Here is a 72,089-nt window from a genome sequence, read left to right as displayed (position 1 = left end):
ACCATTGATGACCTTGAAGCTTTCATCATTTTCTCAAAATCTGTAAACTCTTTCTAATTTTATTTTGAGCTTGTATTTGGAATAAGTATGAGCAACTAAACTCCACAGCTAGGGCTTAGGTTGAAGCCCTAAACATGATTACCTTATTGTTTTGATGCTTGAGTGTATGAATTTCTAGATATTGTTGATGAATTCCAATTCACCAAATTAATCTATCCTTGATGTGTGTTTTTCCTTGGTTGGCCATCTTTGAAAGCATGCTTCTTGAGATTGTTGGGATTAGGTGTATCTTCATGTTATCCTAAGCAATAAATGGATGAAGTAAGAATCATCCATGTGAATTGGTTTCTTGAATACCTAATGTAAACACCATGCTATTAGGATTCTTGTGATGTTCATATTCTCTTTGAACTTAATGGGTTCTCCTTGTAATTGAATCGAAGTACGAACCATACCTAGGTTCGGTTATGGGGAGGGCACAAGTATTGTAGCACGAACCATGCACTTTACGTATATTAGAGAGAATCAATGCGTCTTGAGCCACGACCCATGGTCTTGATTGCGAACATCTTCATCAACACGTTTAGAGTTCATCACTTGAGTATTTATGAACATAGGTAGAATTGTTTAGGGTGGATTCCGAAACCCTAGTGTTTGTTACATTTTGATTTCACATCTTTGATAATTCATCTCTGCCATTCTCATTAATTTTCAAAGTCCATTTACTTTCATGCAATAGAAATAGGTCACTTCAAACAAATCAAACCCCCCCCCCCCCCCCAAAATGTGTGTGTGAGTTGCGTGTTTGACACGTTATGTGTCTTTGTTACTAAATTTTATCTGTTTCCGTAATTGTTTTGGACTTTTGGTCCGCGTTGTGTTCTTGCATTTTCTGTGCTGAATCCAACCGTATAAAGAACGTGAATTTTGGACGTACGGTTGGAAAGTTATAGGCAAAACATTGGACAGAGGTCGAAACTGAAAAACAGAGAAATCGACTCTGTGCAAAAACGACCGGTCGCTTTTACCTGACTGATAAGTTCATAATTTCACACATTTGCATGCCTTCATTACTTAGTAATTTTGTTTAGTTTCTCTTTATTTCAAGTCACTTACCTATGTTTGTGTGTTCTATAGGTTGAAGGCAGCAAGAGATTGCTTTTGAAGCAAAATGGTGCAAAACGTGCAAAAACTGGATATTGAGTTAGAAGTTCATTTCGGACTTATCTTCTTCATCCGAGCTTGGATTGGGCCAATGTTTGTGTGATTGGATCAGAGACATTCTGAACTTCAAAATAGACATCTTAAAGTCATCTTTTGATTCAGCCAAACCCAATTCGTGAGCCCATGAAAATACACATCATGCTGACATGAGGATGAGCTGATGGATGCTTGGTCATGGTGAGCTAGGCATGAGCTATTGGTTTCTGGATGGATGCTTGATCATGCTGACATGAAGATGACCTATGGCTGCTGGTGGGATTTAGTGGTGCAACAACAAATTCTGATTTTCTAAATACAAGTGTTGTATGCATTAGTCATATTCAATTCTGAATTCCCCTTTCCTTCTCCCTATAAATACCACTTCCATTCCACATCCCAGACACAATTCACTTCATCCATTACTTCCAACACACATTCAGATTCACCACAAAGAGAGAAGAGAGCTAGTTGCAAAGGAGGGAGAGCTGGGAGCTGTCCTGGAAACTACCTTGCTGCCACTGATCGGTTCATAATTGTATATTATTTCTTACCCTTCTAGCTTATGATTTGGTTATGTTTTTGAGTTAAACTTGTGCTTTTAATCCTTTTTGTGTTTATCTTTCAGTTAATTGAGCTTTAGGTAACAATGATGGCTTTGGAGAACATAATTCATGCAATTCAAGCATGTTAAGGCCTAATTTGGATGAATTGATGAAGAGCTTAAAGACAAATTCATTATGGCTACAGCCCCCTGCCAGTCCAGTTCCGTAGGTCATATTTCAAGCTTTGTTTCAGCAACCTACATAGCTCGGATGAGGCCACATTCTTCATGAAAGTTGCTCCAATTTGTGTGTACTATAACATATCCAAAATTCAGCCCCATTGGATAAATCTGGAGTCCGTTACCTAGCAAACACAGAACCATGCTCAGGATGGATCTTATCAGCACGGAAAATGAGTTAGCAATTTGTTTCGGCCTTAACTTCTTCCTCCGACCTTGGATTGGCCCAAATAACATATGGCTGGAAAGAATACATTCTGAACTTCAATTTAGAGTGCTTAATGTCCTAATTTGATTAAGAGAAGCCCAAGTTGTAAGCCCTTGAAGTTGCTGGTCATGCTGACCTCAGCATGTGCTGGTTGGATGCTTGGTCATGGTGAGCTAGGTATGAGCTATCATTTCTGGTTGGAAGCTTAATCATGGTGACATGAAGATGAGCTAGGGCTGCTGGTGGGATTTAGTGGTGAAGTGCATCAACCAATTCAAGATTTTCTAATACAAGTGCATCGCCCATTTCAGATTTTCTAATACAAGTGCATCAACCATTTCAGATTTTATAATTCAAGTGTTGTATGCATTAGTCTTATTGAATTCTGATTTTCACTTCCCCTAGGCCTATAAATAGGGAAGTTCTCTAAGCTTGTAATAAGACCCCAAGGGGGGGAGCTCTCAAGCACTTCTCTAGAGCTCCCTTCCCTTCTCTCCCTCAAATTCTCTTAGTTTCCCTTTGTAGTTCTCAATTGTTGTAATATGATCCTTTTACTAAATCTTCAAACACTTCCCAAACACTTCTCTATTCTCTTCCAAGCATTCTCCAATTCCTCAAACACATGTCTCTTCCCTTCCAAAGTTCTCAAAGTTCTCCAATTTTCCAAACACTCTCTCTTCCAAAATCCACAAAGTTCCCAAACACAATTCCCATTCTCTTCCAAATTCCCCATGTTCTCAAACACTTCTCCCATTCCTTCATCAAATTCTCTAAACTTCTCAAACACCCTTCTCTCCCTTCCCTAAGTTCTCAAATTCTCCAAGTTCATAAACATTCTCCAAACTTCTCAAACACTTTCTCCTCCCGTCTCTACGTTCTCAAATTTTCCAAGTTTCCAAAATCCACAAAGTTCCCAAACACCACTTTCCTTTCTTCTCCAAAAAGCCTACATATTCTCAAACACTCTCCAAACACTTCTCCCATTCCTTCATCAAATTCTCAATGTTCCCAAACACTCCTCCCTTCTCTTTCTCAAACACATCTCTCCTCTCTTCCAAAAGTCTCCAAATCTCTCAAACACATGTCTCAACCTTTCCAAAATCCTCAAAGCTCTCAAACACATGTTCTTCCAAAATCCTCCAAGTTCTCAATACTTTCTTCTCCCTCTCAAAGTTCTCAACACTTTCTTCTCTTCCTCAAAGTTCTCTTAATTTCCTTAATGTTTTCGTAGTTGTAATTTATTTTTCTTGTAATGTACATTCTTTCTTCTTGTTTTGTTTCTTTTGTTTTTATTTATGTTTTGTGTAGGAAAACTGAATTGGATCATTCAATCACCAATCCCTGTGGAATCGACCTCGCACTTACATACGCTAAACTATCAACGGTTCGTGCACTTGCGAGTATCACAAGTTGAGAATGCAGTTGAACCCATTTTGGTGCAGCTGAATCTACGCAACAAGTTTTTGGCGCCGTTGCCGGGGATCGGTAACATTGTTTGATTCTATTTGGCTTTCCTACTTTATTTTTTTTTTCTTAACTAGACAATTTCAAGTTTTAAAGTTAATGACGTTAATGGACAAGTTGTGTTTGTAGTCCAACAGAAAAGGACAATTGCCCAACAAGCAAGAGAACTGGGTTTAAGTCCCAGCTTACACAACCCATTGGTGATTGTTGCTTTGAAACATGGAATTGGATGTGTGTTGATTTTCCTTTTCATTTTAGTTTTTATTTCCTAATCCTTTTTTCAAGTTTTCTGTGTTCGTTTTAGCAATTTATGATAGCTTAATAAAAATGGAGAGAGATGGCAACCTCAATCATAAGAATGGGGAGTGTGGAGCAGTGGGAGAAGTCGCGACCTCCAAATGCATCCATGCTCGACCTAATCGCTTCAAGGGGGAGTATTCCAATCTTTTCTCTTTAGTTGTTTTGTTATTATTTTAGTAATTTTAATTTTCTATTTCTTTTATTAAAAAAAATTAAAAAGATTTTTTATATTAGCTGACTCGTGGTAACTCCAGTGAGCGTCTCCGTCAATACAGTGTCTAGGAGTTCTTTAGGCGACACCTTCGGTGTCTAAGAAGTTTGGGTTTTAAGTGGGACCTTTGTGACCCCTCCAACCTTCCCGGATCCCCTAGCTGTGTTTTCTGAGGCCCTTAACTGGTCATCCATGAGTTGCTTGTATATTTGTGTGTTTTACAAATAAAAAAAAAAATAAAAAAATTGAAATTTGAGTTTTTATTTTTTTTATCCTTGTAAATTGCAATTTGGAACTTCTTTTTTTTTATTTTTTTATTTTTCTTTGTGTGGTCAGTTAGTTGTAAATAATAATAAATTTAAAAAAAAAAATCAATTTGGAACTTCTTTGTTTTCTTTTTTTTGTTTTGTTAAGTTAGTTTATGTATTTATTTACGTGGTGTGGTTAGTTAGTTTATTTCTGAGTGTTAAAAACACATTTTTATTTCATTTCAAACATTACAAACAAATAAAAAAAAAAGTAAAACAAAAAAAAAACAAAAAAAAACAAAAAAACAAAAAAAACATTCAAGTAAATTAAAAATAAAAACAACTTCTTCATCTTCATCTTCATCTTCATGGCATGCCTCTATTGTCTCTTACTTGCAGAATCTGCAGCAGCTCCACATGGTCCTCATTTTTTCTCTGCAGTGCTTCCACGTGCTGATTGGCACAGTAGAGCCGCTTCTGCAAGTCCGCCACCATAGCCTTCAAGGAAGTTATTTCCTCGCTCATTGCGGCACACTCCCGTGTTCTCGCCAGCAATCGCATACCCAAATTGGTAGCCGAGACCGCATGGAGAACAGTTAAATTATTGGACTCCTCCACCGCTGCTTTGTCAGACCTCTGTGCCACATGCAGATGATCTGTCGGTGTGAGCTTGCTGCCAATCATGCCTCCAAGCAGCGCTGCTCTGTTCGGCACTGCCTCAGAAAAGTTCGGTATTACCTCAGCAAAGTTTGAGGCCGTACCATGATGATATGTGGAGTTTGGGAAGACATGGTTTTGAGGAGCCCTTATCTGCGCATTCGGTGGTGCAAGGGACAGTTCAAGGCTAAGATCATCAAGGTGAGTGCATGAGGATGCCATTGTTTTGTTTTTGGATTTTTTGATGTTTTCTCTAAATTTACAGGAAGAAATGCGGGGTGCTCTTCTACTTCACCGAGATGAGTTTAAATAGACTTATGCAGATGAGGGAGCCGAAAGCACTTCGGATCTCGAGGGTGCTATCCTGTGCTCTTTTCTCTCGGATCCCTTCATTTCTGGCGCAAATTGCGAGCACGTTTTTTTTTTTAAAAGGGAGCATGTCTACACTTTCACTTACTTTTGCCTCCCTGTTTTCTGATTTGGAAGAAGAGACAAAATTAAAGATGCGTCTTGGACACCTGGTGCAAGAATCCCAACTCTTCTTTTAAATTATTGTTTGAATTGCGTGTTTATTTCAGTTTATTTATTTATTTATTTATTTTGTTTTTTATTTAATTAGGTAGTATAATTTAAAACTCATAGGATATTCTTTGAAGGAGCTAAATTTTTGGTAACTCCAGTGAGCAACCGCAGTCTATACAGTGTCTAGGAGTTCTTTAAGGCGACACCTTCGGTGTCTAAGAAGTTAGGGTTTTAAGCGGGACCATTGTGACCCCTCCAACCTTCCCGGAACCCCTGGCTGTGTTTTCTGAGGCCCTTAACTGGTCATCCTTAAGTTTTTCTCTTAAAAGAAGAAGCAGTTATTTGTGTATTTACTTAACTAAAAATAAAAAATAAAAAAATAAAAAAATCTTGTTTGGGTCTTCGTGTTTTTGTTTGATTGTCGTTCTTTACATTTAGGGTCAATCGTTTCTTTGAGATAGCTAACGTTTTTATTTCCCAATTAAAGAAAAAAAAAACACACATACACTTTAAAATTAAATATTAAATAAAAACTGAAATCATTTCTTCTTGGCCTTCGGTGTCTCGACCATAGGAGCTTTGAGTTTGGCCCTCTGGCTGTCCTCTTCCGGGGCTTCACGCACAGCCTCTTGGGGCTCATCACTTGAGCTCCCAAAGATCGCAATCTTAGCTTGAGCGTAACTACTCTCGCGATCTGCTTGCTTGCGTTTACCCGGTCGGTCTAGGTCCTCCAGTTGCTTTCTCATGTCGCGAGAGTACAACTCTACCATCTTTGATAGATTTTTATTCTCGTCTCGCAATACTTCTAGCTGGTGTCGATTCACCTCCACAATCCTTGACCTCTCCCTTTTCAAGCTTTTTATAGCACTCTGACAGTCTTCAACCATACTTCGCTCCGCCGCCAACTGAGCTTTCAGCACCTCTACCTCATGGGACTTCGCAAGTAGGCGATGACCCAAACTTGCGACACATGCTGTACTCTGCACGCTCAGTGCCAGGGCATCACTCGTGACCCGGTTGTCATCCCTTGTCCCGAACACACGTATATCTTTGGGAGTCACTAAATTTCTGCAAACTCCAATGGCAACATCGTTGTCCAGGAGTATTGAGTCATTGACAGTCACAGGCCCCCGTGCGGAGGCAAAGTAGGGCATCCATACTGGTGCTACTGCTTGGCCTCGTGTCTGAGTCGGTGGAGCTAGGTTGAGATCTAACGAAAAGGGGTAGGAAGAAGCCATTTGATTTCTCACTTTTTTTTTCTTTTTCTTGCTTCTTTTCTCTTTTGTGTTTCTGAGTTTGTGGTTTTGTTTTTATCCCCTTCTTTTTCCTTCTTATAGATATAGTCTTTGACAAACCCTAGCCATTGCAGCGTCTAAGCATTTCTGAATCTCCAGCATTCATCGAGTCCCACAACCTTCTCACTTTCCAACCGTTTCCAACACATTTGTCACGACTTGCTTTGTCTGAACGGACGCGTTCAGCAAAGTCGTCGCGCCTTTCCATGGCCCCGTAATTTTCGCTTGTGGATCTGCGGCGCCTCTATGCGTCGACACGTGGCTCCTGCTTTCTGCCCGTGACTATCCATGAAACGACATCAGGGACCACATTCCCTCTTTTTAGAAATCCCGCTTTGCGCTCATAATTCACGTTTTATCTTTTTAAGAAAAAAATTAAATTTAAACGTGTGGGCTTCAGATTTCATGTTGGGTCGGGTTTTACCGTTGTTGGGTTAATTTCATTTTGGGTTGGGCTTTCAATTGTTTGGGTTTCAGTTTGTGTAAGACTATCTGTTAGGGCTTACTGTTTTGAGTGTTTTACTGTTTCGTGTTTTTTTATTTTTTTATTTTATTTTATTTTATTTGATTGTTTGTTTTGTAATTTTTATTTTGTAATTGTTTTATTTTATTTTTGTATGTTTTGTGATTTTTATTTGCTTTAATACCCTTCATTTGTTGTTATGACATTGGTTGTGGCTAATTTTTAAACATTGAGGACAATGTTCATTTCTAGGTTTGGGGGTATTGGAGTTTAGCAAGTAAATTTGGTTTTTCTTAAAATTAAAAATAATAATAATTGAAAAAAAAAAATTTTTTTTTTTTTTTTTTTTTGCTTGTTTTTATTTTAAGTATTGTTTTGTTTTGTTTTTGTTTTGAGTCACTTTCCGAACACTTATGATGAGATAGTGATAAATGTTTGCATGACTTAAATAAAAATTGGATTTCATTTTATTTTAGTGTTTTTTTTTTATTAAAAAATAAAAAAAATTTGGCATTGTTCTAGCATGATATGTTTGAAACCTTCTTTACACTTGCCATTTGTTTCATAATTTTCCAATTAAAGGATTTGCATGACCCAAAGAATTGTATCAACCACAAATTAGACTTATATAACCATATAAAGTGAGCTTTTGAGCCTTGTACTTCAATTCATGAGTGTTATATACATACTCTTATTTTCTTGTCATCAAAGTTGTTGTTTGATCTCATTATTCATTGATTTGGTTGAACACTTAAAAGTCATTCATTCTTATGCAATTTGATTTCATGACATTTAAGAAGTGATATTAAGGCCCTCTTTGGATCGTTTGTGCCTTTCAAGCTAACCTTATGCATGCTTAAGCATGATTTTCCATTGTTAACCATTTTGAGCCTACATGTAAACCTTTTCTTTCATTTACCAATTTTATTTCCTCGCCTTAGCCCGAAAAACAAATATTTACCTTTCTAAGGAACTCATGAGCTTTAATTGGGATGTGTTTTTCATACTAAGTTTGGGAATGAGTGTTACATTTCGAAGAAAAAAAAAATCACACAATTGGTGAAAGAAAAGAGAAAATTTAAGTGGTAGTTGATTGAAATTTCATTTTTGGGCCTTCAAAATAAATTGGTGTTTGTTCAATTAAAGGAAAGGAGTATCAATCAATGTAAATGAAGGGTATAAGGAGTTTTGATCAGGTAAAAGAAAAAAATCTAATCGTGATGATTCGAAGTCTTGTAAACAATTATTTTATGCTCTTGCATTGCGAGTTCCTTGGACTTTGTATTATCCATATCCTTCATTTCTTACTCACCTTACACCCTTGGCCCCATTACAACCCATGTTAAAGACCTAAATTGATCTTAAATGTCATGTGGTTGAATTGCATTCATTTTTCTACTTTTAAGTGTTTGACATCCTTCTTGAGATCATATTAATGCAAGTTCTTCATATTTCTATTGCGAGTTAAGTCCCTTATGGTTTAACTCTATTCTCATGTTTATAACTGAGTGTGCATTATAGCCCTCTTCTGAGTGATTCATTTGTGAGAGGACAACTTTGGTGAGATTTGAAGTTGAACTTATGCTTTGTATGATTTTTGAAATTGTGTGAAAACTAAGATTGGGGAATTTGTTGCATTTGGCTATCACACTACTACACTTTGAGCATATTGTGTTTAGAACTTTGCCGCTTTGTAAATAATGTCTAAAAATTGAGCTTGTATTGTTAAAACGTTTAAGTCATGTGCATGAGTCATTTCTCTTCAGAAAATGTTCGGAAAAATTGTTTTAAGTTCTTTGTGTTTTTGTGTTTGTTTTTGTTTTTGGTTTTGCTTAAGGACTAACAATCTTTAAGTTTTCTAATTACTTTGTTTTACAGAGTCAGTAAAACGTTTGTGGGTATCGTATCTGTTAAACCCTCAGGAGACACAACTCCTCCTACTAGGGATGCCTAGAGGTTTAAAGGCTTGTTGCATATGCTAAATGCAATCGAGTTACCTACGAAAGTGGTTTAGTTAACTTCTAGTTTTGTTTTTAACTTTGTTTTGTGTTGTTTTGCTCGAGGACTAGCAAAATCTAGGTTTGGGGGTATTTGATCGGTTCATAATTGTATATTATTTCTTACCCTTCTAGCTTATGATTTGGTTATGTTTTTGAGTTAAACTTGTGCTTTTAATCCTTTTTGTGTTTATCTTTCAGTTAATTGAGCTTTAGGTAACAATGATGGCTTTGGAGAACATAATTCATGCAATTCAAGCATGTTAAGGCCTAATTTGGATGAATTGATGAAGAGCTTAAAGACAAATTCATTATGGCTACAGCCCCCTGCCAGTCCAGTTCCGTAGGTCATATTTCAAGCTTTGTTTCAGCAACCTACATAGCTCGGATGAGGCCACATTCTTCATGAAAGTTGCTCCAATTTGTGTGTACTATAACATATCCAAAATTCAGCCCCATTGGATAAATCTGGAGTCCGTTACCTAGCAAACACAGAACCATGCTCAGGATGGATCTTATCAGCACGGAAAATGAGTTAGCAATTTGTTTCGGCCTTAACTTCTTCCTCCGACCTTGGATTGGCCCAAATAACATATGGCTGGAAAGAAGACATTCTGAACTTCAATTTAGAGTGCTTAATGTCCTAATTTGATTAAGATAAGCCCAAGTTGTAAGCCCTTGAAGTTGCTGGTCATGCTGACCTCAGCATGTGCTGGTTGGATGCTTGGTCATGGTGAGCTAGGTATGAGCTATCATTTCTGGTTGGAAGCTTAATCATGGTGACATGAAGATGAGCTAGGGCTGCTGGTGGGATTTAGTGGTGAAGTGCATCAACCAATTCAAGATTTTCTAATACAAGTGCATCGCCCATTTCAGATTTTCTAATACAAGTGCATCAACCATTTCAGATTTTATAATTCAAGTGTTGTATGCATTAGTCTTATTGAATTCTGATTTTCACTTCCCCTAGGCCTATAAATAGGGAAGTTCTCTAAGCTTGTAATAAGACCCCAAGGGGGGGAGCTCTCAAGCACTTCTCTAGAGCTCCCTTCCCTTCTCTCCCTCAAATTCTCTTAGTTTCCCTTTGTAGTTCTCAATTGTTGTATTATGATCCTTTTACTAAATCTTCAAACACTTCCCAAACACTTCTCTATTCTCTTCCAAGCATTCTCCAATTCCTCAAACACATGTCTCTTCCCTTCCAAAGTTCTCAAAGTTCTCCAATTTTCCAAACACTCTCTCTTCCAAAATCCACAAAGTTCCCAAACACAATTCCCATTCTCTTCCAAATTCCCCATGTTCTCAAACACTTCTCCCATTCCTTCATCAAATTCTCTAAAGTTCCCAAACACAATTCCCATTCTCTTCCAAATTCCCCATGTTCTCAAACACTTCTCCCATTCCTTCATCAAATTCTCTAAACTTCTCAAACACCCTTCTCTCCCTTCCCTAAGTTCTCAAATTCTCCAAGTTCATAAACATTCTCCAAACTTCTCAAACACTTTCTCCTCCCGTCTCTACGTTCTCAAATTTTCCAAGTTTCCAAAATCCACAAAGTTCCCAAACACCACTTTCCTTTCTTCTCCAAAAAGCCTACATATTCTCAAACACTCTCCAAACACTTCTCCCATTCCTTCATCAAATTCTCAATGTTCCCAAACACTCCTCCCTTCTCTTTCTCAAACACATCTCTCCTCTCTTCCAAAAGTCTCCAAATCTCTCAAACACATGTCTCAACCTTTCCAAAATCCTCAAAGCTCTCAAACACATGTTCTTCCAAAATCCTCCAAGTTCTCAATACTTTCTTCTCCCTCTCAAAGTTCTCAACACTTTCTTCTCTTCCTCAAAGTTCTCTTAATTTCCTTAATGTTTTCGTAGTTGTAATTTATTTTTCTTGTAATGTACATTCTTTCTTCTTGTTTTGTTTCTTTTGTTTTTATTTATGTTTTGTGTAGGAAAACTGAATTGGATCATTCAATCACCAATCCCTGTGGAATCGACCTCGCACTTACATACGCTAAACTATCAACGGTTCGTGCACTTGCGAGTATCACAAGTTGAGAATGCAGTTGAACCCATTTTGGTGCAGCTGAATCTACGCAACAGCCACCAGCTAGTTCTTCTATTCTCTTTATTCTACCTATGTATTTCTTATCTTCTGTATTCGTAATTATGTTTAACTAATCCATTTTGTTAGGGCTTAGGATGAAGCCCTAGTCATGAATATTCAATGTTATGGATGATTTCATAGTTAATTGATTTCCTTGCTTTCATTATCAAGTTGTTAATCTCCAGCTTATTATGTGCTTGATGTATGTTTTCTTGGAGTAGCTAACTAGGATTTTATGCATCTAGCACAGGTTGGGAAGGGGTTTAGATTCACCAATTTTACTCTCCTTTCACAAGCAACACATGAATGGCCTAAGAATCATTCAAGGGGTTAATAACCATAGGTTGACTAGGACAGATACCATGTTCTAGGACTTGTGTGATTATCATATTCTCAAGGAACTTAATGACTCTTATATGCTTTATTCTAAGTAGATACCATGCTTAGGTTGCATATTAGAGATCACGTGTTGTGTAGATACCATGCACAATTACATGCCTTAGGAGAATCATGCATCCTGCACCTAGATACCATAGGCTTGTATGCGATAATCTATTGTTAATGAAGCTTGAGTCAATTTCTATGCATTCATAACTTGGATAGGAAGACTAGTGGTAGATTCCAAGGCTCTAACACTTCTCAATCATTGTTTCACAACCTGTTCATTGCTGCCATTGTTTACTTCCAGCACTTCCATTTCATTCTCTTGTTTTCATTTAAACAACAAAAACCCCCCATTCGAGTGCGTGTGTGGTGCTAGGATTCTGTCCTAGACCTTGCCAATTGTTAGTTAGTTTGTTTCTTTGTTTTCAGTTTTTCCATCATTCTAAGTAGTTTAACTTGCAACCAAGTTACCATTCTCCGTGGGATCGACCTCGTATTTCATAAGCTATACTATAAATGGTTCGTGCACTTGCGAGAATTGAAGTTGCTATTTTTAATAACTCATTTTAGTTGTTAGGAATAGGCTCAACACTGACGACCGGTCGCTTTTCAAGTCAAAATTTGAGTTTCGACTCTGCCCAAAAACGACCGGTCGCTTTTGCCTAACGACCGGTCGCTGGTACTGTTCACAGCACATTTTCTTCTTTTGTTTTGTTTGTTTCTTTTACATTTCTTTACTCATTTTTAATTTCCATTTTGCATTTGTGGTGTGTTAAATAAGTGTTCTCTTTGTACTCGAATTAGAACTTATAGGAAACCGACAAGTTCTTCGTGGGATCGACCCCGTACTTGTATAATCTATACTTCAATAGACTCGTGCACTTGCGGGTATTTTTAATTGGTTGTTTGCACATTAATTTGTGTCCTCTTAGGAATGCAACAATTTTTTGCGCCGTTGGACACAAGGAAGAAGTGTTGTATGGAATGATATGGTTTAGTTAATGGAGCTAAATTATCTTTTTTTGTGGTTATAGATTTTCTCTGCTCTTGTATGGAATGATATAGTTTGGTTAATGGAGCTAAATTTTTGGCAACTATGATGATTTTGTCTGTACTTTTTGGTTGTTGCTCTTGTTGCTATCTCTATTTAACCGTCTTTTCTGGCTTTCAATGAATTTTCAGCTATTGACCAAAAAAAGAACAGGCAAATGGAGCTAAGTTTTTCGCTTTCTTTTATTTCCCATGTTATTTGAACAACCCAATGAAGCATCTAAGTAAATATTTATATTTTGTTCTCGAATGGATCCGTAGGATTATAATTGTTCAGTCGAGTTCTTCTTATCACCATTTTCTAGTTCAAGAATGGGACATGCCAGATGTAAATGGATCACTAAAGAAATGTTTTGCTTATTCCAAAAAAAAAAAAAAAAAAAAAGAACACTATGGTTGCAAGGTTTATTCATGGGCATGAGTTTCTACAATAGGTGGACCATATAATTTTGCATAGACAAATATATAGTGTTAATTATTTCTTACTTGATGAAAGGAAAAAAAATGCTAAAAATATAGTGCAAGTTGGAAAATTAAGTAGAAAGAAAAAGAAATAATATGAAAGTGAAGTAAAAAGAAATAAGGTAGGTTAAACGTAGAATAGGAAAGATAAAAAATAAAAAAGAACAAAATTGATTAAAAAGCAAAAGGGAGTGTAAGTGGAGAAAAGGGGAGTGGGAAAATCATCTTCCTTTTTTAAACGCTCATTTGGAGTTTTTCAACTCGTATTAGTAATAAATGTTTTTATTCTCAAGGTTTTTCTTTTTTTAATTTGGAATACTTGTTTTTAATCCATTTTGGCCTAATTTGGATTACATAATTAGTAGGTTTTTTGTTAAACGATACTACTGGCATACTGAATTAATCCAAACTGAACAAGCGGTTAATCGATCCGAATGGTTTGTTAACGAAAGAGAAATTGGTCTACTAAAGACTTTGATTTGGTTAATGGAAGAGCCATCTACCGTTCTGAACTGATCTGTGCTCAGGCCTAATTAGTGGTAGTAGATCTTAGATTCATTTGTAAATTCTCATTTCTTTGATTCAAACTTCTCTCATTTCAAATATATTAATAGTTAAAGAAGTGTTTGATTGTTGGAATGAACAATCTAATTGAATGGAATAAAATGGAACCATGGGAGTTAGTAAAGATTGTAATTGATGTTATTGATATTTAATTGTCATCTATTGTTATTGTTATGCATTTTATAAGCAAAACGAAAAAAATTATAGCATTCCTATTGTATTTAAAAATTCATTCATAGTTGGTAACAAAACAAAAGTCACTTACTGTAACACCATCTTAAAAAACAATCTTCTTTTTCATTCTCAATTCGGAGGATGAGGGCCCCTCTTTGAGTAAACAATAACAATGGGAATCAACCTCGTTCTTTTGCTAATTCCATATGTTTAGTAAACAGCTTAATGGAAATGATTCTTCCCATACCGATTCAGTAGTTCCCCGATTCCTAAATTCTCTGATTCCTTACTTTTTCCATTACTGATACGTAAACATGCCCTATATTCAAGTAATAATTAGGGGAATAAAGTCGCTATCTATTTCCCAATAAATGAATTAATAGAATTAATATTCAAGTAGATAATTAAAATTTGATAGGTAAAATCCCCCAAAGTTTTTTGTTGGACCTTTTAGAGAGGCGATAACATAAACTTACACACACTATACGGATGCTAAGACTCGAACCCAGTACGTTTCTAGGGAAGCAATTACTTGAAATTACTACACTAGTGGATCATTTCTCCGCCCCCAAAGTACTTATTTAACCAAGATTGCAGCGTAAATCCCATTGGCCAGGCGAACTTTTTCGAAATGGCCAAGTTAGGAGCGGATATAGGAGCCTTAGAAGACAAACCAGAACTCGAAGAGGGAGAAATCTCTGCAAAGCTAACAGGGGAAGATGAGGGAGGAGAAGGCGGAGAGTCAGCTTCAGGCGCAGTAGGAGCAGCCTTTGGTGGAGTGCTCGATGGATAAGGGGAAGGTGAAGCCTTAGATGGAGCACTCGATCACTACTAAAAAAACACACACTAGCCACTGACATGAATTTGTCTCCTAAGTTGATTTTAGAGACAATAAATTGTCTCCATTAAGCAATAGAGACTATGCAGCGACTATTTTTGTTTCAGTATCCTAGTTTGGGGTTGCTATTGCTTATTAGGTACAATTTTGGGAGTCAGTCCTTCAATATTTTCAAATAAACAAATACATTATCAGCCAAGCCCAGCCATACCAGCCATATTGAATTCTTCCAAGCCGTGGGGTCTTGGGAGAGGGTCTGATATTTGAGAGGCTATCTTCTAAATTAGGGACTAATGACATGTCAGTATCTCATTACTTTATTACATATGTTTAACTAATAATACAATTAAACCCATCAGTCCCCAATTCCATATATCCAAAAAAAATATATATCCAAATATATGCACCATTTCTCTGAATATTAATTCCTAATTTTCAAGATGGATTTTTGGGTTCGAATCACTCCTACAAAAACTGCAAGCCATATATGCAACAATTCCTCGTCCTCGAAGTCAACCATTTCTTAGAGGATCACCAACCATTTGAAGTCACAAACCTGAAGAAAATATATTCAGAAAATCCCCATATGAGCAGAGAATCATATACCGAAAACCCTAAACTTTCTTTTGACAAAAAATTAAAAAAAAACCCTAAACTTTATTAGAAATATATATTATATCCAACTGTAAATGAGCCTTACAGTATTTCCTTTGGATCATTAGGTGATCCTGGCGTTTTCTCCTTTAAGATCTAGGGTTGCTCCAATCGTGTGAAGGAGCTGAAAAAAATAATGAACAGGTTAATGTCACTAAACTAAAACCAAATTTTATACAAAATAATTATATAAAAAATTTCTTACAAAGATTTTGAAGCTCCTCTGTTCAATGTGCTTTCCAAGCTCTCCATTGCCTTTCCTCAAAAATTAAAAAAGAAAAAGACAAAAAGCATTCAGTAACAGCCATATATAAATAAATATCAGACCAAAGTCAAAATCAGATGCTGGAACCAAAATAAGTAAAGGCACACTGAAAAAGAATGATATTATGATTTTTCAATTACCAGTTCATCAGCGCCTTCTTCCATAACGAAACCATCACGGTATTTGTCCCAGATTTTCTCTCATCAACTTCCAGATAGGCATCTTACCAAGTCACACTGCTCCAACTCTTCAATTTCCAGATCGGGATCTCAAGCCGCAGCCTAGTATTTTGTGACCAGATGGCTTTGTGATTCACGCAAAAAGAATAAGAGAGAGAGAGAGAGAGAGAGAGAGAGAGAGAGAGAGAGAGAGAGGTGAAACAAATCATTCTTTTTTCTCTCTTTTGCTTATGTCCAAGTGTTTGAAGTTGAGAAATAAAAAATGTGTTTTAACATTGGGCTGTGTGAAAATATCCAATGGAAGAAACTACCAAAAGCAATCAGTATCCAATTTAGGGCCAAATGCCAAAGCTTTTGAGTGAAGGGAGCCAGCCAAGCTTGTTTGTGTTATTTGTGAATGGAGCCGGCTTCTTTTGATAAGTTGGGACTGATAATAACAAATTGGGACTGATAAAAATGCCCAAATATTAAGGAAAAATAAAGAAAAATACTTTTTTGTATTACACACTAATATCTATCCCAAATACCTTTAATAGGCATGGTGGGAGAATTAGTATCCAAAAAAAAATCACAAGGCACTTTTATGAATTTGTATCTAAATAATCAGTGGCTAGTAGCCATATTTCTAGTAGTGGATTGAGAAGGTGCATGAGACGTGGCAGGTGATGATGCATGGGTTTTTTCCGTTGTTGAGGCCAGCAAGAGGGAAGCCATTAGCACCAAAACTACACAACTGAATCGACCCATTAGAGAGAGAGAGAGAGAGAGAGAGAGAGAGAGAGAGAGAGAGAGAGTTATGGGGCTTTAGGGCTTTTTAAGAGGCAAATGAAGAAGCCAGGAATGGGTTTATTGAGAGAAGATGTTGGGTTTTATAGAGGGACGCTGAGGAGGCTTGGATTGTAGAACACTGGTCCGTTGGATTGTGAGAAACTAGTTTGAACGGTGGAAATTTCTCCAAGGTGGATTTGGTTGGAGCAAAACGCTGTTTGTTTGTATATGGCCTGCTTTTCCTAGATGTTGTTGGTAAAGTTGAAGTTGGTTATGTAACGGTTAGTTTCCACAAGTCCTAATTTATTGGTCATTCTTGTTCATCATTTCTAAACTTAAAATCATTCATCATTGACCATAAAAAAAACAGTTCATTATTGTTACACAGATCACATCCCACCATTGCCCTTCTCCCCAATTGTGCCAAGCAAGCTCCTTTCTTCAACAAACAATACCGTGAAGAAGACCGGTCTTGCAAGCATCAAACCCAAATCCCATTTCAATTTGTTAATAAGGTGCATATAGCAATTTGCCCAGTCCTGCAAGCATCAAACCCATAGTAGCAAGTCTTTCAATCACGTTGTATGTGTTAGACATGAAGATATTATTACGAATTTGGTCACTCTGCCGGCTCTTCGTCTGTCTCCCTAAAACTACAACTTCTCTTGAACCCATGGAAGACCTGCAAGATCTCTAATCATTGCAAATGGGTCCATATTCAAACAAAGAGGCTTTAATCATTATCAAATTGAAATACTAATTTACTGAGACATTTGAATGCTCATCAAGTAACGGAAAGACAAAGAGGGAGGGCCATCGGAAGATGGTGTCTGTGCGATGGTAGGGGTTGTTTTCATTTTCTCTGTTTTTCTAACAATTTTTTTAATTTTTTCGTGAAGGCTAAAATTGGAGTTTCAAATCCAATTGGAACAATAGTTTAATTTCTTATAAAAAATAGGGATATTTGTAGAAATGTCACCTGAACTTATACATCAATTTCAATTTGTCACCTTAAAGAAAAATTTAAGCAAAATGTCTCCTTAAGTTTTCAAAATTCATGATTTGTCATCTGACTTTAACATCATCCAATTTTCCATCCATTTTGAAGGGTATTTTAGTCTTTCCAAGCAAGAGGGTTTACTTTGCTTTATATTTAAATTATATAAAAAAGAGGGTTTACATATTGGCAAGACTAAAACACCCTTCAAAATGGATGAAAAATTGGATGATGTTAAAAGTCAGGTGACAAATCATGGATTTTGAAAACTTAAGGTGACATTTTGCTTAAATTTTTCTTTAAGGTGACAAATTGAAACTGGTGTATAAGTTCAGGTGACATTTCCACAAAAATCCCTAAAAAATAATACACATGGAAAATTTTGAATGGGAGTACTACCAATTGACGTGGTGATACCATACTATTCTATAATTTCTCCTAAAATAGAGTGTTGCTATTTCCACCCCATGTCCTATTTCCCCTCCCACCTTATCTTTAAAATTTTAAAGACAAAATACCCCTTTGAAAAATGACTTCTAAAGACTTAGGGAAAAAACATAACCCACCTATTCTTCAAAAATAATTTAACTTTTAAATTTTTAAAACCAAAAATAAAAATCTCATAGCCCAGCAATCCCTCTCTCCCTCTCTCAGCCCAGCCACCTTCTCCGACCCACTCCACAAATGCGTCCTTCCACGACCCCCTTGATAAGTGCATTATTTCCTATATTTTTTGTACCTCTTATATTTGGTTTTTGTAGGGAAAGATAATTAAAAATAGCATTATTACCTTACTCCTTATTTTCAGCTATTTTGCGCTCTTGGAAGGGTTTTGATTGAAAATCGACTTTTCAAATGAATTTTAGTGCAAGGCCAATTGGAGAAGAAATCTAAGACATTGAAGATCATTGTGTCAAAGTTTCATAATTTTCTACCAAGTCAAATGCTCCAGACTTGCAAGTCAAGACAGCCCAAGTTGAAATCCCGTCAGAACTGCACTGCTGTGGAAGATTGAAGATTTGAAGACTTTTCCGATTTGAAGACTTTTCCGATTTTTTCTAGTGGTGTGTGATATATTCTTGGAAAGCTTAGATATCAAGCTACATTTATCATATTTTTTTCAGAATTTTCTAGGAAGTGGAAAGACCCCAAAACGTGTGTGAAAGTTGGCTAACGTGTGATAAGCACATAATTATTACAATTTCTATCCCTAAATATATATTTGTTAGTGCATTAATTTATGTTATTTTGAGCTTTTAGGCTAAAGTTTGATTTTTATAAGTTTAGACATTATGCTAATAAAAATATTGAAAATTAAATAACTACTTTCTCTTAGTAGGTTCTTGGTCAGATTGGCAACAAGCAAGAAAAGAATTAAAAAGAATGCATGGGGTGCAACTTCCACAAGCCAAGAAGAATTATAAATGAAGAATGTGGTTACAGCACAATAAAAGCCAATTGAATTGATTACATATGTTGATGTGTATTCCAATAAAAGAGATGAAATTGCATAAACAAAAGAAATTGGATGAGCTTGGCGGCAAGGTGGAATAATAGTTTAATCAAAGCAAGTTGCAACATGAGCAATTCCCATTCTCTATAAATAGAGTGTTGCCGTAGAAGGAAAATACACCAAGCTCACAATCTTCTCTTGAGCTCTCTCTCCTTCCTGTTGCGTAGATACAGCTGCACCAAAATGGATTCAGTTGCATCCTCAACTTGTGATACTCGCAAGTGCACGAGCCGTTTGGTAGTTTAGCGTATGTAAGTGCGAGGTCGATCCCACGAGGATTGGTGATTGAATGATCCCATTCATTTCTCCTACACAAAACAGAAATGAAAAAAAATAAATAAATAAAACAAGAAAAAGGAAATACCTCAAGAAAATAAGTTCCCAAGTTCAATTAGATTAATGGATTGATTCTAGCTAAAGTATGATTAAGCCATGGTGTGTGGTCATAACCTTGTGTTCCTAATTCCCTAATTTGATCATTTGTTGTCTAACCTAAAATTAAGCATTAGGAACCCATTAAGCATAGAAGAACAATTTAAACAACCAAGTATGTATCTAATCCCTGTTGTCGAATGTCCATACATACTCTTCCTATTCATAGTTCAATTCGAATTAAAGCATGGTGTATACTCTTAATTCAAACCAAGATAGCTAACATGCAAGCCTAAATGGTGATCAATCATTCAAACTAGCATATTAACTTATAAGCATAATGAATAAGAACAAAAACCATAATTGAAACTTGGAAACTAATTCAACTTGAAAACTTAAGAAAAGAATTTACATTACAAAGAAAAATAAATTACAACTAAGAAGCAAAAGGAAAGCTAGAATTGAGAACTAGAAAGCAAAATTAAGAGAATTTGAGGGAGAGAAGGGAAGGGAGCTCTAGAGAAGTGTTTGAGAGCTCCCCCCCTTGGGGTCTGTTTACAAGCTTAGAGAACCTCCCTATTTATAGGCCTAGGGGAAGTGAAAATCTGAATTCAATATGGCTAATGCATACAACACTTGTTTTATAAAATCTGAAATGGTTGATGCACTTGTATTAGAAAATCTAAATTGGGTGATGCACTTGTATTAGAAAATCTTGAATTGGTTGATGCACTTCACCAATAGATCCCACCAGCAGCCCTAGCTCATCTTCATGACACCATGACCAAGCTTCCAACCAGAAATGATAGCTCATACCTAGCTCACCATGACCAAGCATCCAACCAGCACATGCTGAGGTCAGCATGACCAGCAACTTCAAGGGCTTACAACTTGGGCTTCTCTTAATCAAATTAGGACTTTAAGCACTCGCAATTGAAGTTCAGAATGTCTTCTTTCCAGCCATATATTATTTGGGCCAATCCAAGGTCGGAGGAAGAAGTTAAGGCCGAAACAAATTGCTAACTCATTTTCCGCGCTGATAAGATCCATCCTGAGCATGGTTCTGTGTTTGCTAGGTAACGGACTCCAGATTTATCCAATGGGGCTGAATTTTGGATATGTTATAGTATACACCCATTGGAACAACTTTCATGAAGAATGTGGCCTCATCCGAGCTATGCAGGTTGCTGAAACAAAGCTTGCAATATGACCTACGAAACTGGGCTGGCAGGGGACTGTAGCCAAAATTGAGTTTGTCTTTAAGCTCTTCATCCATTCATCCAAATTAGGCCCTAACATGCATGGATTGCATCATTTACTATCCAAAGCCATCATTATTACCTAAAGCTCAATGAACTGAAAGATAAACACAAAAAGGATTAAAAGCACAAGTTTAACTCAAAAACATAACCAAATCATAAGCTAGAAGGGTACAAAATGATATACAATTATGAACCGATCACTTCCTCCAATTCTTCTAGTTCTAAATTTCTGTTTTAGTTTTATTTTATGGGGAACTAACTCCCTAGCTAAGGCTAGGGGGAAAGCTTTTAATATAAGTGTGTAATTTTTATTAGTTTGATCCAAACTTAAGCTTTAATGTGAATTTGTAGTTTTTGTTCAAATGGAATTTGTAGTTTTCTTTTTAATTAATTGATGAATGTTTGATAATCTATTTCATGGGTTCAATCATGTTTTTCCCATTGTGTAGTAAAAACTTTCATGCTTTTAAAAGAGAAGAGAATTACTAAAGATTAATAGAATTTTGATGAAGATTATTTTTTGATAGTTTGTTGCCAATGGTACAAGTTATGCTTAGAATACTTCTAAAGGAAATTAAAAAGGGCTTTAATTATTTTGAACAACTACAAAGGAAAATATTTTGTGGATCAAATTATTAAGAGTTGCATGCTTATGTTAAAAGTGGAAACCCAATGCCTTAGTGTTTTAATCAATTAAATTTTCTCTAAATCAAATCTTGCATAAATCAACCTCTCAATCACACTTGTTCTTTTTCATCTCTGTTATTTTCTTTACACTGCTCTATGTGGATACGACACTCGGACTTCCGAGCTACACTGCTATACGACACCTCCCTTGGGTTTTGCGAAGTGGTGCGAACAACGTGTTTCCAAGTCAAAGAAGGATTCTTTCCTAGTTTGTTTCCTTAATTGTTTGGGATTTTGTTTTGCTTTAGGAGAGTTTTTCTAGACCTTTTTAGAGTAGGGTTTAGTTGTTTTAAACTATATAAGGTCATCCTAAGCTCTCTCTATGGACCACATACTATATACTTTTTCACCATATTTCAATACACCCACAAATATATTAGAGAGAGAGCCAAGAGTTGCTGTCGCGGTGCTTTTGGAGCTTACAAAGGTGTTGCTATGGGGAATCTGAAGATCAAATCCATTTGCCAAATCGGTTTTATGACAACCATTTTTTTTTTTATCTTTTCTTTTATCATGACCTAATTTTCCTTGCTAGGGCTACGATGCAGCCTAACCATGAATACTTAATTTTTATAGTTATATTAATTTCTGATTACTATTCCATGTTGAGTATTTGTTACTGTTCTTAATGCTTTGAATATCTTGCCAATATTTAATTGATTTGATGATCCAAGCAGAGACCAAGGTGAGATGTTTGGTGTGTGCTTCTCATAACAAATACCATGTCTTGAATGAGTGTCCGAGAGGTACTAACATGACTCATGCAGTTTTCTTGCAGGTTCTCATAGAACTTAATGGGTTCCTGATTTTCTAAATTCGTTGCTCAAGAAAGAATGGGTTGTCAATTAAGAATATTTTTGGTTGAGCCCGAGAGAGGATATCGAATGAATTAGGAGAAACCAACTGTCAACTTGGATAGTAATTATGGTTAATTGGCAATAAGAATAAAGTGAAATTGGTTATAGTGAAATTGGATGCTCTAGTGTCTCACCAACTTGATTTTCCACCGTTAATTAAATTGCTATTTTTCATATTTGTTTTAATTTAGTTTAATAAATCAATCACTCTCATTATTGCATATTTCATCCTCCTAATTCAAAACCCTAGCCGCTCTCTCCCTCTGTGAGCCCTAAAGGAAAATTCCATATATGGGGGAGGAGGAAGAAGCGTTACTGCCCCTCCTCTCCCTCATCTCTTCTCGTCTTTTCCTTTTAGGTTAGTGAATAAGTCCACTGGGGCATTTTGGATAAAAGGTCCCTTTTGGTGGTTTCTTCTAAGCCATGGTTAGATTGAAGTTCCCCATCTCCCCTTTTAGTCTATGTTCTCAATCAAATCCTACCCCCAAAATCCACTCCCTAACGCCACTCATGTTCTCTAAATTTGATTATACATCGTCTTTGACTGAGGTTGTTGCAAATCACCCAATTGTTATTTGGCACAGTTGTTGTTTTCATTTATTTGTTCACTCTTATGTGCAAATAGATCGCTAGAAATCATATTTTCCCCAAATCTATTATAGATGCAGTGGTGGGTGTGGCCGCGACGGTGCTTCTTCAGGTGGTGGTGGTAGGGTTTGTTTAGGCTCATGGGTTGTTTTAGGGTTTTGGTTATGTTGGGTTTGTAGGCTTTGTTTGGGCTTATGGCTAAGTGTGGTGATGTGGGCTAGTAGTTTTAGTGCGGCTTTTGTCCGCGCTAGTTTTGCTTGTAGCATGTTAGTTTGTTGCCCTATTGGGATTAGTATTTTAGATATCTTGTTGATATCTTTGATTGTACCGTTGAAGTTTATCTAATGAAGTTTCTACTTGATCAAATAAAAAACTTGTACAAAAAAACTTATGAATTAATCATAATTGGTACTTAAAAGGAAATTATAGTCTTCATGGGGAACGACACTTCACTTATCTCTATATTACCTAAACCCTTCCACGACCCACTCTCTTCTTCTTTCCCCCTCTCACTTACATCCGTTTCACTCTTACTCAATGCATTGCTCACACTCAAGCAAAGCTTGTAAAGAGAGAAAAGAGAGATCCGGTCTCTGGCGTCTTGCACCAAGGTATATTGGAATCACTCCAAGAGAAATTTGAAAAGTTATGGCGTCTTGCTCAATGCTTCCGTATTCTTGCTTGTCTCTTCAATGGTGTATCATATTTAAGAAGAATTTGGAAATGGCTGATCATATGTTCATTGCCTGGGGTCTATAATTGAATTTGTGGAGGGAGATGGGCATTAGCTGGGTAATTCCAAGGGACTGCTTTTCTCTTCTTAGCCAAACACATAAATTGTTATGGACGTAAGAAGGCCAAAGTTATGTGGGGCTGCATGATCATGGTTGCGTTATGGGTGGTATCAATAGAGAGAAACAGAAGGATTCTGAAGATTATGCAGGAGCATGCTTTTAGGAGTTATGAGGCAGAATTCATTTTTGGTATGCAGTCTTATGTTTTCTCTAAGTTGGGTATTTTAGGAATAATGGTGGGTGGAAAGATAAGATTGTGTTTTTTCAAATTTAAATGGTGGGTGAAAAGATAAAGTGGGTGGAGAAATAGGACAGGAGGTAGAAATAGTAGCACTCCTAAAATAACATTGTTCCTCTTTATGAAGTACTTCTTAATCAAAATGTTTAATAAGCCAAAAAACTGTAGCCCCCTCTCCCCCAAAAACACTCCTACCGCATTTTTCACTTTTATGGATGAGGAAACCATTGTTCTTCTACCCCTCTCCCCTCATATTTTTGGTTGAATTATGAATGCAATTCCAGAATTTATCAAAATAAAAATAATAAAAATAATAAGTTGGATGAACTCATCATTTAGACTCCCATTGTAGTATATTTCACACTCCACTCTTTAACTAAAATATAAATAAATGTATCACATAAAATAATTAAAAAGGGAGCTCACTATCTTGCTCCCATAATAACTCAATATCTCGCAGTAAAGAAACTACTGGAGTGCATAAGTGAGAATCGAACCTGCAAACTAACTCCATGGGGCGCACAATTGTGTAAGTTTTATTTAAGCAACATCTCTTGTGGGTCCATTCTGCATTGTATTTCAATCATCCAAACTACCCATCTTTTATATATTCCATAAAAGATTATCTTTGAAAAAAAATCACTTGAATCCAAAACCAGTTGACCACTCAATTAATAGTTGTCATTTTAGTGTTTTCTTGAAACAATGCGTTCATCTAATTTTTTATCGCAATGATTTTCAATTTGATGGTTCCGACCTTTAAAATTAAATTCTTGGTGTATCCCTTAATAGAAGAGGACTTTACACATAAAAAAAAAAATTTAGGAGCCGTTCCAGGGTCGGCCACGGCCAATAATGATTTACACCGTACTCAAAACACTACTCAGCACATTGCTTCTTGTAGTTGGGTGAAAGTGGGTTTCTTTTAGCTGTTTGTATCATGAGAGGTGCCGAACGGTAACATTTATATGTGACCGCCATTTCATTGTCAAAATTTCCTTTTACTTGCTTAAAGTTCAGTCTTGAGCACGAAGATTTTTTTTTTTTTTTTCTTTTTGGTCAAAAATCCTGCGTTCTTTGCTTTGCCAATGCCCAGTGACAAAGCTGGCAGCAGCTGCTTTTGCTAAAGTTGAAGGCTTTCCAGCTGGAAATATCATTTGACACCACAAAATTGGATTCGATAATTAAATAAAATGTCTCCATTTAATTTTGTATTCCCACACAACTGTGCTACAAATTTAAGCATTAAAAAAACAAATAAATTGAATCGGTACAATAATTAGTGAATAAATTAAAATCCATAAACACTCACTAAAAATACTCATAATTAAAAACCCACTCTACATAACCAAGACAGCAGCGAAGAACCCAACGGCCACAGATCCGGCGGCGGAGAATCTATTCAAAACGGCGCCGTTGGTGGCGGGTGCAGGAGCCTCAGAGGGCGGTGCAGAGACTGAAGATGGAGGGATCGCTGGAGATACAGGGGAAGCGGATGGGGGAGGAGGTGGAGAGTCTGCGACGGGAGACTGAGAAGGAGCAGCCGACGGTGGAGTGCTCAAAGGAGAAGGCGATGCCTTGGGTGGAGTGCTCGATGGAGAAGGGGCAGCGGCTTTTTTGGGAGAGTGCGCAGGGGACTTGGCTGGTGACGATGTAGGGGATTGCGCCCTTGTTGAGGCCAACAAGAGAGAAGCCATTAGCACCAAAACGACGCTGCTGAATCTGGCCATTGTTGTAGAGAGAGAGAGAGAGAGAGAGAGAGAGAGAAAGTTGGCAAAAAGAGAGAGAGTAAGGGTTGATAGGCAGAGAGGCGATGGATGGGTTTAAGGAGAGCAGGGAGAGGGCAATTTATAGAGGGAAGGGGAGGACACTTGGATGGGGAATGGACCGTTGGATTATTAGGAGCTTATTTGGACGGTAGAGATTTTAGCTTTTTGAGAGAAGGTCGGGTTGGAGAACGTGTTACCAACTCAGGCGAAACGCGGTTTGTGTATTGACCTTGTTTTGTAGCCGTTGGATGCAAAGGTTGAGTCTCTAACGGTTAGTTTTCCTACGGTGCAGATGGCAAGTTTGGTTGATTGTGTTTCTTTTTGTGTTTTCTTTTTTCCCAGTGCAATAGTGGCTTTATGCCAACGGATCCTCCTCTTGCAGTTGAGGAACAGGTTGGAAAGGGTTGCTTTATTTTAAAGAGTTGTGATTGGCAGCTCCGAAAAAACATCATTTTGCACTTTATATGCAAATTTTCTCTTATATTTTTCTAATGGAGCAATGTAAGATGACTGTTTTGGAATGCTCCTTCTTGAATTCAATTTTATAAATTCAAAAACATATTTAACTTTAAAGCTTAAAAAACTCATTTGGTATGCCTTTTTTTTAAACTCAAACCCATAAAACTCAAAACACCCACCCATTATTGAAAACAAAAAAAGTGAGGTTTTAGACTCTCTCTCTCTCTCATCGGTTGGTGGTTTTGAGTCGACGTCGTCGTTTGCAGCTCCGTGAAGATCTCCTTCATCCATTACCTCCTTGGTCTGACCCGACCCCAACCAAAATTGATAAATCTTTTTTCATGTTTTAGGTTTTTAGGGTCACACAGATTTTTCTTTTTCTTTTGTTAATTTCAATTTGGGAATCTAAGGTTTCTTATTTTAATTTCAATTTCAATTTCTTTTAGATCGTAAAAAATAATTTAAATTCAGTATTTGAACACTCATATTTTTAGAAAGAATCATAGTTTTTTAATTCTGTTAAAAATAAAAAAAATCCATAGTTTTTTAGTTTAATTTTTTTGAGTAGATACCAAACGTGCCCTAAGTTATTCAAAACAAGTTATTTCACATATAAACTCAACTAATGTATTTTTTTTTGTCGTTTGCCAACTAATGTATTTTTTTTTTTTGTCGTTTGCTAGAGAGGGAGGGGATTAATATATTGGGTTTTCTCAAGATTCTCCTATGTGAATCAAACCCATCAAACCCGGATGACTCTAGGGACCAGCGTGAACAAACCCACCAAACCCGGGTGACGCTAGGGACCAGGTTGAAAGTAGTTGTAACAGTTTGTACGGGTGGCTTTATCTATTGTATACTTTAAAAATCATTTACCGAAAGAATTACAAAAAATAAAATAAAAATGAGTTTGTTGTTAACAGTGTTGTCCATCGTGTGATTTAATCCAACGGCAAGTGACCAAGAAACAAGCTGTCCACAGGACCAGGAGGACGGAACTGTAAAAGAGAAAAGAAAAGAGCAAATTTTAATTTAAACTCAAGTCTGATTAAATATTTAATGTCGAAGCTATCTCATTTGACGATTTGAGTTTAATGAAAGAACAATTTTTAGGTTTAACTTCAACGCAACTAGCTCAGCCCAGTGTGAGGTGGCAATAGTTGTTGTTTAGGGTTTGTAATTCTGGACCCAATGCTGGGTTAACTTGAGAATAATCAAGAGCATCGAAAAAAATAATTAAGAAAACAGATATGTCTCTTTTATATTCCCATATAACTGCGCTACAAATTTAAATTAAATTAAATTAATAAATAGAATTAAATTGATACAAATATTAAATGGATAATTGTGAAAAAACCCATAAACCCCCCCCACTCTACATAACCAAGACAGCAGCGAAAATCCCAACGGCCACAGATCCGGCGGCGGAGAATCTATTCAAAACGGCGCCGTTGCTGGCCGGTGTGGGAGCCTCAGAGGGCGGTGTAGAGACTGAAGACGGAGGGATCGCTGGAGATACAGGGGAAGCGGATGGGGGAGAAGGTGGAGAGTCTGGGACGGAAGACTGAGAAGGAGCAGCCGACGGTGGAGTGCTCAAAGGAGAAGGTGAAGCCTTGGGTGGAGTGCTCGATGGAGAAGGAGCAGCGGCTTTTTTGGGAGAGTGCGCAGGGGACTTGGCCGGTGACGATGTAGGGGATTGCGCCCTTGTTGAGGCCAACAAGAGAGAAGCCATTAGCACCAAAACGACGCTGCTGAATCTGGCCATTGTAGAGAGAGAGAAAAGAGAAAATTCGCACGAAGAGAAAGGGAGAGAGTGTGTGAGAGTTTGCGAGAGGCAGAGAGGCAGAGAGGAGAAGGATGTGGGTTTAAGGAGAGTAGGGAGAGGGGCCTTTTATAGAGGGATATGGTGAGTAGACTTGGCTGAGGGATCGCCGTTGGATTATTAAAATCGTGTTTGTGGCGAAATTTAAGGGACTTGGACGGTGGAGCTTTTCTTCTGATGACAGAGAGGGTCGGTTTAGAAAACGTGTTACCAACTCAGGGCGAAACGCGGTTTGTTTACTGCGCGGGTTTTATGGCCGTTGGATGAAAAGTTCAGCCTATAACGGTTAGTTTTCCTACGGTGCAGATGGGCCGGTGATCTGGTGATCTGGCGATTTGCTTTTTGTCTTTTTCTTCGGAAAGTACAGATTACGATTTGAAAGCAACCTAAATCGTCTCTTTCGTTGAAATTGGAGTCAATATATTTCCGTAGTTTCAGGAACACGGGAGAAAAGAAAATCAGTCTCTTTTTGTTTTTTTCTCTTTAAGTTGTGGGCCGAAGCCCACAATGGAAACAAACTTCACATCATTATGGGCCAAGAAATGAAAGAGAGAAGCCCACAACGAATGAAAAGGCCTTTATGTTAAATGACGTGTGCAAGGCCCATATCTGTTAAAATGGCCTGCAAATGCAAAATGTAAGGATCCAAAACATCACGACAACATATATCGGGGTAGTAATATGAGCTCCTAGGCACTCTTTCCTTATAAGCCGATTTTTTATTGGACATTTTTTTAACTCATGGGCTCTTAACAATTAGTATACAAGTCTAGTTTTACCAATTGGGCCAGAACTCCATGAAATGAGAACTTATGGGCCAAAACTCCATGAAATTAGTATACATGTCTTGTTTTAGCACAAAGCCCTCGAGAACATTAGCCTGCAAACGAACGTGAGAAGCCGACAACTAAGTGAGCATTTTTGCTCACCACTTTAACTCAAGGTGTACCATCACCACCCTTTTCAACATTTGACACGTATTCATTGACATAAACATGGTTCCATAAATACAAAGTAAAGAGTTAATTATGGTTATGTCAATGGACACATGTCAAGTGTTGAAAAGGATAATAAAGGTACACATTGGGTTAAAGTAGTGAGCAAAGATATTTTCGATAACTAATGTCTTCTGTTAAATGACGTGTGAGAGCATTTCCAGCAGTTGCCCCTTACCATGGCCAGGGGGGGCTAGGGCAACCACTATTCACGTGAATAGTGGTTGCCCTAGCCTCCCCCCCCTTGCCATGGTTTAGGTGTGTGTTTCCAACAATTGTCATGGCAAAGGGCAAATACTATTCATTTTTTTGTTTTTTTTCACATATTTGTTTACCTAAACAATTAATTTGGACAATATTTTTTAAAAATATTTTTGGTGTGGGAAGTGAAAAATATGACTAAGTATTTATTTTTTTAAAATCTGAATATTTTTGTTTTTTTTTTCGATTTGTTTCGATTTGTTTTAAATTTTTTTTGTTGCTGACGTCAGCCCCCTCGTTTTGGATCTCAGGCTGAATCTGCCCTCGAGCCAGCCCTTCTTCGTGGCCCCCACCTCGCCCTCGGGCTAGCCTTTGTTGCTGGATTCGATTTTTTGGCCCTAACCCCCCTAGCCCGAGTCCAGCCTTAGCTGCTGGACTTGCTCTGAGGCTATGTTTGTTTGTGCTTAGCAGTAAACCTTTGGGTTTTTTGAAAGCCCAAAATGAAAAGAAAAAAAAAAACAACGTTTGCCAGCACCTCAATGACTCGGTCTCTAAAGTTTTTAGGAAACAAAAAAAGAGAAATAAAAGTAAAAATAGAAAAAGGAAAGGGTCATAGTCAAGGAAGGCGTGCGAGAAGAAGAGTAGGAGGAAAACTTTGGTTTGGGCTTTTGCAACCTCCCCCTCGTCGAAGGAGTGTTGTGTTATCCAACCAACAACGAGCATTTTGACCCTCATTTCTCAGTGGATAGGGACACAGACAGAAAGAAGAATCTCCTCGACCTTCCTTTCAATTTCTTTCTCCATATTGCTTGCGTGGACGGCCGCACGTGCCTTTTCTCCACTTCTCACCCTTCATTATCGTAATCCCGTCGTTGCATTGCATCACCCGCCTGTGACTCTCTCCATACACAACGTGTACAACAATTACAAGGAAGATCCTCTTCGGATCTTAAGATTAAAAAAAGTCAAAACGTAAACGAAACAACTAAATTAGGATAATCACTAAACCAAATACAAAGAAGGACGTAAAAATAAACGACTAAATGATCTGCTACCATATTTGTTGCTTTGAAATTGTGGCTTTACATCTAGAATTATTCGAATTATTTCTTACTGTTGAATTCCCACTTCAATTCTTGCAACTATAGATGGTATCTCAGTATCTTCTTAATTTGAGAATAAATATAATTATGAATTGAGTTTATGAAAGAGTTATTTATATTGACACTCCTTGAGGTTTTTGGTGTTTTCACAAAACTTTTGAAATTCCATGATAATAATTTTTGAACTGAAAATTAACTTTGGATGAGGAAATTTAAAAGTACAAAGGAATTCATAAATTATGTAATTTAAAATTATGGAAATTAATGTTATAGAATTTGTAAAGTTTCTTTTTTGGGTAACGAATTTAAATACGAAATTTAACATTTATTTGCAAAGTTTTTATTTTTATTTTTTATAAACTCGATCTCTTTTGGAATTTTAGAAATGACGACTTTTTAGATAGAATTTGAAGTTGGGATTTATGACCTTCGAATTCCATGTTTTTTCCCATGCGGAATTTCTAAATTTCTATGTTTTTTTTTATTATCTAAACACGGGAATTGGTTCATGTTAATTTAGAAATTTTAACTTTTGTCAAAATCTCAAGTTTATTTCCCTCATCCAAACGCACTATAAAGGATATTTGTGAAAACAATTTGAAACCTCAAGGAATGTTAATGTAATTTCCGAAACCTCTGAGAATTTTGTGAAAACACCAAAAATCTCAGGGATGTCAGTGTAAATAACTCTTTGTGAAATTGGTGGGATGTATATGCAACAATGACGTGCATGTTTACGTTTCACAGTCATTTAAGCTTCTGCTAAATTAAATTGACAGAATTTAGTCTAAATTGAAAATGGCAACCAACTACAATGGTCAAGTTGCTAAATTAAATTGACAGAATTTAGTCTAAAACTTTAACTTCTAGGGCAGTGATCTCATGTTCAAAGTACATAGCACCTTGGCAATATGTGTGCAAGAAAAAAAAAATACCCCTTCCCCTACCTAACTTTGACAACAACAAAAAAACTATGTACAATTGAAAAAAAAAAAAACCAAAAATTGTAGTTTACTGTGCTTTAAACTACTGAAAAGTCAGAAATTATTTGAAAAACTCTCTACCAAACAACAAAAGTCTAGAAAGCACAATCAAAAACCATTTTGGCAATGTCATCTAAATTTAGGACCTTCTTCCGTTTTTCTCTTTGGGCTTTCTTTTTTTATAATGATCTCCCTTAATTTTTCAAAACGTGCCAATTTACCCCTTACAATCAAATTTGTCAAATTGAGGATTGTTTTCATCCATTCCGGGGGCATTGTTAATAGAAAACTACTATAAATTTTGACAGGTTTGGCGGTAGGGGCAAATTGGCATGTTTTAAAAGAGTAGAGGTGCTCATAACCAAACTAAAAGTTGAGGGATAAATCGGAAGAAAGTCATAAGTTCAAGGGCAATGTTAAAATTTTCCCTATGTAATCTATATGATGATTCCCGTTTATCCTTTGAAAGGGCAAAAATAAAATGAGATGATTAAGTAGTTTTGTTCTTTTCCTATGTTGTATTAGTAGCATATTTATGGAAGTATTCTCAAAACAACTTTAAGATACAAACGAATGAGACTAACAATGTGTTCATCAAACACACAACTAAATTTTGGACCATTCAATTTAAAAGAACAGAAGAATACGTAATATTGAAAAATAATTTTTAAAGAAAAAAGAGAAATCACTTTTACTTTTGGTTTTTTTTTTTGTACTAAGTTCTCAAAGATGAGCTCATAAGTTTTGAAGAGCACTTCCACCGCAAGGGTTTAGCCCAAGTAGGAGGGGGCCCTAGGGCAGCGAGACGATTCCAGCGCGCACAAAGCAGCCTGGGCAAGATGTGGGGGCCACCAACCTCGGCAAGCCCAAAGGCAGATCCATCCAGTGCTATTGCCTGGGTTTGCTGACATCATGTTGATGCTAGGCTGGCGTCAGCGCGCTTTTCAAATTTGTTTTCCATTGCTACAAGACATGTGGCAGTACCTGGGGTGTCCGATCAAATTTTCCACTGCAATCCAACAACTGCCATTTTTTATGTAATAAAAATATCGAAAAAATACCAAAAAATTCTAAATTTTTTTCTATAAAGTTTAAATAATAAAATTAATTTTAAAAGTTTAAGTAAAAATATATAAAATAAATTAAAGTGAATAGTAATTGCCCTTGCCCATAGGGGTGGAAACAAAATTGTAAGGGCTGCCACTATTAAATAATAAAATTAATTTTTAAAGTTTAAGTAAAAAAAAAATATAATTAATTAAAGTGAATAGTAATTGCCCTTGCTCATAGGGGTGGAAACAAAATTGCAAGGGCTGCCACTATTCACATGAATAGTGACAGCCCTTGCCTTGCCCTTGCCCATAGGGGTGGAAGTGCTCTTAGAGCAACTCCACCCATTTGCCCCTTGCCATGGCAAGGGGGGAGCTAGGGCAGCCACTACTCACGTGAATAGTGGTTGCCCTTGCAAATAGTATTGTGTGTTTCCACCCGTTGCCATGGCAAAGGGCAATTACTATTCATTTTTTGTTTTTTCACAAATTTGTTTACCTAAACAATTAATTTGGATAATATTTTTGGGTTCATATGTGTCAATATTTATTGTCAAATTCATATCTCAATCGGATAAAATTTTGGTATTTATAGAAGAAAAAAAATCAGTAATTTTTTTTCATTTTTTTATTGCACAAAAATTGGCTGCCGTTGGATTGGAGAAAAAATCTGATCGGAAAGCCCAGAGCACGACACGTGGACTTTAGCGGCACTGTAGCGCGTGAGCACTATAGCGGTACTGTAGCGCTGACGTCAGTACCAAAATGAGGGCTGGAGCTCGGGCCAACTTTGCCCTTGGGCCAGCCTAGGTTGCTGGGTCCCACCTTGTGCCCGGGCTTGTGCTCCTCGCTGGAAACGAATTTTCTCTTTTTTTTTCCCCCAGCCCGAGGCTTGGTTATGCCGCTGGAGTTGCTCTTATGGGACCAAAGGCCAAAGAAATACTAACTAACTAGTCCTTGGAGTAGGTCTAGGCCTAGCCATGGGTACCAATCAACACGTATTAAGCATACCTTTCTTCCCCATTCTCTGTCCCTACCCCAATGTCAAGTGAGGTAGAGTAGAGCTCTATAAGAGCACTTCCACCCCTATGGGCAAAGGCAAAGGCTATCACTATTCACATGAATAGTGGCAGCCCTTGCAATTTTGTTTTCACCCCTATGGGCAAGGGCAAGGGCAATTACAATTCACTTTAATTAATTAATTAATTAATTTTATACTTAAACAATTAATTTTGATAAAATTTTCGAATAAGATTTTCAGTTGCCACATGTAACTATTTATTATAAAATTCTCATCTCAAATTTCGGATTAAATTTTAGGATAAGATTTTTGGTTGCCACGTGTCCATATTTATTATAAAATTCACATCTCACTCATCATACAATTGAAATACCAACTCACTCATCATACAATTGAAATACTCCCAGTCCTCATAGTCCCGCACAATCGAGCACAAGGACGACTTAATCATTGGCGGAGGCGGTTCCACCAGATCACGACATAGAGGAGTATTTTCCTTCGGAGGATATAATAGTGTCATTATTTCCGACAAGGAACGCACCACTGGAACCGACTGTGGGCATTGTTCACTTGAGGAGCCATGTGTAATGGTTTTCCTCTTTTTTGTTTTGCCTTGAATAATCTATTAAAAAAATGAAATTGGAAATGCAAGAAAATATCAACAACAAAAAAGACATTAAATTGAATTAAACAGCAATTAATTTTTTTTACCTCCTCGTCAAGATTTTGACCACTTCGAACATTTGTCCACAACCCTCCGGCTTCGATGGAAGAGGTCGTTTGTATTTTTACACAAATGGAATTTTGCAGTAGAAAATTTGGTGTGGAAAGTAAATAATATTGGTAGATATTTATAGAAAAAATTTCTAGAATTTTTTGGTATTTTAAAAAAAAAAATTCAAATTTTTTGGTCCGTCGGATTTCTCAAAAAACATTTATCCGAGCATTCGGAAAGTGCCATGTGGCTTCTTTCCTTTGGAGCGTGTCACGCCTAATATAAAATTAAATTAAATTTAAAATAAAAAGCTATTTAACCAGTGTGAAGTAGAATTTATTTCATCAAAATGCAATTGAACCAACCCCTTCCGCTCCGCCCCATCCTCCATCCTCCATACCCCATACCCCATCCTCCATACACCATCCATTAATTGTGTAGATAATATATATATTTCACCGAAATCTAGGGGCACACAACGGATAAAAAATCTATTGATATAGTATTAGGAAAATTGTATTTATACTACTCCAACTGCTCACTCTACGATCCTTTTAATTAAGTTCTAATTTTGCAAATGTGGATCTGGACAATTGGTTAAGTTACTATATCGGTTCTTTTGTACATGAGTTCGATCTCTCTCTTCATCATATAGTAGTTTAGAAACATTATAAAAATATAGTCCTAATTTTACCATTAACAAAATTCTAAAAGCTACAAGAGGAAAATTGAAATTAAAAAACCTAGCAATCCCACCAACCATGCCATACCCCTTTCTCTCTTTCAACCTGATTTGAACTCAGCAAGTTACCCATCACTAAATCAGAAGTCTTTATGTAAAGAAAGAGAAGAAATAAAAGAGAACATGGAGGGATGACCGGTGAAGAAGGGAGTAGGAGAAGGGGTCCGAGGAAGGAGGATGTTCTTCTTTAAATTGTTATATTTATCAATAGTCAACTTTTTAGTCTACTTGCGTGAGAGCCATTGCAAAGCATTTGTTAAGCAATTAAAAGGTCAATCTCATTATAAATTTATAGACCACAAGATGCGAGAGACATCTATTACACTTGATGCATATGCACAAATAAATTTCTCCTATTTTAATTTCCAATGCATATTCTTGTTTCTTTTATTTGCATCAAATGCATCTTCTGCCTTAAAATAAGAAAAGATTTTGTGCGGTAATTTATTTATTTATTTTTTCTGTCTTCCCTATCCAAGATAACGTAAACTCCAAACAAACTGGCGGAGGGGCACCACAGTGCAGAGGTCGGGGCTTTGCCCCTTCCTAGTAGTGGTCTTAGGCTCGACCCCGGCATCGGTGTGTGAGTTTGTAGATATTTATCAATCCTTTCATTAGGAGAGGCCTTAAAAAAAAAACCAAAAAAAACAAAACAAAACTGTGGGACTCCCAAGATGGAATCCACCTTTTATTTTAATAATAAGTGAGCCCACAATATTGACCACAGAGGCACCAACAATACATATTAGGATAAAATAAAACAAAGAGTAAGTCATGAATTTGTGTTTGATTCGCATTTTTGTACTTGAATTTTAAAAATGAATGTTTATAGCCTCTCAACTTTATTGCATTCAATTGAATTTCAAGGATCAAAATATAAATCGAGAGCAAATTCAGAGACTATTGGTATTAAAAACTCGAAAATAACAAAGGACTTGTAGTTCAAGTGATTAAGAGTAATTACTTATGCACTTGATGTTTTAAGTTCAATTACCTCCTTACTCAATATCATTTGTATATAAAAAATCCGAAAATAAAATAAATAGATGAGTCATTTTTCCAATATTATCATGCCTTTTTAAAATTTAAAATTTTAATTTTTTTTTGGGACATTTTGGAAAAGGCCAAAGCAGAGAGAAATATTTGTACAAGAAGCCAAAATTGACAAAAATGCCCTTATTTATTTTTGGATTTTCTAAGGAATCCTTTACATTTGCATGTCTTTTGTTTGAAAGTTGAGGGGGTTTTCTATCTTTTTTGGAAAAGTTTTGGCTTTTTCCAAAAGTGAAAGTGTTTTTGTGGCTAAAACCTAAATTTTCTATTTTTTCTAGGGATTTTATAAATTTTTTTATTATCAACGAGGAGATCAACATCTTTATTCAATTGAAAAAAAAAGTTCGTACCATGTGATGTGTTATTGTTTTCTGATTGGTTGGGGACAAAGCTTCGTCACCCGCGAGTACAAACCTCTCCCTTCTATATAAATCGCCATTGCTTCATAATCTGTTCCCTGTCCGCCTTCCTTCGTTTTGCTTCATCTTCTTTCATCCTATAATCTAGAGGGAGCCATTTTAGTGGGAAGTTCTCAAAAGAGTCTGATTTTGGGCTTTGGCAAGGCTTCTCCAACAATCCCATGGCTTCCATCAACGTCTCATGCCCTTCTACAACTCCCCTTTCACGACCTCAGTGAGCTTTCTTTCATTTCTTCAGCTTTTTATCTGTTGTATTAATCTTTTAAGTTAAAACCCATCTGGGTTTTTGTGTTCTTGATGTTTTGTAGCTTTTTTCCTTTACATCTTCTACAGATGTCTTGTTTGATTGAAATTTGCTCATCAAATGTGGACTTGGATTATGGCAAGATGCTAATGCGTTGCTTAATTCTTTGAACTTTTATTTATTTATGTTTTTAGCTGTATACTTCATGCTATTATTTTTTTTTTTCATTGTTTACCATATGTTTGTCATACCATATGATTTGCCTCTTAAGAACTCTTATTTGTGATTGTTGTTGTGTATGAGTAGGAATTTTCTCTAGTTGGTCAGATCCAACATTTCGATTAGTTAACAATTTTAAGTGCTCAGATAATGGAAGTTACAAAATAAAATAAAAAATTGGCAGCTTTGTTTGTCTGCTTAGGAAATAGTTTTGGACAACCTTCTTTTGAGGAAAAACAAAAATTTGACAATTTGTTGTGTCCAGCGGTTTCACTCAATTTGAAGGAAACAAAAATAGATAATATCATAAAGCTGTACCCTTTTCTGATATACTTGCAAATAAAAACTTTTTCAAAGGCTTTGCTAAGATTGGTTTTGAGATATAAACTCTGACGACTGCACTTTTTTGCAGAACACATAACCAAATGGGCCCTTTAAGGATTGAACGTTTCAACTGTTACGTTAATGTAACCGATTAATAGTGTAAATACAGTTGTAGGATTCATGTGTATGTTACTTATTTTTTTCTTTTCGTATCTCATAAACAAAGCAATACAATTGATGATTGTTTGGGCCATAACTCTTAGGTGAAACTTTAATTTATGGTAGACTTATTTTAAGGCCTGGATTATTCAACTGGTTCTCTTCATAAAAGGATGTCAAATGCATTTTATATGCTGAGAAGTTCCTATCTAGTTAATCTCTTCAACTATTTGCGTTAGCTACACAATCTAGTCACACCATTTTGCTATATTTCGTGTTATCCTTTCTCTACCACTATTTTCATCTCTTGGTACTTATTGGCTTTCTATTTTGTGTAGGGCATGCAAAAATTTTAAATTGTTCAATGGGTTGCATACTCAGAATCTTTCTCTGTCTAATGGGAACATGTCTAGTATAGCCTCGATCGAGATGGGTAGTAAATTTTCATTCAGTAATAAGGGGGTTTCTCGAATCAGAGCTACAATGGTGTCTGAAGAGAGTGACCTTGTTTATACTAACGGCAATGGTGCAGTGACAAATAGTACTCTCATTGATGATCAGTCAGTTGGGATTGAGATACAGCCGGATGCAGTAGCATTTGGAACACTTTCAGCAGATACTGTTCCAACAACTAGTGGTTTTCCAGTTGATAATGATGAATTTGATTTGGATTGCCCCACAAAAGGATTTGCTTCCATCCCAGAGGCCATTGAAGACATTCGCCAAGGAAAGGTTGCTTATTTTTGTGCTTTTTTTCTTGTCTTATAGACTGGTGGCATGGCACTCTATGTTTGTCCACCTTTTTTTGAAGTATATCTCCATGAGTAATTGAAATTACTATTGCAGATGGTAGTGGTTGTAGACGATGAGGACAGAGAAAATGAAGGAGATCTGATCATGGCAGCGCAACTAGTAACACCTGAGGCTATGGCTTTTATCGTGAAGCATAGCACTGGAATAGTGTGTGTGAGCATGGATGGAAAAGATCTGGAGAGGTTGCAACTACCTCTAATGGTAACACAAAAGGATAACGATGAGAAGCTTCGAACAGCGTTCACCGTGACAGTGGTAAGTATTCTTATTATTTGACATTTTATTTGAAAATTTTAACTTTTCCTTTCAATATTGTAATTTCATGACTTAATATTGATCTCTTATTTGACATTCTAAGGCTACAATAGATTAATTCCTCATCTCAGCAGGGCAGACCTGCAATTTTAAATTTGAGCTCTCCTATCTTATCACGAAAAAGAAGACAATGATAATACGCGAGTTCTCTTTCTGAAGAGACTGCTGAGACAATGCAGTTTGTTCACAATGAATATGTTAGAAAATATGCCAATGTATCATAGGTTTGAATGTTAAATGTACTAACATATTTTAGAAAATCAATGACCACAACAGTAAGTACAATAACAAACCCATTAAAAAGCTTATACTCTCCTGTTTAGGATATTTACCTGAATTGTCCACTGACAATATTTCCAGATGACTCAATTGCAGTGTTGTGTTTTATGGAAGGTTTTGTAAGTTAGTTGTTGATGTTTTTCATTTGCGTACTTATCTAACTCTTTCTCAACTTTGATTTTGCGTTAATAACTTTTTTAGGATGCAAAAAATGGTACAACCACAGGGGTATCTGCACATGATAGGGCAACAACAGTTTTAGCTCTTGCTTCTAGAGATTCAAAACCTGATGATTTCAACCGCCCAGGTCATATATTTCCACTGAAGTACAGAGAAGGTGGTGTTTTGAAAAGAGCTGGACACACTGAAGCTTCTGTTGATCTTGCCGTGCTAGCTGGATTGGATCCCGTTGCTGTTTTGTGTGAGGTTGTTGATGATGATGGTTCAATGGCTAGATTACCAAAGCTTCGCCAATTTGCACAGCGGGAGAATTTGAAAATTGTATCCATTGCTGATTTAATAAGGTAAAATTATTGCCCACTTTTGGACAAAATTTACTGTATACTAGGTTAACTGCAGTTGCTCCATGAAAGCCTACATTTTCATCTGCGACTTTAAATATAGCTAGAATTATTTAACCTGCGGTTTTAAATGTTTTATAGCTCGATGAAAGCCTACATTTCACCTGCATTTTCACCGCAATATATATTTATGCACATATTTTATATGCAATAGCTCATAAAGTACAAACATTTTATCTCATTCTTTAACTCATCTCATAGATTCATCGATCCCTATTCTTTTGTCAGGTCAATGTATAAATAAATGTATGAATGTATTGACTATTTTCTTTTCAATTTTATACTTACCTTCCATCTTATTTATTATGGTGTTGCATTTTCATTCAAGCATAAACGACTTAACTGATCCAGTGCTCGGACATTGGCAGGTATAGGCGGAAGAGAGACAAATTAGTTGATCGTGCTGGTGCTGCAAGGATACCTACAATGTGGGGACCATTCACAGCCCACTGTTATAGATCCATCTTAGATGGGATTGAACATATTGCAATGGTTAAGGTAAGCACTGTTTGTTACGTTGGTATTCAATCTATTTTTAATTTGTTTATCTCAGTTACAATGTAAAACAAAGTTATTGGTTGCACTCACTTTTAATACTAGAATACTAGAGTTTTTATACCAAAAATAGTTGTGTAGCTGGTAGACAAAGTTACCTGATGACCAGAATGAAATTATGTCTGAAGCCTAGGCCAATCTGGTCCTGTTAGATCATTCGCCCGAATGCGGGATCCATAATTTCTTTTTCTTTTCAATACTATAGTATTGTTTAATTTATAACTAAGTCTATGGTATAAGCAGGGTGACATTGGGGACGGACAAGATGTTCTAGTGAGAGTACATTCCGAATGCCTCACAGGAGATATATTTGGATCGGCCAGATGTGACTGCGGGAACCAGCTCGCACTTGCAATGCGGCAGATTGAGGCTAATGGCAGGGGTGTCTTGGTGTACCTACGTGGTCATGAAGGAAGGGGCATCGGTTTGGGTCACAAGCTTCGTGCTTATAACCTACAGGATGCTGGACGTGATACAGTTGAAGCCAATGAAGATTTGGGGTTGCCTGTTGACTCACGAGAATATGGCATTGGTGCCCAGGTACTTCCTAGTAGAAATTCTGTTTACAGGCATTTTGAAAGTAGACTGCATTACGGTTTCACGTTGGTAACAAATTAACTGAGATTTCTTAATTGAGCATTTGATTGCTCGGCAATCAATGTTGATTCTGTCTGGCCTCTAATTACATGCTTAAGTTTTGATATTTCGAAACAATTTATTAGCCATAGAGGTCTGGATCTCACCATAATGTTGTTTAATTAAGTATTGGTCTTTATATTGCATGAATTCTGTTAAATTTATCGGATAGTTGAAACTCAAATTTGAAGATTTCAAAAGTTTTAACATAGAGGAGTAGTTATGATGACTATTGACAAGTCATTTGTTCTGCAACGTATAATAGTTCTCGTATTGCATTCAAGAGTTGAATGAATCTTGGTTTCTACAAGTTTGAAGGAAAAACTTACTCTCAGAGACTATCAGTTATAAGGAATTCCTACAGTGAATTAGTTGAGAAAATGCTATTTGCCTCAATGAATCTTTTTATTATTTCATAGAACAGTGAACTTTATCCTGTGACAATCTTTTTTAAACCCAAATACTTGCATATTCAAGAGTACCTTTCTCTTGGTAAAACTGAACTATTGGCTTATTCATTGCAGATACTAAGGGACCTCGGTGTTCGAACAATGCAGCTGATGACAAACAACCCTTCCAAGTATGTTGGGCTAAAGGGTTATGGTTTAACAGTTTCGGGCAGAGTACCATTAGTAACTCCCATTACTAAGGAGAACAAGAGGTATTTGGAGACTAAACGTGCTAAAATGGGTCACATCTATGGGTCGGAATTTAGTGGCCCCTTGAGTGGTCTTATTATTGGCAATGGGAAACAGAATATTGATTCCACAACTGATGTCATTTCAAGCGCATAAGCCTGGTTACCTGCCCGTGCCGACACAGTTCGTCTGAGATGCGAAGCAGAGAGGTCTTGTTGTCTTCCCATAGCTTATTATGATTTGATTAATTCTTTGGATTCAAGACTCAAACTAAATTGGGAGCCTTCCTCACAAGCTTAATAAAAATTTTCATTAAAATTCTGTAACTGCATTGTAATGCTAGGCGCATTCTGCAGCATTTTTCATTTTTTCTTTAAGTTGTTACATAGGCAGATATCCTATTTTGGCGACTTATGAATTTGTCAGAATTAATTTACTAAGGTGAAGGTGTAAGAATGCACAGCATTTACAAAATATAGCATTGTTGTAAAACTTTGTAATATGTATTTTTTGTTACGTTGGAAGGAATTGAATACTTGACTGATCATTTCAAAGGAAAATGCAATAAGCCCATCTGTAGGGTTAATATATTAAAACTCACAAGAATGAGTAATTGATTGTGCATGGTATACAATTCTAGATCCTTCTTTTTATTTACTGAAATTTTCGAATGACTCTGTATATACAACACAACTTTTCAATTGAAGGATCAATCAAATAAGTTTATTTGATGAACATTCTTGTCGGGCCTTACGCACGGATTGTATTTCAACAATTCAAACATTCTTATGCGGCCCTTATGTTAATGACAAATTCTCAAGTGTTTTAATTATTTAATTGTTGGTATTTTCCTTTTTTCTTCTTTAAGCTGGAAAAATAAACATTGATCACAACTGTTTATACCCAATTTTGGTCAATGGACCAAAACTGGTTACTTCCCCAGAGAGAAAAAAAAAGAAAAGGGAATGTGGCAAGGGCCCAAGCCCAATAATCGTTTACAAGGTATTTTCTTCAAAAGACCATTTCTGATTTATAACAAGTACCGAGATAACCAAAACCGAGGCCCAAGGGCAGAGGGCCCAAAACGATTGGACCACTGACAGAATAAAAATCGAAAGCCGTTCCAAACCCACGCGAGATTAAGAAGGAACATCAGCATTAAATGACGATTTGACTTTTCTCCCTTTCAAGAAGAAAAGCCAGCCGCCGAAGGAAGCCACCAAGCCAGGTAAGAAGCCAACTTGCCCATCAAATCACTAAAGGACGAAGACGCTTCAGACCAAGGAACCAATTCAAGAAGCCATCGGTTCTCGCCTGAAAGATCAATCTTCCCCTCTACGGACCAGTTCAGAACGTCAAATCAGCAAGCTGACTTTGGACGACAGGCAAATATCCTTACCCAGTCATCATCATTTGAGACCTCCTCTGCCTCTATAAATAGAAGGCTTCCAGCACAGAAGAAGGGGACTCTCTCTCCAAAACCAGACGCAACGTCTCGTAAAACACTCAAAAAGCATTCAAAGCATTCCAGTTATTTCGTTCAGACTTCAGATAGCCAGGCGATCTCCGTGTTCGTCTTTTTATTTCTCAGCCATTTCCATGGTATGATTAACTTCTGAAAATGTTCAGTTTGATTTTTGTATAATTCAGTCGGCTGTAAACCTCAAATTATCGTGATAGTGTATTTTGCGTAATTTGAAAGTAATAAGCATGGATCTTTACTGTTTCTGTCATTGATTTAAAAGTGAAAGGAAATATGAGTGATGGAACCCATATCTAAGGAATTCTGTTATGTTTATGTTTGCTGTCATTTTCATATCTGCAGAACTTAAGTTGTTACCTGCTTTCATCTTATCTAAATCATAAATATTATGAAAGGTTTTTTTTTTTAGCCCGATTCGGGCCACTTAGGCTCGAGGGATATGAACCAATCAGGCCCGAAAGTCAGATAGCTGGGCCCGAAATCATGATTAAATAATTTATACAAAATCAAATTTAGGTCCGTAAACCCACGTAAGGTGTTTGCTGACCAGGAACTCTATCTTTTTCCCTTGCTTGGATAGGTGTTGCTCGCACCAGCCATAGTCAACAAATACACGAGAGAAAGAATTGTGAAGTCCTCTTAACTGGGGCATAGAAAAGAACCAAACCAGGCCAGTACCCCACCTGGCTATGTTGCACGGATACGGGTACGGCGACACGGGAACCCGACACGGCGACACGGCGACACGGAAAATCTCAAAAAAGTAGGACACGGCGACACGGCGACATCGAAAATCTTAAAATAATAATTAATTCTCAATATTTCAATATCACATAATTCCATAAAACAAAATAAATAACTCATGTTCATCATCCATACATAATAATTAATACACCACAAAATAAAACATAAATGATCTAACTCTCAATCTTCTTCAATCATCTATGTCTTCATTGTTGTTATTAGAAAACAACACGCCCTCTAATTCCGGTTCATCAAGTGAAAGGTTTGCAATTTCAAGCACACCCGCATTCTCCAACAACTAAATTAAAAATTAAAACACATCAAAACAGAGAAACAAAATTAAAAATTTGTGAAGCCTAACCTGAGTTTGCAAGAAGGAATCGTCCTTCTTGGTCACGATTTGCAAGAAAGAATCGTCATTCTTGTTGTGTTTCTCTTCAAAAAAAAACAGAAGAAATAATCTTCACCTCACCACCAAATCTAACTCTTCTACTACTGTGAAGAGGGATATAAGAAAAGAAAATAGAGATAGAGAACATAAATAAAAGAATTTGAAAACAAAGGGAAAAAAAATTAAAAAGATACTTACCTTTGCAAAAGCTGGAGAAGAGGAGGAGCTGCGCAGGAAAAAAGTTGTTGCGTATATGAACTGAAGGCTGAAAATGTGAGTGAGATGAGATTCATTTAGGTTCAAAAAAATCATTTTCCATTTTTAAACCATATTTTTAAAAACATTTCAAATCAGTCCACCAAAGTTTCAAAAATCACGTTTAGACCCCAACTTTTATTTTCAAAATTTCAATATGGTCCCTGCCGTGTCTTGACCGTGTCGGAGCCGTGTCTTGACCGTGTCGGCGGCGTGTCTTGACCGTGTCCCAACCGTTGACCGTGTCGGAGGCGTGTCGGAGCCGTGTCGGAGGCGTGTCGGCGTGTCGGCGTGTCGGACACTCCGACACTCCAGTAGTTTGGCGTGTCGGTGCAACATAGCCACCTGGTGCACAGTGGCTTGAATAGAGGTTCAGGAAGAAGGCGCAAACCCCATCAAAAACTAACCACACTCGCTCATACCAGATCTGTTGGACTGGTCATACTCCCAACAGTGGCACGCCTATAATGCAGAACTCATGAATCGGAAGAAGTTCGGAGGTTAGGCCCAAGATAAGGCTGGACTGGATCTCTTGTCAACCTGATTCAACTTTCAATTTTGTTGAACATTGAAGTAACATCTGCGTGGGCCAAAGAGATACAATCGGGGCATTGGTGTAGGTCCAACAATTCCTGTGTTCTTCCGAGCACGCCTACCACAGGCGAAAAGAATACATTCTGGAAAAAAGGACCAACATATTTTTGGCACGCCCAGTGGGACCTTCACTCGTGTATGGTGAGAAGGACCAGAAGGAAGGTCTACATGGCAGAGTCCACACAAGCCACCGACGAGAGAAACAAAGGGATCGTGGAAACAGAATCAATAGAATCCTCCACGGAATACCCCTTTGAACGACTGGAAAAGGCCATGAGAGAAGGCTTTCAGACGATGACCACTTCCATGACCGAATCCATGAATCACATGTCCCAAAGCATTGTCCAGACCGTCGAAAAAGGATATGTGAACACAACTCTACAAGGAAACGAGACTAGGGCTCACCTGAGCCAAATCTTCGAGCGAATCATACGAATGGCGCAGGAAGAAGACGCGCCCAGGAAGGAAAAAGGGCTCCTCGAAAATGAGAATACCTCCTCAGGAGTTCCAAAGTATTCTTTGGGCCAAACAAGCGGTCATGCTAACTCAACATCTCCCAAAATGGTGATAGGAAGTTCTTATGGAACACCTCTCCAAGTTGCAACCACAGGCACTTCAGACGTGGCATTCGTTGGTCCAATCACTACAGGCAGTCCGTCAAGAGAACCGGGAGGACAGCGATTCGCACCTTCTGGTACTTCCTCCAAATATCAAGCACCAAGGACCGGCGAAGCCGCCTTACCACCAGGACCCGTCCGAAAGAATATGTACGCCGAGAAATGGAGGGAACCTGCAGGGTTCAACCTCTACATTGCTCACAACAGTGGCAATGTTGGAGGTAGCGGACGGGCTAAGCGAGATCATGCAAGGACAGCTGAACAGTTTCAAGATTCTGACGACGAAGATGAAGCCGGACAGAACCTTCAGCCCGCTATCGAGCCACTTCCGGTGCTCCATCCGGACGAGGCCATACGAAATGAAATAGAGGTGCTAAGGCAGCTCGTTCATAACAGTCAGGCCGGAATCAGAAGAGCAGCTCGACCCACATACCAGAAGCCATATCCCGCATACATCGACGATCTACCCTTCCCAAGGGGATTCAAGGTACCAAACTTCAGCTTGTTCAACGGAGAAGATTTGTACGCATCAACATTAGAACATATTGGACGCTTCTCGGCCCAATGCGTTGCCATTGAAACTCAACCTCTTCTGAAATTAAGATTGTTCGGAAGTTCACTCTCGGGCCAAGCATTCACATGGTATTCAAATTTGGGCCCGAACTCTATTGCAGGATGGGCAGAGATGGAAGGAGCTTTTATGGAGCAATACTATCGGCCCGAACCTGAGGTCACCATCAATGACCTAACTGATATGAAGCAGGGAGAGCACGAAACGGTACAAGACTTCATTGCCCGTCTTAAGAAGCTCAAAATGAAATGCAAAATCCCTATGGACGAAAAACACTTCATCAAGATGGCCCAGAATGCTCTCAGACTATCCCTTCGGAAGAAATTCGATGATCAGGAGTTTGTGGACCTGCAGGACGTGGCTCAGCGAGCTGGGAAATATGAACTGTTACTCCAAGAAGAAGCGCAAAGAAGAAACAGTTCTAAGCCCGTCTACTTCAAGAACCCAGTCCATCATCTGGAAGTCATCAACGAGTTTGCCGAAGCCAGCGAAGAGAGCGTCGGTTCGGAGGTGTCACTGGCAGAGATTGTTCAAATAAAGAACCCAATCACCTGCAAAGCAGTGATCAGACTTGGAAAAGAACAACGGAGCAACCCTACACCAACCGGAGGTTTCGTGCCCTACAAGCAAAAACATAAATCATATTCCTTCGATCTCTCCAAAGCGGAAAACATCTTTGATGAACTGCTCAGGGGGAAGGTGATCAAACTGGACGAGAAGCAACCATCACGGCCGGTATCGTGATGTGCAGCGGATGCAAATGCGAGTGTGAGCTCGAGATACCTGCTGCAGGAGGAAACATAGACGAACGATTACCTCAAAACACGGTCGAAGAGGACCAGACCTACCACAGGTCCGAAGCCTGGAATTATGGCCCTTTTAGCCTACGACTGGGCCCGAAGGGTAAATTTGAAAATTTTCGAGAGGTAAGCGGAAAAGCCCCCCAAGAACCATTCATACCGAGGAATGCTGAACGCATGAGGTTAGAAGATAGAGACGAATGGCGCACAAGATTGGTCCGACCCGAACCCGGGGCATCATCTGCGCAGCCTGGGAAGATGCGCGTTCGAAATGAAGGAATTAGCAGACCATCTACCACATCCAACTCGACAAATGTAAAGCCAGTCGAGCCGGAAAAAATTGCAACGGTCCAAAACGGCAGGTGGTACCTGGTGGGAAAGGGAGGCAAGCCCGAAAGGGAGCTGACCAATACCCAGGCTCGGAGAGTCAGAAGGCAATACGGGAAGGCCAGAAGATATTTAGAAAGCCAGGCGGTCAACCTTGATCCTATTGCCAACGCCGACGACAGGGATCATGAAGTACAAAGTAGAAAACGGCCAACCACTGGAGTTCTTAGGCCGAGGGCATCGCCATCTTTTCCAAGGATCCAGGAAGATCAGGAATCAAAACCACAACACCAGGCTTCAGTTGGACCACCACTTTGCGCAACATTACCAAGGCTTTCAATAGGCAAAACCATTCTCAAGCGCCCTGCAAGGGCCGAAAGTAAGGCTGTTTCAAATGATCAAGATACTAAAGAAGCAACGGCAGCAAAGCCTGAAGGCGGACCATCAAGGTCCGGTTTGAAGGTAATAATGCCGCAAAAGATGATTCGGGCCAAATTATCCTTGGAAGAAGAAGAAGATGAGAATATGTCTGAAGAAGAGGATGATGATTGGCTGAACTACGAACTCGACCATGAAGAATTCAAAGCCGCCCTAGGATTAAAAATCGGAGTTGAAGAGGAAGGTGAGCAGTCTCATCATACCCCGACTTTGACGTTCGGAACCTTGGAAGGGAACCCAAGGACCAATGTCACAACGGGACAGGCTGCAAACCCAACAACCTCAAGAATCGCCACCAAGAAAGGAGGTCAGGGGAATCAGCCGATGGAAGTTGAATCAATGTCCGGTGCTCAAAGGACTATGCCCATAAATATGGTGTGCATCCTCCCAGCTGTCTACAGGTCACAAGAGGATCAGCCAGGATATATGGAGGGCGATAGTCTGGTTGGGGATCACCCGACCGCATTGATACACATAATCGATGACCATGATGAACGGCCTGAAATCCTAAAGATGAATGAATCAAGTGCAGTTGGAACAATGGAGGGTCCCAGGGAGGGGATCCCTCGGGTATTCTTCTCCAGACCAACACGAGCGATGAAAAAACATTTAAGACTCTTGTTCATTTCAGCCAGAATCAACGGCATACCATTTAAGAAGGTGCTAATCGACGGAGGAGCTGCCGTTAATATCTTACCATTCAAAAGGTTGGAAAAGTTGGGTAGGAACAAGGCAGATCTCATTCCCACAGATTTGACTGTATCTAACTTCGCGAGAACCATTACTGCCACTCATGGCATTTTGGTAGCCGAATTCGAAGTCGGATCTAAAAATCTAGTGGTATCATACTTGGTGGTGGATAGCACATCTTCTTACCATGCTCTAATGGGAAGGGACTGGATACATCAGAGCATGTCTATACCATCTTCCCTCCAGCAAGAATTACTAATGTGGGACGAAGAGTTAGAGGACTACGAATTGATAAAGGCAGATCCACAGCCATTCCTGCCATCTGCCAATAGCGTTGACGCACGGTTTTACAACGAGGATATAGCGCCTCTCACCGTTCCAGAACTAATCAAGAACGGCCACTCTCCAGTAGTGATGGCCCAAAAGTTCATCCAGCAGGGCCTCATTTTCTCAGCAGAAGAATGGGAAAGGCCCCAAATATCCTTCGCCAATTCTCATGGATAAGCAAGACCTACAGGAGCAGGAGCCGCCTCTGGCAGAGACATCTCTAGTGGAACGGCTGCAAACGGAAGAGGTAACGCAAGGAGAATCAGGAATGGATCCAGCCAACTACATGGCTGAATTTGTTTCTGAAGATAACTGGGCCGAATTAGCAGGGTTAAACGAAGAAATCCAATTAGGACCCACCAAGCTCAGCACAACACCTCCAGAAATTCAAGACCCTCTTGAAGAGATTAATTTAGGAACTGACGAGGAGCCAAGGCCGACGTTCATCAGCGGCCTCTTGGACCCCGGTATCAAGGAAGAACTGATCTTTCTCCTCCGAGAATTCAGAGATTGTTTCGCCTGGCATTACCATGAAATGCCAGGATTGGATAGAAGTCTAGTAGAGCACCGTTTGCCCATAAAAGAGGGCTATAAACCGGTGAAGCAGTTAAAGCGGAGAATGTCAGTCGAAACTGAGTTGAAGGTGAAGGAAGAAATCCAGAGATTATTAAAAGCAGGATTCATTAGGCCAGCCCGATATGTCGAGTGGTTGGCAAACATCGTGCCCGTTCTGAAAAAGGTCACCAAGGCTGTTAGAGTATGTGTCGACTACAGAAACTTGAACGAAGCTACCCCAAAGGACGAGTACCCTATGCCAATGGCTGATATGCTAATTGACGGGGCAGCTCGCAACAAGATTCTATCATTCATGGATGGCAATGCAGGGTATAACCAGATCATGGTTGCTGAAGAAGATATTCATAAGACAGCTTTCAGATGCCCAGGACACGTAGGAGCATATGAATATCTAGTAATGCCTTTCGGGCTAAAAAACGTAGGGGCCACGTACCAAAGGGCGATGAACGCCATTTTCCATGATATGATCAGACACACCCTGGAAGTATATATAGACGACGTGGTCATCAAGTCAAAGGAGCAAGAGGATCATGTGGGAGACCTCAGAAAAGCTTTCATCAGGATGAGGAAGCATCAACTGAAAATGAATCCAAAAAAATGCGCTTTCGGCGTCCAGGCGGGAAACTTCCTGGGTTTTTTGGTTCATCAGAGGGGTATCGAAGTGGATAAGAATAAGGCCAAGGCGATCATTGACGCCCCTGCTCCTCGCAGTAAGAAAGAATTGCAGAGTCTGCTCGGAAAGATCAATTTCCTCAGGCGATTCATCGCCAATTCGGCTGGGAAAGTCCAACCCTTCTCCTCTTTGCTAAGAATAAAGGACAAGGATCCATTCCTATGGGGGCTGATTCAACAGGAAGCATTTGATCAGATAAAGCAATACCTGAGTAACCCACCAGTCCTCACGCCGCCGAGGAAGGGCGTCCCTCTAAAATTGTATATTTATGCTTCAGATAACTCTATCGGTAGTCTGTTAGCCCAAGACAATGTAGAGGGCAAAGAACAGACTGTGTTTTATCTAAGTAGAATATTACAGGAGGTTGAGACTCGGTATTCTGCTATTGAAAAGCTCTGTCTTGCATTATATTTCACGGCAGTAAAATTACGACATTACATGCTGCCTTTTACTGTTCATATAATAGCTAAAACTGATTTGATCAAATACATGCTCAACAGACCCGTGCTAAGGGGACGATTGGGAAAATGGATTCTGGCTCTTTCAGAGTTCAGTTTCAGATACATTCCTCAGAAGGCAGTAAAAGGGCAAGCTATCGCAGATTTTCTAGCCGCCCACCCTTGCGTCGAAATTGAAGATTTAAGCACTATGGAAATAGGCAACCTAGGCTTCCCACTTGATCAAAGAATCCCGAAACTTAAGATCAAAAACGTCTTTGGGAAGTTACCGGGCCAGCGCGGACAGATTTTAATTCCCGTAAAAACTGTCCAAATCAAACCATGGAAACTATTCTTCGACGGATCAAGATCAGAATCCACAGCTGGTGCAGGGATTGTCATTGAAGATCCATTCGGAGCCAAATTTGCATATTCATTTCAGCTCGATTTTGATAGTACCAACAATAGGGCCGAATATGAAGCTTTGATTATCGGCCTAGAAATGGTACTGGAACTGGGGGTTACCCACCTGGAGGTCTTTGGAGATTCTCAGTTGATAATCAAGCAGTTGACAAACGAATATAAATGCAGGGATCCGACCATGGCAGCCTACTACGTCGCAGCCCGCAATCTAAGCTCTATGTTCAAAGATATATCAGTCAAATATATCCCGAGAAACGACAACTTGGCGGCTAATGAGATGGCACAAATAGCATCTGGCATACAAATACAGGAGCACCAGTCCGAAAGGACCATTAAAGTCCAGAAAAGGTCCCTACCTTCAATCCTCACTAGAGGGATGAATCTCGAGATAAACACAAACGAGGTGCAGGCCGGAGATTGGAGAAAACCGCTGATTGATTATTTGACCAACCCATCTCCAAGGGTGAGCAGGAAGACCAAATACCACGCCACTAAATTCCTAGTTATGAACGGAGATTTGTTTCGACGAACCAAGGAAGGAATCCTCCTAAGATGTCTGGGGCCGAAAGAGTCCATGAGGGTCATGGGAGAGATTCATGAAGGATCCTGTGGTGCTCACCAATCCGGAAAAAAGATGCGATGGCTGATCCAAAGATATGGCTATTTCTGGCCAACTATGGAAAAGGACTGCTTTAACTACGCTAAAGGATGCGAAGATTGTCAAAGGAATGGTCCGATACAGCACCTGCCAGCTGTCCCTTTAAATCCGATCGTCAAACCTCGACCTTTCCGAGGATGGGCTATGGATTTCGTGGGCAAAATCGTGCCTAGTTCAAGTAATGAGCATACATTCATTATCGTGGCTACCGATTATTTCACAAAATGGGTAGAGGCGAGTGCAGTCAAATCCATTTCCTCTTCGGTAGTGATCATCTTCGTTAAGCAGCACATCATCCACAGGTTTGGAATCCCAGAAACAATCACTACTGACAGAGGCACATCCTTCATTTCCAAAGAAATCCAAGACTTTTCGGACGCCTACGGCATCAAGTTCGTACAGTCCAGTCCCTATTTCCCACGGGCCAATGGTCAGGCAGAATCCACTAACAAAGTCTTGATCAACATCATCAAAATGATGGCCGAAAACAATCCTAGGGACTGGCACGAAAGGTTGTCCAAGGCGCTCTGGGCAGATCGGACCTCAAAAAAGACATCTATCGGTACTACCCCTTTTGCGTTAACGTATGGTCACGATGCAGTTCTGCCAGTTGAAATCAACGTGCAATCTCTACGCCTGGAGAAACAACCTGACATGGATGACGCAGCGTACATCGAATCCATGATGAAGGAATTGGAGGAGTTGAGCCCGATTCGGGCTAAAGCCCTGAATCACCTCATGGTTGGTAAACATGCAGTAGCTCGTGCCTACAACAAAAGGGTCCGAGGAAAGACGTTTGAAGAAGGAGAATTCGTCTGGCGAGCTATTCTACCCCTAGGAGCCCACGTGTCAGGATTTGGGAAGTGGAGCCCAACTTGGGAAGGTCCATTTACGGTACATCGAATCCTGGGAAAAGGAGCTTACCTGCTATAGGACAGGGATGGAACCCTCCACCAACACCCTATAAACGGGCAATGGTTAAAGAAGTTCGTCCCTTCCTTATGGGAAACAACAGGCATCGATCTTAGTAATGACTAAGGGGGTAATGCACGATGCAAAATCTTGCTGGCTAAGAAATTGTAATTAATTACCCACATTAAGGGTGAGCACGTATGGACAGAAACTCGTTGAAATTTTACATAGCCCACTTGCAGTCTCATACTTAATTAATCATCCATCATCAAAAGCAGTTAAAGGGCACATAAAAAAAAAATAGCAAATTAACAAAGATGTTCGAAACAGGTTTAATTTACACCAGCAAATCCAGGAGAGTCTTGATCTTGTCCGAGAAATGCAGCACATCCACACGCAGCCGATCCACACGGATTTTCTTCAGCTTTTCATTCCACAATTCCAACCCAACATCCATGTCCGCCTTATCCAGATCTTCTTTAGCCGAGGACAGAATGGTGAGCATTTGATCCGCCGCATCCTGAAGATCTCTCTTCTGCACTTGCACTCTTGCTACGTGAGCCTCTGCAGTTTTCAAACGCCAACACACTTGCTTCAGCAGTGCGTCCTGTTCACTCAGCACCTGGTGTTGCGCCCCCATCACTTTCTTTGCTTGGACCAGTTCTGCCTCCAAGCCAGGAAGAACATCCGATGTCTGCAGCAATGGATCATCACGACTGAATTTACCAACAAGGGCTGCCAAATCAGTCTTGGCAGTCTCGCAGAAGGTTGCGAAATCAGGGCAGGCGCGGCAAATGGAGTCTAAAGCGTTGGAAACCTTGGCACCTTGCTCATCCGCTACCTTATCTGCCAGAGGCAGCGCCAGCCACTTCCCTAGCAAAATTTTCGCTCTCGCATTAGATATAAAGGTGCTGTCAGAGCTCTCAGTATCTAAGTCTCCTGGAGCCTTCGCGCCCGCAGAACCAGAAGAAGGTACAGCGGCAGGAGTGGCAGCCGGCATCTTGGATGCATCTTCTTGGGCTCGGGGGGCATTATCATGTGGAGCATCCCCTCCTTGGTCATTCCTCTCGGCCAAAGTTTCTGCTATAGGGCTTTTTGCCGCGGGGGTAGCGTCTTCAGGCACCTCTGCCTCCGGACCAGTAGTCTCAATTGGAATGGAAGAAGTTGGAGTTACCTGCAACAAATCCACCGGTCAGAAGATACTCCGCGGGAATCATTATGCAAGAGCATTTATTCGGACCATACCTCGGTCCGAATGTCAGCATCACTCGTGTCTCCTCTTCTCTGGGCTTCCCCCACTTCTGGGACCGGCTCGGTAACCTAAGGAATCATGTATCAGTGTTGATTCCATTTTTTTCTTTATCTTTAAAAAAAGAAAAAAAAAGAAAAAAGGGTCATCGCTTACCTCAGCGGCAGTGCCAACTTCAGCAACTCTTCCCTCGGACCCACCGCTAGGCAGAACAATGCTGGGCGGCGGAACTATCGAAGGAGAGGAAGGAGCAGAAGCCTGCACAATCATGAGGGTAAGTAAACCCAGGAAAAAAAAAAATAATAATAAAAAAGCAACAAACAGAAACACATCAAGAAAAGTCAGAGGCCCACCGGAGCAGCTCCAGGAGTCTCAACAGAAGAAACTTTGGCCCGCTTGCTGGAGGCCACTTTGGGCCGAGCCTTTTCCTTCACACCACTCCCAGTTCCTTCTGGATGAGACCTCTTCTTGGCAGCCACGCGAGCATCTGCTTAAACCAACAATCGGACCAGAATTTAGAAGCACGAAAAAATTGGTTCATCCAGCAACTTTTTGTAAGGAGATGGAAGATTACCACCGGCTTGCAAAGAACAAATGGGAGTTCTTTCTTTCTGGCTTCGCTGAACAACAACAGGGGTCCTCAGTCCACCAGCAATTCCCCGCCCCAAAACCGCCAATTGGCTGGGCGTGCAGAAGGACTGATATTTGATCGAGACTACATTGAAAGACAAAGATGACTATGGGCACGCCAAGAGAAAAAGGGGGAAGGGACAAAGCAAAATTCTTACCAGTTAAGGATAGCCGGTTGTCTTCCGCAATTTGTTCAAGCAGAATCCGTCTGTCTTCGATCTTGAGATCCCTCCGAAAGGGACAAGTCTTGAAAGCTCGTGGATATGCCTCATGCAGGGGTCCATACCTGCTTAAACAATGATCCCACCAGCCTTGGAAAGATAGAGTACAACAGCAGTCAGGATCATAAGGCCTCAACTCCAGAATTCGGGCCGATTCTCTAATCTTGGCCCGAACGCCCAAAAGATCATCCTTACTCAACTTGGGGAATCTATAGGACGAACCCTTATTAATCAGGGAGTAGTCCAATTCAGGGATCACTTGGGGGCATCCAAACTGTCTGCTAAAAAACTGAGGACTATAGGCCTCTACCCCATATTGGTAGCTTCTGGAGTCCATCCTCCCACCACAGGGCAAATCACGCGTTTGCAGGCAGGAGAAAATGTCCATATTCTCAGAAGCCAAGGGGGCTCTGCCACTTCGAGGACCCTGGCAGATCGCTCGATTTTCGAACCAAGGCGAACCTCTTTTCAGATTCATCAGCCACTGGAAAGCATGCCTAGTCCTACGACATAAAAAGAAGGTAAAACACTCTTCAGTAGTCTTACCAGAGGCAGTGCTTAGTAGTAATTCCCTCAAGGGCACGGTGTTAGAAGCGACCCGCAGCTTTCGGGCCCACAGTTCAGGAAAAGTCCACTGAAGCCAGACCTGAACCATCCATAAGGGTCCCTTCACGTTAAGATTGATGGGTTCCACTGTCGCCTCCCTCAAGGTTCTGTAAATGGAGGCCAGAATTAAGGGACCAGTGGCGATATCCCTATAAGAAGACAAACCCTCGGCCAAATGGAGCCACTCCATCGTAATACAGTTAGAAGCACTGGGGAAGATGAACCTGTTCAACCAGTATAGCAGGAACATCACGTGCTCCCCATCTGGGTAGTCGACCTCTTGATCCATGAAAGCTCCCATGAAAGCACCATAGGCCCGATTGAAACCTATCAAACTGATAAGAACCTCGAGGTTCTTTTTTCTCTCCTTCTCCTGAGAAGGACCATCTTCGAAATCCCCCAGCCAGTCAGCACTCCGCCCATGCGGTCGAAATCCAAAAATCACTGCAAGATCAAGGATGGAAATCGACATAGGCCCGACCCCAAAATCAAAGGTGTTGGAAGCACTGTTCCCAAAAACCAGGGCCGAACCTAGAAGAGGAGAGTCGGCTTGTGGTTGAATAACTGAGCAAGTAATGGCCTGATGAATACCATTATCAAGCCAGCAATCCCTGTATCGAGGCTCCATTCTCTTCACCCAGTCTGACCAACGGAGTTCGACACTCGATACATCGATTTTTGGGAAGAACCGGGGAAGCATTTTGTTCCAATTCGACCAGTCAACACCCCCTTTGCGACAGACCGGCAACGGAGCACGAACAAGATGCACCTCGTAGTTCCAAAGCTGATCGGATTTCTGGTCAAAGTACCGAGGGCCTAATATGCAGTGGGCATTTATAAAACTGATGGCTTCTTTGCACAGAAAAAACTGGGCACGGCCAGCAGCAAATCTTTCGACCCAGCCGTCAAAAACGGTGGCAAAAGTGTTTACTCCCGTTCCGGAAATAAACGGTGGTCCGGCGGAAGCGGTGCCAGAAGAAGAGGTATCAGGAACAGAGGTCGAAGATTTCTTAGGCGCCATTCTTCAGAAAACAATGGAAACGAATGGGAATTCAAAAGTTCGAAAGGAAGAAGGAAGTTGAAAATTTTCGCTCCAAGGAAAATACGGACCATTTTGACACGATTTTGAAAAGACAGGAAATGGAAAGGCGCAATAAGGGGGAAGGCTCGTGTCAGACATTTAAAACTCGACACGACCTTTCAATTCAGCCGCCTGACAAGTTTCCATCTGCGTGACACGTGTTCGAAAAAAGGGTATGATGGGTTCGAGGCGCGACACTCAACGAAGCAGCACTTGAAGACACGACGCGCAACGGACAAAAAACCCACTTTATGAGAGTAGGCCCAAAAAAACAACCTTGGAAGGGTTTCTCAGACTTGGTTACTCTTACCTTAAAAACGAATATTGGTACCAGGTTTGTACTCATTGGGTTTAAATGACCACTCTCCTGAAATTCGTTTTGCCTAAAATCGCAGTTATTGAGCCAATTAATGGTTGAATGAAAATAACTGTCAAAGATAAATTAAAGGATAAAGAAGTACTAAGGCGTGGTCTAAAACGTAATAATGTCTACAGGCCAAAATAAAAATAACTGGAATTTAAGCGATAAATTCTAAAATAGTGGAAATTAAGTCCGAAAGGTTGTCCATATCCAAATCAAGGGCCCGTCATGAAGAGGTTAATTTCTTTCTGGCCAACCTGGCTCGAAATGTGCGAGAAGTCAAATCTTGAACAGCAGGTTCACTGGCCGCAATCCGGGCTCGAATGTCCGCCATCTTGGCCTCCAGCTCAGCTTTCAATTTAAGATCAGCAGAAATCTCACCCTTCAGAGCAACCTCCTCTTGCTCCAGCCCCTCAAGCCTGTCCAGAACCTCTTCCGCCGCTTCAACAGCTTCTACAAATCCTTCTCTGCGATCACAATGATCTTCCAGGATTTCTTCAGGATCTGCCGCAGAGGAAGGATACTCTTGATCGTGCAGATGTGCTTCAGTGTCTTGCTTAGCCATCGTTCCAGGTGATTGCACGCAGGGGAAATATGTGGCTTCACTCCAGCAATCTGACAGAGAAGAGGTTGAATCTTCGAAAGGGTATCATGATCCTCCACAGGATCGAAAGTCGGAGCCCTAATCGCCTTCCACAAAACCTTAAGCCCTTCCACTGCATTAGCAAGCACCACATTCGGCTTGCTCAAGGTCATCAGGACTTTTCTGCCCTCTGTACTTGTAAGGTTGGTAGCACGTCTGGATTGGGGCCCGAAAGCCCTGTTCGGTTCATTTTTACACATGATTTTTCATGTTATTCCCCTTTTATTTTGAGTTAGTTTTTGACATTTTATAGCTTTTTACTTCCTTTTTGTGTTTTCTTAGATTTTACCTTGGTTAGATTGAAAATGAGCTAAAAGTGCACTACTTGTTATAATTTCTGTTTTTGTTCATTTTCGTAGGTCAACTTCTTGGCCTGGTATCAACATGCTATGGTGCTCGGCTGAGGTCATGATCTTCATGAGACTTGTTCCAATGGATGTTAACTACAACATATCCAAATTTGAGCTCCATTGGACAAGTATTGCCTATCCAACCAATCCAGCATGTTACCACAGCTCTGGAAATCCGGAATTGGCCAGCTTTTACCTCCATTGTGTCATCTTGATTATTCTTGTTACCATAACACTTGGTAACAAGAATTTAACTTAGTAGATGAGATATTTTCTGAAGCATTTGGCATCTTTGTGAGGACAAGGCTTCATCATTTGCAAGGGGACAAGAAGACAATGGGTGAAGACTTTGCATTAGAATACTAAAAGTAAAAGCTGGAAAGGAGGAGAGAGGGAAGCAAAAGGAGTGCAATCTGATATTGGAGAGGTTCTTGAACGTGGGAAAGCAAAGGATTCTATCATTCCACAATTGAGAGCAGATTTTGGAGAGCTTGGAGCTTGGAGAAGGCCAAGGTGCAGCCAAGCTAAGTGGAGAAGAAAGCTTCCACCATTGATGACCTTGAAGCTTTCATCATTTTCTCAAAATCTGTAAACTCTTTCTAATTTTATTTTGAGTTTGTATTTGGAATAAGTATGAGCAACTAAACTCCATAGCTAGGGCTTAGGTTGAAGCCCTAAACATGATTACCTTATTGTTTTGATGCTTGAGTGTATGAATTTCTAGACATTGTTGATGAATTCCAATTCCCCAAATTAATCTATCCTTGATGTGTGTTTTTCCTTGGTTGGCCATCTTTGAAAGCATGCTTCTTGAGATTGTTGGGATTATGTGTATCTTCATGTTTTCCTAAGCAATAAATGGATGGAGTAAGAACCATCCATGTGAATTGGTTTCTTGAATACCTAATGTAAACACCATGCTATTAGGATTCTTGTGATGTTCATATTCTCTTTGAACTTAATGGGTTCTCCTTGTAATTGAATCGAAGTACGAACCATACCTAGGTTCGGTTATGGGGAGGGCACAAGTATTATAGCACGAACCATGCACTTTACGTATATTAGAGAGAATCAATGCGTCTTGAGCCACGACCCATGGTCTTGATTGCGAACATCTTCATTAACACGTTTAGAGTTCATCACTTGAGTATCCATGAACATAGGTAGAATTGTTTAGGGTGGATTCCGAAACCCTAGTGTTTGTTACATTTTGATTTCACATCTTGATAATTCATCTCTGCCATTCTCATTTAAATTCAAAGTCCATTTACTTTCATGCAATAGAATTAGGTCACTTGAACCAAACCAAAACCCCCCCCAATGTGTGTGTGAGTTGTGTGTTTGTTACATTGTGTGTCTTGTTTACTGAATTCTGTTTATTTTCGTAACTGTTTTGGACTTTTGGTCCGCGCTGTGTTCTTGCATTTTCTGTGCTGAATCCAACCGTATAAAGAACGTGAATTTTGGACGTACGGTTGGAAAGTTATAGGCAAAACACTGAACAGAGGTCGAAATTGAAAAACAGAGAAAACGAATCTGCCCAAAAACGACCGGTCGCTTTTACCTGACGACCGGTCGCTTTTCACGTCAAAATTTGAGTTTCGACTCTGCCCAAAAACGACCGGTCGCTTCTGCCTCACGACCGGTCGCTTTAGCACTGTTCATAGGTGATAAAAGGGTGATAAAAAGTGCTGTTTGTGTTTTTCTTTAGTTTTCTTGTGTTGTTTCATTTCTTTTACACTTCTTTACTCATTTCTAGTTTCCCTCTTTCATTTGTGCATTTGTGGTGTGTTAATTAAGTGTTCTCTTTGTACTCAAATTAGAACTTATAGGAAGCCGACAAGTTCTTCGTGGGATCGACCCCGTACTTACATAATCTATACTTCAATAGATTCGTGCACTTGCGGGTATTTTTAATTGGTTGTTTGCACATTAATTTGTGTCCTTTTAGGAATGCAACAAGCCCCAGATGCTCCAAGGTTTGAAAAGATAGGGCGGTTCATGTGGGTCATAGCAGAATCTGGCACTGGCAGAGGCTCATAGGAAGGAAGGTCAACTCCTTCCTCGAGCTTGATAGTTCTCACTTGCAGGGTAATTTTTTGGGGACGCCCATAATCTAGAACAGGGCCAGAAACCTTCTCTTTGCCTAGGCGCTGCAATCACAGACGACGATCTCAGACAAATATTAAAGAAAATCAAAAGAAATATGAGCGAGATTGAGAGCCAAACCTGAGGAAATGGCAGGGGGTCCAATTCTGGCTCATCTCCTTCGCTGGAAGAAGAGTCCATTCTTACCCTTTTCTCACCAGCACCTGGGACTAGAGATAAATAATTTTATTTAACCACTTGCCAAGGGCAAGAACGACAAAAAAAAAAAAAAGGGGGGAAAGATTCAAACCTCCTTCAGGATTGACGCTCTCAAAGCCCGGCGAGGATGGGGCCTTTCGCTTTCTCTGAAGGGGCAAGTCTCCCTCTTCTTCTTCTTCACCTTCTTCTTCTCCTGCTTCCTCTACCAGAGGGGCCTTTCCTTTGTCTACACTTGAGGGCCCAGGGCCAGAGGGATGAGAAGAAGAGGGAGGAACAGAAAATTCTTCCACTCTCTCTTCCGGGACGACGTTACCAGAAGAGGCGACGTCAGTCCGAGCTGCAGTAAGAGAAAGTGACCCATATAAAGAAAGAGGAATCAAAGGAATAAGACTAATCAGGGTCTTACCAGTGGTTTCTGGGATAAGGGGTTCGCCTTGGATCGTTTCTGTCAATCACCAAAAACAATCCAGATTGTTAGAAATTGACAAACCAGGGCTAAAAGGGAAGATCAAATTCTCAGACAATTACCTATTACTGCTATGCCCTGGAGATGCGACAGCCGCCTCCTCATAGACTTTTCTTCTTCACCCGTCATTTCTCGGGCAAAGGGACATCCTTGAAAAGCAGAGGCGTGGAAGAGCTTGGCAGGTTCAGGAAGCCAGGAAAATAATCTCCCCTCCCAAAATTCGTTTTGAAGTACAGAGTGAGGAAGGTGTATACGGGGGCACTCTGGCCCTGACAGTTCGGCTCTTCCAAGATCGTATCAATTTTATCGCTTCAGGTCTCAGAGCCAAATTGCGCCAGGAGCTGCCCTTGTTCGCAGAACTGTACCTCAATTCGGGGATAGGTTGGACAAACCCAAATTGACGGCTGACGAATTGAGGGTTATAAGCTTCAACTCCGTAGCTACACCTTTTATCATTCATGACCACTCCGAAGGAAAGGTCCCTGCTAACCAAGCAAGAGAGGCTCATGTCAGCATGAACCTGGGACCGGAAATTGGTCAGTTCCCTCCATTGACTCGGAGCCTGGTGCAGACCGCCGTATGTAAACCAAGGAAGGTCGCAGCCAAGGGAGCGAAACCAAATTTCGCTGGGGCGCTTTCTGCACTCCCTCAAAAAGACAAGGCACTCCTCGGTGCTGACCAATCTCTTCGAAGCAATGGCCAGAGCAACAGCAGGGACGTCATCTTCAAGATACACCAGATTTTCGGTCCCAAGCTCAGGAAAATACCACTCCAGCCAAACTTGGATCATCCAGATAGGTCCACATACAGCAAGGTCAAGGGGGTTGACCGTAATCTGATAAAGGCAGCGGTAGAGCGAGGCCAGCATAAAAGGACCAGTAGCCAGACCCAATTCGTTGTGGAGGGCTTCGGCCAGATGCATATACTCAGGGCTGACGCTGCCATCCACATTGGGAAAGATGAATCGGTTGAGCCAGAACAGCAGAAACATCATGAGCTCCTGTTCACGGTCAGCCATGCCTTGGAAGGTCATCATAAAACCGGAATAGGTTTTTAGGCGAAGGATCTCTGCTTTGCTCGCCTTCATCGGAGTCTTGACCCGCCGATTCTCCAGTTCATAATCACCCAGCGCATCAATATTTCCGCCCCAGGGCCTGAAGCCAAAAAGGGCTGCCATGTCTAGAATAGTGGGGGTCGTAGGACCTGGCCCGAAGGCGAATGTATTTGAAGTGCTGTCCCAGAAGCAGAGAGCGGCCCCCAACAGCGAGGGATTCAGATCAATCCGGTGTTTTGACAGCAGAATGGCATGAAAAATCCCATTCCGTTTCCAGACGTCGGAAAATAGGCGCTTCATCTCGTCTACCCAGTCGGACCAAGAGAAGTGAACTTCAGACACAGGAACATCGGGGTTGCAACCCAATCGTCCCAGATTGGCTTCCCAAGAGCTCCAATCAATGTCCTCCAAGCCATACGCGAATAGAGCGCGAACCAACTGAGTATCTAGCGACAGAAGAGCTTCGGGTTTGGCTTGAAGATAGTGAGGACCCAGAAACGGCGTCTGGAATGGGCCCTTCAAGGTTATCGGAAAAGGGGAGTAGACCGGCGACAGGACGTCCGTCTGTTCCTGAGCCAGGATTGAAAGGAACTCATCAGCATGTTCCGTTGCGGCTTGCTCGGAGAGCTGTTGCGTAGATACAGCTGCACCAAAATGGATTCAGTTGCATCCTCAACTTGTGATACTCGCAAGTGCACGAGCCGTTTGGTAGTATAGCATATGTAAGTGCGAGGTCGATCCCACGAGGATTGGTGATTGAATGATCCAATTCATTTTTCCTACACAAAACAGAAATGAAAAAGAAAGGAAATAAATAAAACAAGGAAGAAAGAAATAACTAACTCAAGCAGATAAGTTCCCAAGTTCAATTAGATTAATGGATTGATTCTAGCTAAAGTATGATTAAGCCATGGTGTGTGGTCATAACCTTGTGTTCCTAATTCCCTAATTTGATCATTTGTTGTCTAACCTAAAATTAAGCATTAGGAACCCATTAAGCATAGAAGAACATTTTAAACAACCAAGTATGTATCTAATCCCTGTTGTCGAATGTCCATACATACTCTTCCTATTCATAGTTCAATTCGAATTAAAGCATGGTGTCTACTCTTAATTCAAACCAAGATAGCTAACATGCAAGCCTAAATGGTGATCAATCATTCAAACTAGCATATTAACTTATAAGCATAATGAATAAGAACAAAAACCATAATTGAAACTTGGAAACTAATCAAACTTGAAACTAAAGAAAAGAATTTACATAACAATGAAAATTAAGTAGAACTTGGAAAAACTTAAGGAGAATTTCAGCACAAAGATCTCATTATAACAATTGAAAACTAGAAAGAGAAACTAAGAGAATTTGAGGGAGAGAAGGGAAGGGAGCTCTAGAGAAGTGTTTGAGAGCTCCCCCCCTTGGGGTGTTTTTACAAGCTTGGGAAACCTCACTATATATAGGCCTAAGGAAGCTGAAAATCTGAATTAAGTATGGCTAATGCATACAACACTTTGTTTTATAAAATCTGAAATGGTTGATGCACTTCACTAATGCATACAACACTTCCATTATAAAATCTGAAATGGTTGATGCACTTCACTAATAAATCCCACCAGCAGCCCTAGCTCATCTTCATGTCACCATGACCAAGCTTCCAACCAGAAATGATAGCTCATACCTAGCTCACCATGACCAAGCATCCAACCAGCACATGCTGAGGTCAGCATGACCAGCAACTTCAAGGGCTTACAACTTGGGCTTCTATTAATCAAATTAGGACTTTAAGCACTCGAAATTGAAGTTCAGAATGTCTTCTTTCCAGCCATATGTTATTTGGGCCAATCCAAGGTCGGAGGAAGAAGTTAAGGCCGAAACAAATTGCTAACTCATTTTCCGCGCTGATAAGATCCATCCTGAGCATGGTTCTGTGTTTGCTAGGTAACGGACTCCAGATTTATCCAATGGGGCTGGAGTTTGGATATGTTATAGTACACACCCATTGGAACAACTTTCATGAAGAATGCTGCCTCATCCGAGCTGTGTAGGTTGCTGAAACAAAGCTTGCAATATGACCTACGGAACTGGACTGGCAGGGGGCTGTAGCCAAAATTGAGTTTGTCTTTAAGCTCTTCATCCATTCATCCAAATTAGGCCCTAACATGCATGGATTGCATCATTTACTATCCAAAGCCCTCATTATTACCTAAAGCTCAATGAACTAAAAGATAAACACAAAAAGGATTAAAAGCACAAGTTTAACTCAAAAACATAACCAAATCATAAGCTAGAAGGGTACAAAATGATATACAATTATGAACCGATCAAATACCCCCAAACCTAGATTTTGCTAGTCCTCGAGCAAAACAAAAGGAAAACAAAGATAAAAACAAACAAGAAGTTAACTAGACCACTTTCGTAGGTAACTCGATTGCATTGAGCATATGCAACAAGCCTTTAAACCTCTAGGCATCCCTAGTAGGAGGAGTTGTGTCTCCTGAGGGTTTAACAGATACGATACCCACAAACGTTTTACTGACTCTGTAAAACAAGGTAATTAGAAAACTTAAAAGATTGTTAGTCCGTAAGCAAAATAAAAAACAAAAACAAAAATAATTACAAAAACAAAACAAAAATAAAAATAAAAATAAATAAATAAAAACTCAAAACAATCTTTCCGAACATTTTATGAAGATAAATGACTCATGCACATGACTCAAAAGTTTAAAAGCTCAATTTTAGACATTATTTACAAGGCGGCAAAGTTCAAAACATAACATGTTCAAAGTGTATTAGTGTGATAGCCAAATGCAACAAATTCCCCAATCTTAGTTTTCACACAATTTCAAAAATCATACCAAGCACAAATGCTACTTCAAATCTCACCGAAGTTGTCCTCTCACAAATGAATCACTCAGAAGAGGGCTACAATGCAACACTCAATTATAAACATGAGATTAGAGTTAAATCATAAGGGACTTAACTCAAAATAGGAAAATGAAGAACTTGCATTAATATGATCTCAAGAAGGATGCCAAACACTTAAAAGTAGAAAAATGGATGCAATTCAACCACATGACATTTAAGATCAATTTAGGTCTTTAGTATAGGTTGTAATGGGGCCAAGGGTGTAAAGTGAGTAAGAAATGAAAGGTATGGATAATACAAAGTCCAAGGAACTCGCAATGTAAGAGCATAAAACAATTGTTTACAAGACTTCGAATCATCACGATTAGATTTTTTTTTCTTTTACATGATCAAAACTCCTTATACCTTCATTTACATTGATTCAAACTCCTTTCCAAACACCAAATTATTTTGAAGGCCCAAAAATGAATTTTCAAACAACCGCCACTTAATCACAACTTTCTCTTTTCTTTCACCAATTGTGTGATTTTTTTTTTTTTTTTTTGATGTAATATCCCTTCCCAAACTTAGCTTGAAAAACACATCCGAATTAGAGCTCATGAATTCCTTAGAAAGGTAAATATTTGTTTTTCGGGCTAAGGTGAGGAAATATAATTGGTAAAATGAAAGAAAAGGTTTACATGTAGGCTCAAAATGGTAAACAATGGAAAATCATGCTTAAGCATGCATAAGGTTAGCTTGAAAGGCACAAACGATCCAAAGAAGGCCTTAATATCACTTCTTAAAATGTCATGAAGTCAAATTGCATAAGAATGAATGACTTTTAAGTGATCAACCAAATCAATGAATAATGAGATCAAACAACAACTTTGATGACAAGAAAATAAGAGTATGTGTATAACACTCATGAAATGAAGCACAAGGCTCAAAAGCTCACATTATATGGTTATATAAGTCTAATTTATGCTTGATACAATTATTTGGGTCATGCAAATCCTTTAATTGGAAAATTATGAAACAAATGGCAAGTGCAAAGAAGGTTTCGAACATGTCATGCTAGAACGATGCCAAATTAATTAATTAATTAATTTTTTTTTTACAATAAAAATTTACAAGGAAAACAAAATAAATAATAAATAAAATTCAATTTTCATTTAAGTCATGCAAACATTTATCACAATCTCATCAAATGTGTTCGGAAAGTGAATAAAATCAAAATCAAAATCAAAATCAAAATAAAAGCAAGACTTAACAAAATAAAATAAAAATAAAAACAAGCAAATAAAAAAATAAAAAAAAATAAATTAAGGAAAAACCAAATTTACATGCTAAACTCCAATACCCCCAAACCTAGAAATGAACATTGTCCTCAATGTTTAAAATTTAGGCACAAGCAATGTCAAACATAACAATTGAAGGTATTAAAGCAAATAAATAAATAAATAAAACAAAAAACAAAAATAAAATAATTACAAAATAAAAATTACAAAACAAACAAACAAATAAAAAGAAATGAAACAGTAAAACAGTCGAAACAAAAAGCCCTAAACAGACAGTCTTACGCAAACCAAAACCCAAACAATTAAAAGCCCAACCCAAAAGAAAGTTAACCCACCTTGAAACCTAAACAACGGTGAAAACCCGACCCACAATAAAATCCGAAGCCCAGACGTTTATTTTTTTATTTTTTATTTTTATTTTTTTTTTAATTTAAAAAAAAAAAAGTGCATTGGGAGCGCAAAGAGTGTGATTTCTGAAAGGGAAGAGCGTGGTCCCTGATGCCTTGGTTCCTGGGGAGTCACGGGTGAAAGGGGTGAGGGACGTGTCGGCGTGCAGAGGCAGCAGTCACATCCCCCAAGCCAGAATTATTGGCTTCTTGGGTGAAGCGGGACGACTTTTTCACTAGAAGGTGGTGAAAGGTGAAAATGCAATTAAGGGGGTTGGGAAACGGGTGCGGCGACATATAGAGATAAGCGGTAAGGGCCGCACAGAACTCAGAACCGCAGCGGCTAGGGTTTAGCAGACTAAGTCTATAAAAGGTAAAAAGAAAGGGTAAAAAAAACACAAACTCAGAAACACACAAAAGAGAAAAGAAAGAAAGAAGAAAAGAGAGTGAGAAATCAAATGGCCTCTAACTACCCATTTTCGTTGGATCTCAACCTAGCTCCACCGACTCAGACACGAGGCCAAGCAGCGGCACCAGTATGGATGCCCTACTTTGCTTCCGCACGGGGGCCTGTGACAGTAACTGACTCAATACTCCTAGACAACGATGTTGCCATTGGAGTGGCTAGAAATTTAGTGACTCCTAAAGATATACGTGTTCTGAGGCACTGTCGAACAGAGCAGTGCTGCTAGGAGGCATGATTAGCAGCAAGCTCACTCCGACAGATCATCTGCATGTGGCACAGAGGTCTGATAAGGCAGCGGTAGAGGAGTCCCACAATTTAACTGTGCTCCACGCGGTCTCCGCTACCAATTTGGGCATGCGATTACTGGCGAGGACAAGGGAGTGTGCCGCGATGAGCGAGGAAATAGCTTCCTTGAAGGCTGTGGTGGCGGACTTGCAGAAGCGGCTCTACTGTGCCAATCAGCACGTGGAAGCACTGCAGAGAAAAAATGAGGACCATGTGGAGCTGCTGCAGATTCTACAAGTGCGAGAAAATAGAGGCAAGCCATGATGATGATGGAGATGAAGAAGATGAAGAAGATGATGATGAAGATGATGATGATGTTGTTATTTTGTTTTTTTGTTTTTTTTTTGTTTTTATGCAATGTTTGAATTGAAATAAAGTTTGTTTTTAACACTCAGAGAAAAAAAAAACTAACTAACCATACCACGTAAATAAATACATAAACTAACTTAACAAAAAAAAAAAAAAAAAGACTTAACAGAAAAGAAAACAAAGAAAATAAAAAAAAAATAAAAAAAAATAAAAAAAACTTAATTTAAAAACACACGAATATACAAGCAACTCATGGATGACCAGTTAAGGGCCTCAGAAAACACAGCCAGGGGATCCGGGAAGGTTGGAGGGGTCACAATGGTCCCGCTTAAAACCCAAACTTCTTAGACACCGAAGGTGTCGCCTATAGAACTCCTAGACACTGTATTGACGGAAGTGCTCACTGGAGTTACCATAAGTCAGCTCATATGAAAAATCTTTTTAAAATTTTTAAGATAAGAAACAAAAACAAATTAAGATAAAATGGAACAACAAACCATAAACGAAAATGAACTAAGTACTCTAAACAAATTCAAACAAACAACATAAATTGTTGTACTAAAAGAAACAAACCAATAAACCAAAGAAAAACAAAAACAGCACTTTCTATCACCCGTTTATCACCATTTGGACAGATTCGTTTCTATGTTTTTCAGCTTCGACCTCTGTTCAGTTTTTAGGTTATAACTTTCCAACCGTAAGTCCAACTTTTACGTTCTTTATATGGTTGGATTCAGCACAGAAAAACAAAGAACTCAACGCGGACCAAAAGGTAAAAACAATGACGGAAAGAAACATAATTCAAAGAAGAGAAAGGATTGAAATGCTCCCCCTTGAAGCGATTAGGTCGAATGTGATGCACTTGGAGGTCGCGACTTCTCCCATTGCTCCACACTTCCCATTCTTATGATTGAGGTTGCCATCTCTCTCCATTTTTATTAAGCTATCATAAATTGCTAAAACAAACACACAAACTTGAAATGGAATTAAAAGGATTAGGAAATAAAAACTAAAATGAAAAGGAAAATCAACACACATCCAATTCCATGCTTCAAAGCAACAAGCACCAATGGGTTGTGTAAGCTGGGACTTAAACCCAGTTCTCTTGCTTGTTGGGCAATTGTCCTTTTCTGTTGGACTACAAACACAACTTGTCCATTAACGTCATTAACTTTAAAACTTGAAATTGTCTAGAAAAACATGAAAATGAAAAATAAAAATAAAACAAGTAGGGAAAAGAAATAGAACCAAACTATGTTGCCAATCCCCGGCAACGGCGCCAAAAACTTGTTGCGTAGATACAGCTGCACCAAAATGGATTCAGTTGCATCCTCAACTTGTGATACTCGCAAGTGCACGAGCCGTTTGGTAGTATAGCATATGTAAGTGCGAGGTCGATCCCACGAGGATTGGTGATTGAATGATCCAATTCATTTTTCCTACACAAAACAGAAATGAAAAAGAAAGGAAATAAATAAAACAAGGAAGAAAGAAATAACTAACTCAAGCAGATAAGTTCCCAAGTTCAATTAGATTAATGGATTGATTCTAGCTAAAGTATGATTAAGCCATGGTGTGTGGTCATAACCTTGTGTTCCTAATTCCCTAATTTGATCATTTGTTGTCTAACCTAAAATTAAGCATTAGGAACCCATTAAGCATAGAAGAACATTTTAAACAACCAAGTATGTATCTAATCCCTGTTGTCGAATGTCCATACATACTCTTCCTATTCATAGTTCAATTCGAATTAAAGCATGGTGTCTACTCTTAATTCAAACCAAGATAGCTAACATGCAAGCCTAAATGGTGATCAATCATTCAAACTAGCATATTAACTTATAAGCATAATGAATAAGAACAAAAACCATAATTGAAACTTGGAAACTAATCAAACTTGAAACTAAAGAAAAGAATTTACATAACAATGAAAATTAAGTAGAACTTGGAAAAACTTAAGGAGAATTTCAGCACAAAGATCTCATTATAACAATTGAAAACTAGAAAGAGAAACTAAGAGAATTTGAGGGAGAGAAGGGAAGGGAGCTCTAGAGAAGTGTTTGAGAGCTCCCCCCCTTGGGGTGTTTTTACAAGCTTGGGAAACCTCACTATATATAGGCCTAAGGAAGCTGAAAATCTGAATTAAGTATGGCTAATGCATACAACACTTTGTTTTATAAAATCTGAAATGGTTGATGCACTTCACTAATGCATACAACACTTCCATTATAAAATCTGAAATGGTTGATGCACTTCACTAATAAATCCCACCAGCAGCCCTAGCTCATCTTCATGTCACCATGACCAAGCTTCCAACCAGAAATGATAGCTCATACCTAGCTCACCATGACCAAGCATCCAACCAGCACATGCTGAGGTCAGCATGACCAGCAACTTCAAGGGCTTACAACTTGGGCTTCTCTTAATCAAATTAGGACTTTAAGCACTCGAAATTGAAGTTCAGAATGTCTTCTTTCCAGCCATATGTTATTTGGGCCAATCCAAGGTCGGAGGAAGAAGTTAAGGCCGAAACAAATTGCTAACTCATTTTCCGCGCTGATAAGATCCATCCTGAGCATGGTTCTGTGTTTGCTAGGTAACGGACTCCAGATTTATCCAATGGGGCTGGAGTTTGGATATGTTATAGTACACACCCATTGGAACAACTTTCATGAAGAATGCTGCCTCATCCGAGCTGTGTAGGTTGCTGAAACAAAGCTTGCAATATGACCTACGGAACTGGACTGGCAGGGGGCTGTAGCCAAAATTGAGTTTGTCTTTAAGCTCTTCATCCATTCATCCAAATTAGGCCCTAACATGCATGGATTGCATCATTTACTATCCAAAGCCCTCATTATTACCTAAAGCTCAATGAACTAAAAGATAAACACAAAAAGGATTAAAAGCACAAGTTTAACTCAAAAACATAACCAAATCATAAGCTAGAAGGGTACAAAATGATATACAATTATGAACCGATCAAGAGCCACTCAAGAACTCCGGTGGAGACTTTCGCAACCTTTGATTTCTTGGGAGCCAAGGAAAAAATTCTTTTTCTGGTTTAGGTTTCTTCAGAGAAAAAGGAAAGGACGGTGAACGCAAAAGCAAGTGGAAAGAAGATGTGCGAACAACTTCAAAAATAAGAAGCTGAGAGGTTTTTGACAGGCCGAATTAATTGCCAGACGCGATGGGACAGTTGCTATCACGAACTTGGCGCGTTACTTTCAAAAATTCTCTTTTCGTACGATTGGACGTCGTAGGAAGCTGGGGGTCAGTTTTAATAGACTTGACCCAAGCCCATTAAAACCGGGGGGCAATGTTTATACCCAATTTTGGTCAATGGACCAAAACTGGTTACTTCCCCAGAGAAAAAAAAAAAAAAAAGGGAATGTGGCAAGGGCCCAAGCCCAATAATCGTTTACAAGGTATTTTCTTCAAAAGACCATTTCTGATTTATAACAAGTACCGAGATAACCAAAACCGAGGCCCAAGGGCAGAGGGCCCAAAACGATTGGACCACTGACAGAATAAAAATCGAAAGCCGTTCCAAACCCACGCGAGATTAAGAAGGAACATCAGCATTAAATGACGATTTGACTTTTCTCCCTTTCAAGAAGAAAAGCCAGCCGCCGAAGGAAGCCACCAAGCCAGGTAAGAAGCCAACTTGCCCATCAAATCACTAAAGGACGAAGACGCTTCAGACCAAGGAACCAATTCAAGAAGCCATCGGTTCTCGCCTGAAAGATCAATCTTCCCCTCTACGGACCAGTTCAGAACGCCAAATCAGCAAGCTGACTTTGGACGACAGGCAAATATCCTTACCCAGTCATCATCATTTGAGACCTCCTCTGCCTCTATAAATAGAAGGCTTCCAGCACAGAAGAAGGGGACTCTCTCTCCAAAACCAGACGCAACGTCTCGTAAAACACTCAAAAAGCATTCAAAGCATTCCAGTTATTTCGTTCAGACTTCAGATAGCCAGGCGATCTCCGTGTTCGTCTTTTTATTTCTCAGCCATTTCCATGGTATGATTAACTTCTGAAAATGTTCAGTTTTATTTTTGTATAATTCAGTCGGCTGTAAACCTCAAATTATCGTGATAGTGTATTTTGCGTAATTTGAAAGTAATAAGCATGGATCTTTACTGTTTCTGTCATTGATTTAAAAGTGAAAGGAAATATGAGTGATGGAACCCATATCTAAGGAATTCTGTTATGTTTATGTTTGCTGTCATTTTCATATCTGCAGAACTTAAGTTGTTACCTGCTTTCATCTTATCTAAATCATAAATATTACGAAAGGTTTTTTTTTTTAGCCCGATTCGGGCCACTTAGGCTTGAGGGATATGAACCAATCAGGCCCGAAAGTCAGATAGCTGGGCCCGAAATCATGATTAAATAATTTATACAAAATCAAATTTAGGTCCGTAAACCCACGTAAGGTGTTTGCTGACCAGGAACTCTATCTTTTTCCCTTGCTTGGATAGGTGTTGCTCGCACCAGCCATAGTCAACAAATACACGAGAGAAAGAATTGTGAAGTCCTCTTAACTGGGGCATAGAAAAGAACCAAACCAGGCCAGTACCCCACCTGGTGCACAGTGGCTTGAATAGAGGTTCAGGAAGAAGGCGCAAACCCCATCAAAAACTAACCACACTCGCTCATACCAGATCTGTTGGACTGGTCATACTCCCAACAGTGGCACGCCTATAATGCAGAACTCATAAATCGGAAGAAGTTCGGAGGTTAGGCCCAAGATAGGGCTGGACTGGATCTCTTGTCAACCTGATTCAACTTTCAATTTTGTTGAACATTGAAGTAACATCTGCGTGGGCCAAAGAGATACAATCGGGGCATTGGTGTAGGTCCAACAATTCCTGTGTTCTTCCGAGCACGCCTACCACAGGCGAAAAGAATACATTCTGGAAAAAAGGACCAACAACAACATTGTTTTAAGTTGGCCTATCTCTTCGTCCGAAAAACACCCACGCCATTGAGGGTGAAAATGTAAAGGATCTTCTTACCTTTAGAAATTGAACAATCAAACAATTGAAATTGATTACTGATTGCAATTTTAAGAAAGAATAGGTTACCATCCGTGAACAACTTTTGTTGATATTAAAATTTAAAGTTACTTCTTACCCATCACCATTTATTTGAAGGAAACATTTACATCTCATGACTTGCAAATGAATTTAGTCACAACATATAACACATAAACATTCATAATGACGGATTGATTATGGTTATTCTAGTTGAACTAAGTCTTTTTCATTTTAACCCAATTATCTTATGATCTAGTCTATTTGAGTACCAAAAAAAAAAAAAAAAGATAAAATTTTACCCTTGAAGACTATTTATTGGACAAGCTAAGAATGAACATCTTTGTAAGAAAAGTCTTCTTTCTTCCTCTTCTTA

At 39.2% G+C, this 72,089-nt stretch overlaps 3 protein-coding genes and 1 long non-coding RNA gene across 4 annotated transcripts; 1 reads left to right on the top strand and 3 right to left on the bottom strand.

Annotated features, from left to right (window-relative positions):
- Window positions 1-15,178: 15,178 nt before the first annotated feature.
- On the bottom strand, window positions 15,179-16,308 carry LOC110765594 (uncharacterized). The gene is made up of 4 exons (XR_015826496.1): window positions 15,991-16,308; window positions 15,791-15,840; window positions 15,632-15,709; window positions 15,179-15,487 (listed from the first exon to the last, which is right to left on the bottom strand). It is a non-coding gene; the product is annotated as an uncharacterized LOC110765594 (long non-coding RNA).
- An 8,973-nt stretch (window positions 16,309-25,281) lies between these two features.
- On the bottom strand, window positions 25,282-25,933 carry LOC148292343 (uncharacterized). Its single transcript, XM_088245164.1, has one exon. It carries the CDS (start codon window positions 25,833-25,835, stop codon window positions 25,446-25,448), a length of 390 nt encoding a protein of 129 aa, XP_088101290.1. The 5' UTR covers window positions 25,836-25,933; the 3' UTR covers window positions 25,282-25,445.
- Window positions 25,934-27,608: 1,675 nt separating this feature from the next.
- LOC148292342 (uncharacterized) lies at window positions 27,609-28,234 on the bottom strand. Its single transcript, XM_088245157.1, has one exon. The coding sequence runs from the start codon at window positions 28,096-28,098 to the stop codon at window positions 27,709-27,711; it is 390 nt and encodes a 129-aa protein (XP_088101283.1). The 5' UTR covers window positions 28,099-28,234; the 3' UTR covers window positions 27,609-27,708.
- Window positions 28,235-36,463: 8,229 nt separating this feature from the next.
- GCH (GTP cyclohydrolase II) lies at window positions 36,464-41,759 on the top strand. The gene is made up of 7 exons (XM_021968733.2): window positions 36,464-36,650; window positions 37,721-38,114; window positions 38,229-38,450; window positions 38,991-39,313; window positions 39,739-39,868; window positions 40,169-40,465; window positions 41,086-41,759. Exons 1-7 carry the CDS (start codon window positions 36,598-36,600, stop codon window positions 41,353-41,355), a joined length of 1,689 nt encoding a protein of 562 aa, XP_021824425.2. The 5' UTR covers window positions 36,464-36,597; the 3' UTR covers window positions 41,356-41,759.
- The last annotated feature ends 30,330 nt before the right edge of the window (window positions 41,760-72,089 follow it).

The sequence above is a fragment of the Prunus avium genome, chromosome 8 (assembly GCF_965620075.1).
Source record: "Prunus avium chromosome 8, drPruAviu1.hap1.1, whole genome shotgun sequence".
Taxonomy (NCBI): domain Eukaryota; kingdom Viridiplantae; phylum Streptophyta; class Magnoliopsida; order Rosales; family Rosaceae; genus Prunus; species Prunus avium.
This window is presented reverse-complemented; position numbering and strand designations above follow the sequence as displayed.

Bases quoted from the DNA above. Each gene is read 5' to 3' on its own strand.
- LOC148292342 (XM_088245157.1), bottom strand. From the start codon at position 28,098: ATGGCCAGATTCAGCAGCGTCGTTTTGGTGCTAATGGCTTCTCTCTTG.
- LOC148292343 (XM_088245164.1), bottom strand. From the start codon at position 25,835: ATGGCCAGATTCAGCAGCGTCGTTTTGGTGCTAATGGCTTCTCTCTTG.
- GCH (XM_021968733.2), top strand. From the start codon at position 36,598: ATGGCTTCCATCAACGTCTCATGCCCTTCTACAACTCCCCTTTCACGA. The intron at 38,451-38,990 runs GTAAGTATTCTT...TAACTTTTTTAG, and splicing joins CAGCGTTCACCGTGACAGTG to GATGCAAAAAATGGTACAAC. The intron at 40,466-41,085 runs GTACTTCCTAGT...TATTCATTGCAG, and splicing joins AATATGGCATTGGTGCCCAG to ATACTAAGGGACCTCGGTGT.